Genomic DNA, 72089 nt, shown 5'->3' on the forward strand with positions numbered 1-72089 from the left:
CCAGATTGATACAGTTCCATTAGTGATTTCTTATCTTTTTATCATTTTTATCTATTTATGTTTAAACATATAATATTTTGATATTTTTATGTAATTTTTAACATTTTTATTATTGTGTTACTAATGTTTCATATTTATAATCTGAAAGTGGGATATTAAGTCCCATTTCAAATTACCATGCATGTTTATATTGGTATTGTATGTATATTGTCAATTGTACAAAACAGAGTAAAACAGCGAACTTTCAAAGAATGGCATTAAGTTCAGCAAAAGCAACTAATTTTGACGACAAGATGCAAAATAAATGTGAAATAACAACTGCAGGAATGAACAAATGAAGTGCACCATTTATCATTCAAACAAACAACAATATGTTTGAAAACTTTGATAAAATTTAATCATTTTTCTACGCTATTCACCCTCAATAATTTAAATTGTTACTGATTTCTTGCAAATGAGGGCATTGCATGATCTTAAGTGTGGGAAGGGATTAAATTCTTTCAGGTTTTAAACATTTGACTTATACACTTGGTTTAATAGTCACCGTTAAAATACTAGTAAAGCAGTAGTTGTATTAGAATCTAGTACTCTCTGATAATAAAGAACAATCCTAGTCTTATATACTGACTACCCACTTCTAGTAAAATTTTAAATTTTTTTTTAACTAAATGAACTCAAAATCATGTTTATACATATTTATGAACGATAAAACTAGATGTTAACACCGAAATTATTGTTACCTCGAAAATGACATAAATTGAGAAACAACCCAAAATGCTTGAATTCATTTAAAATGGAATAGAAGAGAATAAAAAGGAAAAGAAAGAAATATAAAATCCAAGTGTGGGAAAAATTTACCAAGTTGTTTAAAGCACATATCACATATTTTTGTACAAATAATGGAAGGTACTTTTGTTTTGGACGATACTAATCAGTTTTAGCCGATTTCTTATAATATATTTAAAATAAAAGAAGGAAGTAAAGTCTTCCGAAAAAGATACGCGCTTCTTGATTTAGTCCAGGAAGTTGTCGTCAAGACTAGTTGTAGAGTCTACAAAAAACCTTGAAAAGTTTTCTCGAAAATCAGCTGGAAATCCACGGACCTCAGCATCAAACAGGGTCGCCAAGTGGTCAGACTTATCTTAACCATGAGAGGATCTGTCTCGTACAATAGGGGACACCATGCAAATTAGCTTATAAGACTAATGAATCAGATCTCTAGAAAGGATAATCTCCTTAAAGATTAAAAATCAGCTTTTAAGCCTGATATTACTCAATCCTTGAGATTGACCTTAAAGATTGAGAATTACAAACTCATGGAATTCAATGATATCTAAACTCGAGCTTGAACGAGAAAATATTTTGATCAAATTACAAACCGATTTGTTTTCTGAAAACCTATTTTCGATGAGTACATTACCATTGAACGTAAAATCCTAGGAAGTCACCTGAATTCATTAGGTCACCTGAACCAAATCGGGTGTCAACCGTAAGAACGGTGGTTGCATAGCATGGTCGAAGACAGGACCTTGTGCCAGACCAAAAAATTATAGGGTGATCTTTACTATTGCTCCTACAAAGGATAATAATTGCATCCGACACGATGTGGACCATAATCAAAAGCATGTCATTAGACATTGCCTTAACAGTTTCTTGTTCATCGCTTTCCTTTACAACTGGACAGTAGTTTACCGAAAGGTAATATACGGAACAAGTAAACTGGATGTGTGCTTTCCGATACAGGGATAGCAGTGGATTACACGAACCTAAAAGTTTTAGCCAAAATATTGATCACCAAATATATTTTGTAACACCGATGGTGGGTCAAGTCAGAAAACTTATCTAGGGTAAAAGCTAGATTGAATTTTTCAAAGATCAAATGTTTTCATAAAGATCCAATTTCCTAAAGGATCTAAATTTTCATAGTCATGTGGGACTGTAAACCACATCGTTACTATCATTGTTTATACCGCCGTATCAAAATCACTGATGCATAAAGTGTGAGAATAAAAAAGTGATTTGAGTGAAGTGTGATTTAATTTCAAGTTCTGTATTGCTTGAGGACAAGCAACGTTCAAGTGTGGGGATATTTGATAGTGCTCTAAATGAACATATATTTAGTATCAATATCCTTCCAATATGTAAAGCTTTTAGTTACTATTGTTCTATTTTTATGTAATAATCGTTTAAATAAATAAGTGCGAAGACAAAAGAAGCAAATGAAGATTTGAAGATGCAAATGACCAAAAAGCTCAAATGTACAAGATACAATCCAAGTGGATCAATTTATTGATGAGAAACGTCTAAAAATTACTAGAGTAAAAGCCGCAAAATGCAAAGTACAAGATATCTAATCATACGAAAGGACGTTCGAAAATCTAGAACCGAGACATGAACCAACTATCAACGCGCGAGTCAACGGACCTAAAATTACAAGTCAACATTGCACAAGAATATAATATAATATATATATATATATATATATATATATATATATATATATATATATATATATATATACATATATATATATATATATATATATATATATATATATATATATATATATAAAATTATATATATTATATTATATATTAAATAAATCAAGCAACCGCCCACGTTTTGGAAGCAAATGGAGCTGGACAGCCTGTCCATGCGATCGTATGGCCAGGAAGCTTATAACCCATGCAATCGCATGGCTGTAACAGTGAGGTCAGGATCTATAAATTGCAGTGTTTTATGCCGAATTATGTACACCTTCATCAACTATGTCTCACTCTCTCAATATATTTATATTTATATTTTAATTATAATTTTAATATTAAGTTAATAATAATAATAAGGTTATAGTGTCGAATGTTTTAAGGTTTTGTAAGTCGAAACTCTGTCCGTGTAACGCTACGCTATTAATACTCATTGTAAGTTATGTTCAACCTTTTTAAATTAATGTCTCGTAGCTAAGTTATTATTATGCTTATTTAAGCCGAAGTAATCATGATGTTAGACTAAATATTAAGACGGGATTATTGGGCTTTGGACCATAATTGGGGTTTGGACAAAAGACCGACACTTGTGGAAATTGGACTATGGGCTATTAATGGGCTTTATATTTGTTTAACTGAATGATAGTTCGTTAATTTAATATAGAGATTTACAATTTGACGTATCTATAAATAACCACATACACTCGATCGGATACGATGGGCGGGATATTTATAAATACTAATAATCGTTCATTTGACCGGACACGGGGATGGATTAATAGTCAATGGACTCGTTAAAACAGGGGTGGATTACATTCAAGGATACTTGGTGTAATTGTTAACAACGTATTAAAACCTTGGATTACATACAGTCAATAACCTAGTGTAATCATTAACAAAGTATTAAGACCTTGTTACAGTTTAAGTCCCCAATTAGTTGGAATATTTGACTTCGGGTATAAGCGTAGTTCAACGAGGATACTCGCACTTTATATTTATGACCGATGGACTATTATGGACAAAAAATAGATGGACGTATCAAATAATCCAGGACAAAGGACAATTAACCCATGGTATTAAATTAAAATCAACACGTCAAACATCATGATTACGGAAGTTTAAATAAGCATAATTCTCTTAATTTATATCTCATCGTACTTTTATTTACCATCATTTTATTTATCGTACTTTAAATTATCGCACTTTTAAATTATCGCACTTTTATTTATCGTCATTTACTTTACGCTTTAAATTAAATCATGTTTATATTTAATATTTTACATTAGGTTTTAGCTGTGGTATAAGGTATAAAATCGACAAACCGGTCATTAAAAAATAAATCCCCCTTTTATATATTGTTACTATAAATAATTATATATATTTTGTACAAATATAGTTGTTTAAAATATAGTGTAAAATAAGTCGTCTGCCTGTGGAACGAACCAGACTTACTAAAAACTATACTACTCTACGATTAGGTACACTGCCTATAGTGTTGTAGCAAGGTTTAGGTATATCCCATCTGTAAATAAATAAATAAAACTTGTGTAAAATTGTATCGTATTCCATAATAAACTATAATATATTTGTATACCACCGCTGCACACATTAGATTCACTATGGTGTGTGCAGTGCGCGATGCTACACTATTAGTTGATCGAGGCCAAAAGAGCATGTGTGGAGTTGGGAGTAGTGTTATATCAGCATGGTATAACATTTCGGGAAATGAGACTACCGGTGGGAAATGAGAGTACCACTCATTGTGTTGTGATTTCGGGAAGTGAGTCACGTATAGTACGGATTCACAATGACACGTGTAGATGCTGTCATTCTATTGGGATAATGACTCTCGTGTGGTGCGGATTCACTAGGGCGCGTGTATGTTAGGCCAATCCCGATTGTTGTTGCGGTGGAGGTAGTGAGTCGCCTGTGGTGCGGATTTGCTTCGGCGTATGTTTCATCCAGCCTTCATGATGTTGGATTGGGGACCTATTGGTTGTTTCAAACGCCGATGGTTCAGTCGTGAGGACCATGTTGTGTGATTAGTGATGCAATAGCCGTGTTTTGCTCAAATATTTGCGGTAGTTGCGTATTAGTCGTGTTTGCGCACTACAAGGGATGTTAAGTGGTAAGTGTTATCCGTAAGGATTTGCTTTTATTCGGTCTTCATCGGTTTGGTTGTTGACCTTGTTTTTGGGGCGTGGTTACTTTAGCATTGTACTTGGTAAGGGTACGCTAAAGGGTTGATATCTCGGTATGAGATTGGTTGAGTTCTTCCCGATGTGAGGAATTGAGCAAGTTTTAATGCTCGGAATTGCGGATTTGATAAATTACGGGTGACATTCTAGTTGTTGAAGGTGACTCATTGAGAAGAATACATGGTGATACAGCGTGTTCTAAGTGATCGTTGTAGACTTCGCATGTTGTGTGCATTGCATGTCTCAGAATGCGTGCAAGTGCGTATTTGGTAATTGGAATAATCTTTGGATTAATTATAAATGTGGTGGAAGTCGAATTGGAACGTATGTTTGAGGACCATAGAGTGTGGGTCCGGACGATTAAGTGACGAGGATCACGGGGACGTGATAGAATATAAGTGGGGGAGAGGTGTAACACCCTAAATTTTGTGTAGCAGAAAATGTTCCTGAAAGTGTCAGTAAATGTGTGCACCAGAAAGTGCCACTAAAAGTCAACCTAACACTTATGCATTTTCAGAATTTACATCAGAATCTGTCAACCTCAGTCCCTGAACTTCTGAACTGGAGCTGGAAAACTGGAGATATCGCGTTTGAGTGAGGTATATCTCGTTTCAGCTTGTCGCAGAATGCGACATACATGAGTAAATAGCGACAGCTCAAAAACCTTCGTCCTGGTCACATCGTCGCGTTCCAAGTTGGTTTGTCGCGTTTGGGGTCTCGCGAAACGCGACCCGTAGTTGCGAAACGTGACCAATGTGCAGAATGTCCATTTTGAACTCGTTTTTGGTTTTAAAATGGGGGTATTTGTGTCTTTTCACTTGGGGAACGAGTTATATGATTGAGATCAGTTCCAAAGCTTATCTCTAACTCATATCTCACACACACAAACACTCCCAACCATTTTAGAGAGATAAACCCATTTCTAGTAGAAGAGAGCTTGAATTGGAGAAGAAGGAGTCGGATTCTCACCAAAGTCCAAGTGTTAAAGTTGTTCATCTCGTTCTTGGCTACATTTTGGTAGTGTTGGTAAGTCCTAACTCCGAATTCCATTATTTGATTTGATATTCAAGTTAGGGTTTGAACTTGATTTGTTGAGAAACTCATTTAAACTCATGAAGTGAGTTTAGTGATGCTAGTATTCGGTTTTTATAGTATCGTTGGTGGATTTTGAGTTGGTTGATGTTTTGGTCAAGTTTAAGGCTTGCAAAACGAGTTAAATCACTAGGTTTAGTGATTATGGAAGTATTGAAACCCATTTGGGTGTATTTGGGTTGACTAATTTTGAAATGGGTCAAATTTAGGGTTTAGGTGTCATTTTGGGTAAGATAAGTGTTTAACACTTATGTTTTGGGTTAATTGGCGTATTAGAACCATTCTCACCCGTGTTAAGTGATTATTGGTTAGTTTGGGTGCGGTTTGTACTTGAAAGTACACTTGGGTCGAAATTGCACTAAGTGTCAATTTGGGTTGGTTTGTAAATCCGCCCTAATTGTGTTGTTTGTTATGTGATAAATGGAATAGGTGCTTTCCATTGGCGATTGCGGATTTTGATTTTCCATCCATCAAGATTTCAAGGTGAGTGTTAATATACTATGTGCATATGTATGTATAGGATGGGTGCGGGTTGGGTGAAGTGATCCTCGGCTAGAGAGCTCACTTCACATATAGGTGGATTTGATGGATTTGTGTATAGGTCAAATTGGCACGGTTGTGCGTTTTGGTTGACCACCTTTGGCGAGGTGCACACTTTGTGTGTACGATATCACATGGTCTTGTGATATGGATAATCCCGATGGCGAGGGATTGGTATTTGAGATTACGGTTGAGTAACCCCAATGATGAGGATTTTTATAATCCCGATGGCGTGAGTTTTGATTTGGGAGGTGAGTCACGTGTGGTGCGAATTCACAATGACGCGTGTAGATTCGGTCATCTTATTGAGGTATTGGTCACATGTGGTGCGGATTCACTAAGTCTCGCATAGTTTCGGCCAACCTCAATGTTGTTGTGGTATTGAAGATAGTAGTCGCGTGTGGTGCGGATTTACTAAGGCTCGTGTAGTTTCGGTCAATCTTCATTTGGTATTGGGTTAAGGGGTTAACCTTGGGCGGTTTACGCTTTGTTATATATTGTTATATTGTTGTGATGTAGCTAACCCTCCGGGTGTAGCATGATGTCATTGTTGGTGTACTTACATTGTTGATATATAAGCTTGTTGTATAACGATCGTACGGTATGCTTAGATTAGCTTGCCTTTATGCATGGACTCCGGTATGTGCTATTTGATTATTATTGTGTGGCGTGTCCATTTTATGCATATATATATATGTATATAGTATATTCTCACTCACTAAGCGTTAGCTTACCCTCTCGTTGTTTACATTTTTATAGATTTGCTTGGAGGTGGTGGCTCGGGTAAGCGTGGGAACTAGCGGACTCGCGTAGGTTGCTTTAGAAGGCGTGCTTTTGGATTGATTAGGATTGGGTAGCGTATCCCCAATCACCATGCTCGGTTTTGTTGAAAATTTAAATAGTCGGGCCGAAACTATCTTTTGACGATGTAAACGGGTTTTAGTAAACTATGATGTGTATGTCCGTTTGGATATTTAAACTTATATATTAAATGTTTTAAAATCGATTAAACTTACTATTGTAATGAAGATGTTTTTGGAAACATGATTGGGACCTAAATGTTGTAAATATTATTACGTTAAAAAGAAAAAAAAATATAAGCCGGATTACGACGGGTTGGGTCGTTTCAAAACTCAAAAGTGATGGCTCTCTTCCGTCTAATCTCCTTCGAGTTAAAGTGGGAAATGGTAATTCTATAAGATTTTGGAAAGATAATTGGAGAGGAGACGGTTCTCTTGCTTCTAAATTTAATCGTCTTATGCACCTCAATATTAACCTGGATTGTTTGCTTAGTTCAAGGCTAGTTAACGGTGAATGGGATTGGGAGTGGGCTCGTGATATTGTGCCCAGAAACACTGCTCGTATCAGCTTGCTGCTAGAACATTTGGGTCCTTGTGAATTACGTGATTCTAATGACACTTGGGAGTGGATTATATCTAAAGATGGTTTGTTTAATGTAAGCGATACTAGGGAACATTTAGATGATGCTAGATTACCTACGAAGGAGATCGATTCGGTTTGGGTTAAGCAAATTCCAAGGAAGATAAACATTTTTTATGGCGGGTCACTTGGGATAGGCTTCCGACTCGATTGAATTTTTCTAAGAGAGGTATGGAGATTGATGACATTGGATGCCTTACTTGCAATTGTCTTATTGAATCGGTAGATCACATTTTCTTCGAATGTCCCTTAGCCTTAGAGTTATGGTCCAAGATCCGAGTTTGGGTTGACCTCAATATTCCTTTTTTGTCTTCGTGGACTTCATGGATCGAGTGGTATAATAATCTTCGTTTAACATCCGAGGCTAAGATAAAGCTTTTCGCAATTGTTGGAGCTTCTTTGTAGCACATTTGGAGATACCGAAATAGTGTGCTCTTTGACTCTCCTCATTTGAAAAAGGAAATTTTATTTGCTTCCATTAGAAATTTTTCATTTAATTGGATTGTTAGTAGAAGTAAGTGTAATTGTAATTGGAACTCATGGCTTGTGAAACCATTGTAATTGTTGGGTCCCCTTCCTAGTGCCTTGCTTGGAGGGTGTGCTTATTTTTTAATAATTTTTGTTTTGCATTTCATAAAAAAAAAAAAAAAAAAAAATTACTGTATACTCTAGAAGTTCAAGTGAGGTAATATTGTGTACCTAAAGTATTTTTTGAGTAATACACGAGAACAAATTGAGGAATATCTTATTCCGTGTTTCCCAAATAGTAGTAGCCTGTAGAACATATCACTGATCGACAAATCGGCATTTGATAAGTTGTAAAATGCACTTTATGCATTATGATTATATTACAACATTTCCAAAATGCTAAGACCACCCCTTATGGTTAGTTACCCGCCCATTACCCGCTCATTACCCGTAACTAACTATAGGCACCACTTAGTTACCCTCGTTAGTTACCCGCTTTCATCATAGATTTAACGGAAGAGTTATAGGAATTGCGGGTCTCAGTGCTTTTTATTGTTGAACTTAATGCTTTATTGCTTGTACGTTGTATATTAAGAGGAGTATTGTTTTAGCCATGATAGGGAGTGTTTATTTATGAGTTAGTTATAGGATATTGGTGTTGATGTGGCACTGATGTGGAAGGTTAAGAGGATGAATAGTTTAGTTACGATAGGGAGTGACCTAAGAAGTTCTCATGTGCCGCCACTTTGAAAAATTCATTTTCCAATATTTTGAGTCCATATACACAACAAAAGACAATGATTAACAATCCTTATTACATCACCACATCTTAAAATGGAAAAAAATGATCGAAAAGAAGTACGAAATAAAGGATTAAAGCTATAAATATACAATATATATACTTCGATTTTTGTTTCAATTTAGGCTATATACCTAATAAAATACCATTGTAGGTCACGTACTATCGAAAAGTGTTTTAATGTAGGTCATTGGTGACCGGTTATCTGCTTAACCGGCAAAATCAATTTTTTTTAATTTATTTTTATTTAATTTTATATGGTTACAAATATGCTATATACTTTCATTTGTGTTTCGATGTAGGCTATATACAAAAACAATTTGTTCTAGTATATCATTAACTACATTCTTCACACATGCAACCTCGGCCTATTTTTCTTTTATTCGGTTAATAAGTTTAGTGCGTTCGTATTGACACACTTTTTGAAAGTATATAGCGTACACTGATATTTTATTAAGTATATAGCTTAAATTGAAATAAAAGTAAAAATATATAGCGTCTGTGTGAAAATATTCCCATTTCAAATGCCAATGAAAATGTATTCTTCTAGAAATTTTTTTTTAACGATAAGGCCTCAAAGTGGGACTGATGAGGAATGATCATGGGTCCCTTTGAAGACTCCCAACCATCCCTTTGGGGTATTCTTCTAGAATTTTATTAAGTATAGTTCTTAGTACTATCGTTAACGTGTATTTAATAATTATACATGACGGTTGTCTGTTAGTTTTTAAATGGTAGTTATCAAGTTATACAATACTTTAAAACATGCTAACAATAGTGTTTAGGGCCCTGCTTGTTTTTATTTAGTATACGTTTATTCTTGGACCCTGTTCAATTTGAAGTGGTGACCGTTCGTAATTTATTTTTCAAAATAGATTCTCTTTGTGAAAGTAAATTTCAAAAAGTGTATGTATTAAATAAATTGCACATGTGTTTTGTTTTTTTATATATATACAAGACTGCTTGTTTTGTTTTGTTTTTTTATATATGCACATGTGTTTTGTTTTGCATTCAAATATTATAATTTAATACTACTTCCGTCTCATTCCAATAGTCCACAGACAAAAAACACGCAGTTTTAGGAAATCCCACTAACTTCATTTCTCCACCAATGAAATATCTTCTCTCTCCAGATCCACCAATGAAATATCTTCTTTCCTTTCTATTTATGGAAGTGGACTATTAATTTGGGACAGCCCAAAATAGAATACTGGACTATTGAAATGAGACGGAGGTAGTATTGAATAAGAACATTCTAATGTCGAAATTTGAAAACAGCTTATGAAATGATTTGAATAACACTTGTGACCGTGGGGACTGACTATATATATATATATATATATATATATATATATATATATATATATATATATATATATATATATATATATATATATATATATATATATATATATATATATATATATATATATATATATATATATATATGTACATTATTATAAAGCGCGTGCCAATAATCCTACGTGTCAATTTCTTAATTAATCTGAATAAAATTTACATACGTGTCAATTTCTCAATTACATTAAATTAAATAATTGTCATTTTCTCAATTAAACTGAATTAAATAATTATAACTTCCTAAAATATCTCCTTGAATTAAAGGTACTTTGTATAAAATAACTATATAGATAGACACAAAATTTATCTTAAACTACCTACAAATCTTAAGGTAATAATAGATACACACAGAAATTTTAAATATAACAAAATATATTTTATATTTAGTAACATAATATCATCATAAATAATATAAGCAGGAAACTAAAAAAATAATAAATAATATAATTAATCATAATATCTTAATTTTATTTTCGTATTAATATGATATACAAAGAATTATTTTTACTAATTACTAATAATAAATTTTATACATCAAGAGTGAAGGTAAGTCTCAAGTGGTAGTATTTGAATTTTGTGATACACAACTCACAATCCTCTACCATTGATTACCCAATAAAGAGATCAGATCAGATGTTCTTGCCACCTAGAGTTCACTTGCTTAATTCACAATTTTGAATATACGCACATTTATAGTAGTTGTATCGAAGTTGTATAATTTGATTAAAAGTATATAATATTTGGTACTAATTTGTAGTTGATGTACTTTTTCTACATTAAAAGTGAAACTTTGAGGTTGTGCTATTTGAATTTTAAACTACTTAAGCCTCTATTATTGATAGTTAAATAAAGATTTCGTTAGAAGTTTTGAAATTTATATTTATATATTTTATATACTCTGTACATTTTTATATTATATATAACTCTATTCGTCCTGAAATAATTATTTTTTTTAAAGGCAAACTCACACACAACATTAACACGAATATTTACAATCACGAGTATGTCCCAAGTGAGAATTGAACCCTCAACCTCTTGGTTGGAGGACCACCACGATACCGCTGGGCCAAATGCCCTTTGGTTCCTGAAATAATTGTCTTATTTTGACTTTTTAATATTTTTTATTTACAAGTATGACTTTAATTTTTTTATTATATAATACTTCATGAATATTAGATTAATGAAAACACATTTAAAACACAATCCGTAAATACAAAATTCATAGGATATTATATAGTATGAAAAAATATTATATAATATAATATTACGGAGTATTTAATTTAAAATACCATGCAAAGCACGGGCTCTTTCATAGAAGATTATCATGTAATGATTTTATTTTATTTACGTTTTCATGTTCTTAACTATAGTCTACATTTGATCGATAATATCTGTAATTGACGTCAATACTAACTATTTTAAATATTTACAATTACCGTGCAACGCACGGGCTCATAAAACTAGTATATATATAAAAGAGAGATTTGATTAGCTTACATGTCATTAGCTCTTTAAATATTGCATATTTAGTCAAGTGTAATTTTCACATGTCACAATTATTCATATATACCCTTATCAACCTTTAAAATCACATATCTACCCATGTAAATCACATAAGAATTCAAATATAATGAAAGAAATGTACCTTCAAACGGGTTTAATCAAAAAGGATATATGAATCATCTCACCAAGAGAAGTTGAAGATATTCATCAACAAATGATGAGCCGAGGCCCGTGTTTGACACGATTCCCTTAAAACAGTTCCGCCGTCTATACGTCGTCTGTTTTCCAGGGTACAACGGCCGAAGCAGTGGTACTGTCAGACTTGAACACTTGCCTGAAAAAATTGTCTATGATAGTCATTGTAAGCTAACCCATGTTTGTGTCTCTCTTGAACAAAGTCACGAATAGAACAAAAAAAGCTTATATATATTTGTTTGTGTATTTCTATGGAGCTAAGGAGTTTTCCCCATCTTTTTTATATATCATCATTCAACTCCAAGAGAACGATACTCATATTTATATCAATTCAGGAGGGATGATCAAAAGACTATTTTAATAATCATAAACCATAGTTTTAATGGCAATAAAATAGTACTTAAAACATATATGTTACATAATATTGAATGGTCATATTAAGTCACTTGCAATAAATGACAATCAATTTCCATTCAAACATATAATTTTCCAACAATCCCCCACATTAATGAAATTGATAATTGAATCCATAACAATGACTTAATATCAATTCTCCTTAGTTTCTTTGAGCATCGATATCTCATTCACCTAAAATCTACTTTGGACAAATATTATTTTGTTATGAAGCCTTGACCACCGACTACATAACTATATATTCCAAAGTATGTGTGAATCTCATTTCACCTAGATTTTCCAACGTGAATAGAAATGGATAAAAAAACACACGTGTTTAAACAAAATTTTCAGCAGTTGAATCTTGCATACAATAGGTAGGTGTTACCCTTTGAACCTTCGCTCATAAAACGCACTTAGTCTACTGAATCTGAGTAGATGGTGATGTCTTTGAACTCGTCTGCCGTTTGTGTAGGTGACAATACACTTCACACAAGACTCTTCGTGACAAAGTCAAGTCCTCATAGTCGTGTTCATTATGGTCCTGAAACACTAGCCTGGTTCTGCGAGAGCCATTAAGTATTGTGCCCCAACAATACCCTTCGAAGCGACCCGACTTCTCTCTCACATAGGTGTTTCACCACGAATGGCTACTGATTTAGCATGTATGGCTACTTCAGTCAAATCATTAACAACCATAGGTTTAGCCTCATACTTGTCACTTTTAGGAATGAACTAGGAAGTCTACTGATCGTTGAATAAACTCCCTTTAAAGGACGTAGGGGATTTTATCAAATCCCCCACAGTGACCTCATCATTTCATACAATTAGGTCATCCTATTGAACTCGGATCTTGGGATCTCCAGTCAACTGAGTTAGGTTTTCCTTCATATAAACTTATTTCAAGGGCTTCAGTCGCATTCCACAACATAATCTCTTCTCAACCCTATGGTTGTTGGATCCCAAATGTTATCATTTTACTTTAAGTAGTTAACTACGATAACCTACAAAGAGATTAGTTGTTCCAGAGTAATTATATTGATTATTTCATAAATATTTACCCTTTGTGGCTCAAATGATACATAGAAGTAGTATCAAAAAATTCATATCTTTTGGCCTTTTTATGAATCATGTTATCATTAACATTGGTTAAATTAGATACAATATTTAGTATCAACTATATTCTTATATGTTATCATCAACCAATTTCATGAATCGTGCACTTGATATCTAAATGCAAGACACACCCACATTTTCATGTTATTGTGTAAAATGTACACAACTAATTAAGTGTAACGACCCTCAAAATCGCTATTGACGCGGTACGTTATTCATTGATTTCATAGTGAGGTTTTGACCTCTATATGATACATGTTGTAAACATTGCATTCTTTTGAAAAGGTACACCATAAATGAATATATAAATCCAAGGTTTTCTACATCTGATGATTTCTACGTATAGATAATTACCGTAAACAATAGTTTACAATACTACATCCGTTGACAATACAGTCAAGATAAGTTACATGTTGATGATTTTGTGAATGCAAAGTTTTCCCGAATAAAGCATGTATGACTCGATGCACATAGCTTGTATAACGTATAAGCAAACAACGGAAGACTTCTAGGAACCTGAGAATAAACATGCTTTAAAGTGTCAACACAAAGGTTGGTGAGTTCATAGTTTTAATGTTGCGCATAATCTTTATATATAGGTGGATCACAAGATTTCAATTGTTTCATCCAGAAACGTTTATCAAAATATTCTACGAAATTGAGCACCCTGGTAATTAAACTTAACGTATATATAATAAGTACCCCTGTTTTAACATACATGCAACCAACATGTACAATACACGTAAACTAACGTGTACTAAACTCAAATAGCATACGTCCATTTTATAGTTCATGCTAGGGTCTCTATACCTGGAACGGATGGGGATGTCAAGCCTTATGGATCCATATACAACTACTCGCGCCCACCAGTTCTTATAACCGGCAGCTACTAGTTACCAAAGCTAAGGGATTTTCGGTTCAAACTCAGTGTAGAATTTAGTATGTACTTGTGTCCATTGCATTTAAAATAAAGTGCATGTATTCTCAGCCTAAAATTATAAATTGCAAAAGCATTTAGTAAAGAGGGATAAAATGAACTCACATATCAATATTGTGGTTCAATATTGTAGAAAAAGTATGCAGACGCAACGGAGATGACAAATGAAAGGTTAGCCTTTGATTCACGATCAAAACCCCCAAGTAATACCCATAACCTCCTTAGCTATAACCCATAATTTCCTTAGCTCTATCCCGCTCGAAAAGCAATTTTGAAAACAACTCGCTCATGACCTCGTCGTAATATTTTATGTATAATAATACTAATAATATTAATAATAATATCGGTAATCCTAATAATAATAATAATAATAATAATAATAATAATAATAATAATAATAATAATAATAATAATAATAATAATAATAATAATAATAATAATAATAATATAAATATAAATATAATTACATATGGAGTAATTGAGAGAGAATGAATGAATTCAATCAGGCCAGAATTCTATCGATTTATAGTGTAAATATAATAATATAATAATTAAAGAGAATCTAACGTGGGATTTAAAAGCGGCCCATGCTTTGTCATTTCTACCGACAGTTTTCACGGACCGGTATTTCGTACTCTGTTGCTAATAATTGACTGGTAAAAGTATAAATAAAAAGAATTCCACTTTTTATAATTGAATACATATATTTATTTTGGTCTTAAGCTTTATAAAACTAGTTGTAAAAAGGTTCATTTATTTATAAAATTACTATATACGTTCGATGTAGAGTGTACGTACTAGTCTGCTGATCATTCTGTATCACCGTAAATTACTGAATTCGTTTAATTCAATCGAATTAACGAATTTTAATATGTTAAAAAGTCGTATTTATTAAATACTTCAGGGGTATTTTATGTAACTTATAATTAATAATTCGATCATGTCGCTTTCATGTGAATAGTAAAGTAATTAGTTTCGTTTCATTTACTATTTATATGAATAGTAAATGAATTAATTTTGATTCAACTATTTAAGTTACATTATTGTACATTGTGCTTTACAGCTTGTACATCTTTGATTTAATTGCGTTTCTTTTTATAAATTAAAAAATATACAACATAAAAATAAAACGATCATATACGTAAAAATTTTAATTTGAAATTGCATCATTCAATAGTAAATTTTTATCATTTCTTATATAAATATTATTCGCATGTTTCCGTATATATAATTATCACAAGTTATGACGTTCGTGAATCGTTAGATAAACAGGGTGGTCAACCGTTATATAAAACTCATTTACAAAAGTTATAAAACTTGTCAAAATGCATTGCTTATCATGACGAAAATATTAAATCATATTAAGAATTGATTTAAATAAGTCGAAATTTTTCGGTCATCACAGTACCTCCCTGTAAAAGAATATTTCGTCCCGAAATTTGAGTGGGGTTTTCATGGTTAACAATAAGAAAGTTTTCATGACGAATATGAGTTAATATCTAGAGTTTTATCATTATTGAGTAATATAGATAAAACAATTCGATTATTCGAAGCATATGAGAGAAGCTATCGCAAAAGAGTGAAATGATGAGATCAAAGATTCGTTTAAACTCTTGACATAGTCACGGTTAATTTTCGAGATTTAAGGAAGTTAAACAAGATTTTCGTAATCTATATAAGATTTGATTAAGGAAATTAGGATCCTCTTTGATTAAATGCGGTAACCTGCCTCTATTGCTATGTCCGTTATTTCGCTATAAATCAACCTCTCCTGTCCTATTATTCTCATCACTCCTCCATCTTCTTCCTCATTTCATACTTTCCACAAGATTGTGAAAATGCTTCATCCAGTTCTGATTCTTGATCTCATTCTGACTATCACCACAATCATCCTTCTATTCCAACTCCTATCGGAGGAATCTGTTTACTTCTACTTCTCTCTTGGGGTAGTGGTTTTCATAATCATTCCTTACATTTGTCTTTCCGTAATTATTGACATCTACGGTTAATGATCCCTTCTGTTTGCTGTGATTTATACTCCTATATTTCGAAGCTTTGTGCTATTGTTTTCTCTTCTCGACTTTGTGTGAAGCAAATAATGGTCCAGAATTCGTAGGCATGAAGTTTCAGATGAACATAACTCATGTTCTAAGAAAGAAATGGTAATAGTGCGATCTGACTTGTTAAATTACCAGAAAATCACGGAAAAGACCGAATCATCAAGAAAAATATTTTCTTGATATGTTTAGAGGTTAAATAGAATGAAAGAGTTATAAAACATGGCACATGATAAGGGTATGATCTGTGAACCTTTATCACGTTCTATTAGAAACTCAGCATGACTTACTCTAATATAACCACGTTGGTCCAACGTCATTATATTATACTAACTCATGCTTCAATTCCCAACACTACTTCAAAAACATCCATTTTTCGATTTTTTAGAATTTAGAAACTAAAATAGTTTCTTTTATGATGTAACATAGATAGTGCGAAGAGATAAATAATTTTGGATAATAATAGTTATGAAGATATCTTCAGAAATATTTAAGATATTTATAATGAAAGATATGATGATATCTTACAATTTCTAATATCGAAGGATGATGAAGAAGATTTGTTTGTAAAGGTTTAGAGTCAGGAGCAAGGTATTCGTTAATGACTTCAGTAGATACAGAATCATTTGGATTCTTTAAAGGTAGGTTTAGTCTTTGTGATTTTTCCACAGCCTTCTTCATATTTTGCTCAATCCGTTTTTCAGTACCAAATTTTCTTTTGAACTTTTTCAAAACTTCATAGTACTTATTCGTAGGCTGGGGTGCTTTTCAGAATTTAAGAATTATAATTCCAGGAGATAACGTTATATGTATATATATAATTGTTGGCGTAGAAACGCTGCGAAATTCGTGAATAATGATTGATGATTCCCGATATTTGGTATGGCAATTGTCGTTACATGATGCAGATGAGTACATAATAGGGTTTCAATGAATGAATATCGTGATTTTTTTCGGAGAGACTTACGCCAAAGAGTAATGAAGTTGCTGATACATTTACTGTTAATATGGTGGAATATAAAAGGTTCCCCGGTAACAAAAACGTATATATCAAGATTATAATAAGGCTAATATGAAAAGTCGAAGTTGACTGGTTGGAAGGGTGATAACACTGGATACCTTTTCAAGATTATGTTCGATAATAACAATGCTAAAGGATCTAGATACGTGTTAAACTTTTACTTAGGTTTCGAGAATTTTCCAGGTGCATAACTATATGCATAAATCCTTCTTTTCATAGATAACGTATGGTTGTATCATCCTCTCGATTTTTTCTAAATTAAGGTGTTTTTTAAGAATCATGAAGGGTTTGAACGTAGAGTGCAATCGTCAATATACATATGATGTTTTATACTCTTGAATGATACGAATATTTTTCTGGGTTTTATGAATAGAAGTGATGTTCTAGCACAGTTTAGAAGTCAAAGTATAGTTTTGAAAGATGCAGGGATCTAAGAATGATGCTATCTGTTATATCTTGACTTGGATTCTGGATTCTAGTTTGTTTAAAATCAGAATATGTAATTGAATTTGATTGAGAAAGGTTGTTCTAATTTCTATGAAAGAATGTATATCGTTGTGAAAGTAGTGAGTATAGTTGATGATTGCTGAATCAAAATCAAAAAATGTAACATATTAATTGTGAATTTATATATCTCTCTGGTATTACCTACCCGTTGAAAGTTTCACAAGTAATATTTTGTACAAGAGAATTTTTATTAGTCTTTATGAATATATATATATATATATATATATATATATATATATATATATATATATATATATATATATATATATATATATATATATATATATATACATATGTATATTTTCTGCAGATGTAACATAGATTTAATGAGTTAATATTAAATTAAACTCATTTGATTTACGGTGAGAATTATAATTAAGAAATCTCTAAAAGTTTAGAAATTACGTAATCTTCGCGGATTATTTCTTCAACGTAAATGAAATTATGAATCAATACTTCATTATTCATTTTTATTGATTTTTCCTCGGTGAATGATGTTGGTGCCTGTGGAATTCTTGCGAACTTCGCAAGATATGAATGATGTTGTCTAGAAAGTTTCGAGTATATCGATGATGAAAGTGTAAAATCAAACATATAATTGAATAATACACTTAGTTTATTATGAAATGGAATTCATTGAATTGAAATAGAGATTGTAGTTAACGATGGTTAAGTTGTTAACGAAGGATGTACATCATAGCATATTAGTAACATGAATTAACCGAGTAGTATATACCCTTATTTAATTCATATATAATAGCTTAGTACGAAAAGATATATTATAGTTTCTAAAATTCTTTGAAAATAATAAGTTAATATTTCCATAACTTGTTATTTCAATATATCCATTGGTGATTGTGGTGTTGATATCGTTGGTGGTTATGTAACTGGTGGAGCTTGTAGTGTTACAGGTGTTGCTGGTGTTGGTGATACTGATGGTGATGCTGGTGATACTGATAATTGATAATGCTAAAAACGAACATATATTTCATAGCATTATCCCTCAAGAAAGACAAGCTTTTAGTTGCAATTGTTCTATTTACAAGTGATATTCGTTTAAATAATAAAAGGTGAAGACAAAAGACAGATTCGACGAATTGAAGACGCAAACGACCAAAAAGCTCAAAAGTACAAAATACAATCAAAGTGGTTCCAATTATTGATGAGAAACGTCTCAAAATTACAAGAGTACAAGACACGAAACGCAAAGTACAAGATATTAAATTATACGCAAGGACGTTCGAAAATTCGGAACCTGGACCAGAGTCAACTCTCAACGCTCGACGCAACGGACTAAAAATTACAAGTCAACTATGCACATGAATATAATATAATATATAATTAATTCTTAAAATTAATATATATATTATATTATATTATAAAACCGTCGGCAAGCTAAGAACCAAGCTTGTGTGAGCTGGAATCCACAGCTCCGCACTCGCGGAGTTTATAAAGGCAAAAACCTTCGCACTCGCGGAGGTCAAATAGTATTACGTGGGCCTATAAAAGGCCGAACATTTGGCCGAAATTTACACACCTTTTTCTCTTCACTCATACGTAAACTTATATATATATATATTTATATTTTAATTTTAATTTTAATTTTAATCCTAATAATAAGGGTATGTTAGCGAATGTTGTAAGGGTATAAGTCGAAATTCTGTCCGTGTAACGCTACGCTATTTTTAATCATTGTAAGTTATGTTCAACCTTTTTAATTTAATGTCTCGTAGCTAAGTTATTATTATGCTTATTTAAAACGAAGTAATCATGATGTTGGGCTAATTACTAAAATTGGGTAATTGGCCTTTGTACCATAATTGGGGTTTGGACAAAAGAACGACACTTGTGGAAATTAGACTATGGGCTATTAATGGGTTTTATATTTGTTTAACTAAATGATAGTTTGTTAATTTGAATATAAAGATTTACAATTGGATGTACCTATAAATAACCATATACACTCGATCGAACACGATGGGCCGATATTTATATGTACGAATAATCGTTCATTTAACCGGACACGGGAATGGATTAATAGTTACTAGAATTATTAAAACAGGGGTGAAATTATGTACAAGGACACTTGGCATAATTGATAACAAAGTATTAAAACCTTGGGTTACACGCAGTCGATAACCTGGTGTAATTATTAAATAAAGTATTAAAACCTTGTTACAGTTTAAGTCCCCAATTAGTTGGAATATTTGATTTCGGGTATAAGGATAATTTGACGAGGACACTCGCACTTTATATTTATGACTGATGGACTATTATGGACAAAAACCAGACGGACATATTAAATAATCCAGGACAAAGGACAATTAACCCATGAGCAATAAACTAAAATCAACACGTCAAACATCATGATTACGAAAGTTTAAATAACCATATTTCCTTTATTTTCATATTTAATTGCACTTCTAATTATCGCACTTTTATTTATTGTCTTTATATTTAATTGCACTTTTAATTATCGTACTTTTTAATTATCGCAATTTTATTTTATCGCACTTTTATTTATCGTAATTTTATTATTGTTATTTACTTTACGCTTTAAATTAAGTCTTTTATTTATTTAATATTTTACATTAGGTTTTAACTGCTAATAAAGTTTTAAAAATCGAAAAACCGGTCATTAAACGGTAAAAACCCCCCTTTTATAATTATAATATTACTTATATATATTTGTATTTTTATAAATTAAAACTAATATAGCGTTAAGCTTGTTTAAGTGTATCCCTGTGGAACGAACCGGACTTACTAAAAACTACACTACTGTACGATTAGGTACACTGCCTATAAGTGTTGTAGCAAGGTTTAGGTATATCCATTCTATAAATAAATAAATATCTTGTGTAAAATTGTATCGTATTTAATAGTTTTTCCTAGTAAAATATAAGCTATTTCATATATACACCTCGCATGACATCAAGTATTTTTGGCGGCGCTGCCGGGGATCAGCTAAAACGCCGGAAGCGCAATGCTTTAAAAAAAAGATTTTTATTAATTTTTAAGTCTACTTTTATAAAAATTACGCTTTTGTAAAAATACGTTTTAAAAATTTGAAAATATAAAAAGAAAAATATAAATATAAATATTTTTAAGAGTTTGTTAAACATATAAGTTTTATATAGTTTCTTTAATTTTATTTTAGTTTGTAAAAAAATATATAAGTTTTATTTACATATATATAAATATATAATACAGAAAAACATAAAAAAATAAAAAGAAAAAAAAAACTGAACCTGTAAAAATCGACCCCTTTTGAGCTGAAATTGAACCCTTTGCGACTCGCGGAGGTTTTCTACTGGGACTATCCGCACTCGCGGAGGTCTTCTGACAGGCCACACAAACAACCCTAATTCTGTAATCATTACGGGGTAATTATTATTATTATAATTTAATTTAAACCCTAATTAGGTTTAGATTATTTAATTAGTTAATTTAGTTATTTATTTAATTTGTATTATTAAGTTATAATTAGTTTAATTAATTTATAAAATTAATAGTTTTATTAAATAAATAATATAAAAATAATATTTTTATACAAATTGTACTTTTTACAACTTTTAGTTTATTTTTATATTTTGTCTCTTTTTATTCGTTTTTAGCGTAATGTTTGTATTTTTCGCTCGTATTTAGTTTTAAATCATAGTATTTGCTATAGTTATTTTTATTTCTAGATTTTTAGGCTTTTCCGTAAAATCTCTTAAGTGCTTTTTCTTTAGACTAAGATTTAGGTGCTTTAGAATTTTGCGACGCCATTTTTTATTTTATTTTAGTACCTTTTTAAGTTATTGCCATTTGGGATATAGTTTTACTTGTAAGCTTCAATATTTTTAGACGCAACTTTTAATTCTTAGTTTTTAGTTCCTTTTTAAGTTTCAACGCGCTACTTTTTTATTTTTATTTTTCGACGCCTTTTACCTATGTATCAATTATCACTCCAATTAGTAATCTCAATTTGCAATTTTAATTTTAAGTTAGTGATAATAATAAGGTTGGGTTAGTCGAGTATTTTAAAGTTTTATAAGTCACTCTTTTTCTTTCTTATTTCTCCAATTTTAATACCGACGCGCTCTTTTTCTTTCTTATTTCTCGCCATTCTAGTTTTTAGGATATAGAATTTTCTACTTCTTCTCTAAATTTCTTTAAATTACGAAAAATTATTTTAAGCGGTTAAATTGATAGACATCAAAATTTTCTGGTTCGTAGTAATAGTTGGATTTGTACGTGGACCGGGTTATTTGAGCCAAACAGTACTCAATTATATTGAGACAAAACGAATCCTGCGCCTCTGCTGCATCTTTTGGCTATTCGAAACGTGGGCAAAATCAGAAAAGTCTATTAATTGAATAACTTATATAATTTTTCTTTCTTTTTAAAAACTAATAGGATATTCAGTGAATGCACCGAGCAAAACATTCACCACCTTTTGTACGTTCACCACCGTTAACTCGATCAAGACATCTAGCTAATATTGTTGCCGTTGATTTTCCTTTAGAATCGTCATCCAGTCGACCAAGTACTCCAATTCAAATTTCTGATAATCTATTTTTTGAACCCGACCTCACAATTGAGAATTCGGAGAATATTCAGGGACGATTCATAGATCCTGAACCACTAATCATTCCTCCGGAACCACCAATCATTCAAACAGAGATTGTTGAGGAACCAACCATTAAATCAGAATCCTCTAGTGATTCAGATTCAACAAATTCAATTATGGAGAATCTGGAACCTCTAAGTATGGAAGACCGAATGAGAGCTAAATGCACTGGCCAAGGTCACTCAATTACTCATCCAGACATTAATGCGCCAGATTATGAAATCAAAGGACAAATTCTACACATGGTAACAAATCAATGCCTATTTAGTGGTGCGCCGAAGGAAGATCCAAATGAACATCTTCGTACCTTTAATAGGATCTGCACTCTATTTAAAATAAGAGAAGTTGAGGATGAACAAATATATCTCATGTTATTTCCCTGGACTTTAAAGGGAGAAGCTAAAGATTGGTTGGAATCGTTACCTGAAGGGGCGATTGATACATGGGACGTTTTAGGTGAAAAATTTCTTAAACAATTCTTTCCGGCATCTAAAGCCGTAAGACTTCAAGGAGAAATTGTTACGTTCACACAGAAGCCAAATGAAACTCTATATGAGGCATGGACAAGATTTGGTAAGTTATTGAGAGGATGTCCGCAACATGGTTTAGACACCTGTCAAATAGTACAAATATTCTACCAAGGATGCGACATCACTACAAGGAAAGACATAGACATAGCAGCTGGTGGTTCCATTATGAAGAAAACAGAAACTGACGCTTACAAAATTATTGATAACACTGCTTCCTACTCACATGAGTGGCACCAAGAAAAAGATATCGTCAGATCATCTAAAGCAGCTAGAGCCGATTCTAGCCATGACTTAGATTCTATTTCCGCAAAGATAGATGCTGTCGAGAGACGAATGGAAAAGATGACCAAAGATATTCACTCAATACGAATTAGTTGTGAGCAGTGTGGAGGACCACATTTGACAAAAGATTGTCTCAGTATTGAACTAATAATGGAACAAAGAGAGAATGTTTCATATCTAAACCAAAGGCCTGGAAATAATTATCAGAATAATTATCAACCGCCAAGACCGATTTACAATCAAAACCAGAATTATAATCGCAATGTTCCATACAACAACCAACAAGGTCCTAACAATCAACAAGTATCCAACAATACTTACAACCATCAAAGACCTAATTTTCAAAACAAACCACCACAAACCGATGATAAAAAGCCGAATTTAGAAGATATGATGACAAAGCTAGTTGAATCTCAAACGCAATTTTTCACATCTCAAAAACAAACAAATGAACAAAATGCTCAAGCATTTAGAAATCAACAAGCTTCTATTTAAAATCTGGAACAAGAAGTAAGTAACCTAGCAAGGTTAATAGGTGAAAGAAAACCGGGAAGTTTACCTAGTGATACAAATGCTAACCCCCGGAATGAAACAGCTAAAGCTATTACCACAAGAAGTGGTATTACACTTAAACCACATGAAATACCTGTAATTTCTGATGAAGCTATTCCTACTCCACAAGAACCACAACCTGAACAAGATAAGGAAAAAGAACCGGTAGTTGAAAAGGTTAATGAAGATAACACAGTTAAGGCAAAACCTTATGTTAAACCATACCAATCACCACTTCCTTACCCGAGTAAAATGAGAAAAGAGAGACTCGAAGCCGAGCAATCCAAATTCTTGGATATGTTTAAACAGATAAATGTAAATCTTCCTTTCATTGATGTGATTTCAGGAATGCCTAGATATGCTAAATTTCTGAAAGATCTAATCTCGAATAGAAAGAAAATGGAAGAACTCTCGGCTGTTACTATGAATGCTAATTGTTCAGCAGTGCTGTTGAATAAGATACCAGAAAAATTATCAGATCCAGGAAGTTTCACAATTCCATATTTTCTGGGTAGTCTTAGTTCAATAGAAGCATTGGCAGATTTAGGTGCTAGTATAAATTTAATGTCGTATTCACTATACGCTAAACTAGACCTTGGAGAATTGAAACCAACAAGAATAAGCATACAACTAGCCTATCGATCAATAAAATATCCTAGAGGGATAATGGAGAACATGCTAGTTAAAGTTAGTACTTTAGTATTTCCAGTAGATTTTGTTGTTCTGAACATGGAAGAAGATTCTCAAGTTCCTCTCATATTAGGAAGACCATTCTTAAACACGGCTAAAGCAATGATAGACGTGTTCGGTAAGAAACTTACCCTAAGTATAGAGGACGAGAGTGTTACCTTTTCTGTTGATAGAGCAATGCAACAACAACAATCTGCAGATGATACATGTTATTATATTCAAACTATAGAATCACATGCAGAATTGTTAGAAGAATTTCCAGAATTACAAGGAACAGGAGAATGTTCTTTAGGAGAAGGAACTGAACCAATTGATGAAACTGAAATGTTAGCTACACTTATGGCTAATGGATATGAACCAACAACAGAAGAAATTCAAATGCTAAAAGAAGAAGACAGATATTGATATAAATCATCGATAGAAGAACCACCGACATTAGAGTTAAAGCCACTTCCAAACCATTTGGAATACGCTTATTTACATGGTGAATCTGAATTACCTGTAATAATATCGTCTTCTCTTACTGAAAATGAAAAATCTCAACTCATTTCTGTGTTAAAAGCTCATAAACCAGCCATTGCATGGAAAATTCATGATATTAAAGGAATAAGTCCTTCGTATTGCACACATAAAATCCTTATGGAAGAAGGTCATAAAACGTATGTGCAACGCCAATGAAGACTAAATCCTAATATGCAAGATGTTGTTAAAAAAGAAATTATTAAACTGCTTGATGCAGGTTTAGTTTATCCAATCTCTGATAGTCCATGGGTAAGCCCAGTTCAATGCGTGCCAAAGAAGGGTGGCATGACTGTTATCACAAATGAGAAAAATGAGCTTATTCCTACTAGGACTGTAACAGGATGGCTTGTTTGTATTGATTATAGAAAATTAAATGACGCCACCAGAAAAGATCACTTTCCCTTACCTTTTATTGATCAAATGTTGGAAAGATTAGCCGGAAATAGTTACTATTGTTTTCTTGATGGTTTTTCCGGATATTTTCAAATTCCAATAGCACCCGAAGATCAAGAGAAAACCACATTCACGTGCCCTTATGGTACTTTTGCTTACAAACGCATGCCATTTAGACTTTGCAACGCCCCTGCAACCTTTCAAAGGTGCATGATGGCGATTTTTCACGACATGATAGAAGAATGCATGGAAGTTTTCATGGATGACTTTTCAGTCTTCGGTGATACATTTGAATCATGTCTAGTTAATCTTGAACGAATGCTTATTAGATGTGAACAATCAAATCTAGTTCTTAATTTGGAGAAATGTCATTTCATGGTTAAAGAAGGCATCGTTCTTGGTCATAAAATTTCAAAGGAAGGAATTGAAGTGGATAGAGCTAAAGTAGATGTAATTTCTAAACTTCCACATCTCACCAATGTTAGAGGAGTTAGGAGTTTTCTAGGGCATGCTGGTTTTTACCGACGTTTTATAAAAGATTTTTCTAAAATTGCCACTCCTATGAATAAACTCCTAGAAAAGGATGCTCCATTCATCTTTTCAGATGACTGTATCAAATCTTTTAATATTCTTAAAGAAAAACTCACTAATGCGCCGATCATGATAACTCCAAATTGGAATCTACCGTTTGAACTTATGTGCGATGCAAGTGATTTTGCAATGGGTGCCGTTTTAGGACAAAGGATTGAAAAACAATTTCAACCTATTTATTATGCTAGTAAGACGTTACAAGGAGCACAAACAAATTACACAACTACTGAAAAAGAACTCCTTGCTATTGTCTTTTCTTTTGACAAATTTCTATCATATCTCGTTCTAGCTAAAACGGTGGTCTATACTGACCATTCTGCTCTTAGATACCTATTTTCGAAACAAGATGCCAAACCACGATTAATCCGTTGGATCTTACTCTCACAAGAGTTTGATATTGAAATCCGAGATAAAAGAGGAGCAGAAAATCTCGCCGCTGATCATCTTTCTTGTCTTGAAAATCCTGAATTAGAAGTTCTAAATGAATCGGCCATACAAGACAACTTTCCTGATGAATATCTATTGAAGATAGATTATAATGAAATTCCATGGTTTGCAGACTATGCAAACTATTTAGTATGTGGATTCCTTGAAAAAGGATTGTCGTACCAAAAACGAAAGAAATTCTTTAGTGATATAAAACACTATTTCTGGAAAGATCCACATTTGTTTAAGAGTTGTCCTGATGGAATAATACGCCATGTGTATTCGGGGAGGAAGCTAGTAAAATCTTAAACCATTGTCACACAGGACCAACAGGAGGGCATTATGGGCCTCAACTTACAGCAAGAAAAGTTTATGATGTTGGATTCTATTGGCCTACAATTTACAAAGACGCACACCTTCTTTGCAAATCCTGTGATGCTTGTCAAAGGGCCGGAAAAATAAGTCAACGTGATGAAATGCCACAAAATGTCATTCAAGTATGTGAAGTATTTGAAATTTGGGGTATTGACTTTATGGGTCCATTTCCAAAATCTCATAATAATCTCTATATTCTCGTCGCCATTGATTATGTATCTAAATGGGCGGAAGCACAAGCTCTCCCAACTAACGATGCACGAGTTGTAGTTAACTTTTTAAAACGTCTTTTTGCAAGGTTTGGAACACCGAAAGCTTTAATAAGTGATCGGGGTACTCATTTTTGTAATAATCAACTTGAGAAAGTTCTTAAAAGATATGGAGTAACTCATAAAATCTCCACTGCTTATCATCCACAAACAAGTGGACAAGTTGAAAATACCAACCGAGCTTTAAAACATATTCTAGAGAAAACCGTAGGATCAAATCCGAAGGAATGGTCCATTAAATTGGAGGATGCACTCTGGGCTTTTAGAATAGCCTACAAAACTCCAATTGGAACCACACCTTTTAAACTCGTTTACGAAAAAGCATGTCATCTTCCAGTAGAAATTGAACACAAAGCATTTTGGGCTTTGAAGACATGTAATCTTGATTTACATGAAGCTGGACGTCTACGATTAATCAACTAAACGAATTAGAAGAATTAAGACAAGAAGCATACGAAAATTCGCTAATCTATAAGGAAAGAACGAAGAAATGGCATGATAAAAGAATCAGAAGTTCAAAAGAATTTAAAGAAGGAGATAGAGTTCTTCTTTTCAATTCACGATTCAAGCTATTTCCTGGAAAATTGAAATCAAGATGGTCTGGACCATTCATAGTCAAAAGAGTTTTCCCGTACGGAACAGTAGAATTAATAAATTCAAATGGGATTGAATTTAAGGTTAATGGTCACAGAGTTAAACATTACATAGATAGTCCGATGGAAGTTGACAACAAAGTTAATCACAATTTCAACACCACAGCTAACTAAGTGTGGGGAGAATCAAGTCTTTTAAGGATAATATGTATTTCTGTTAGAGTTAGATTTTCTGTTTTCGTGTAGTTCTCGAAAATAGAACCCGAATGGTCTTTCTCTAGCAGACCCTAAAGAACTAGTCTTCTCCTCCCATTCTGAATTTTTATTTTTTTTAGGTTTTTACGAAATGAAGACTTCCTGTGAACTAAACCATGGTCTAATGCTACACGCTTTGATAACTAAACGTAATAATGACATACTTCCGAGTGAACTGGTATCAGTAATCAGAGAAAAATTGGACGGAGTAAGAAAAGAATCCAGATGCGTAAATAATAAGTTACAATTTGGTAAAGGAAAATCAAAATCCGCAGCGAAAAGAAGAGCACGACACCTTGAAAGATGTCACAAATGTGGAAAATGGTTACACGAAGGTAAATGTTCAAATAATCAAACTTATTCAAACACCAAATTTATTACTTTATGCAGAGATGGACCATTCATATGTTTAGAAGAAAAAACTTTGAATGCTCGAGGTTACGCCTATGTAGCCATGGAAAATCAATTAGTCCGACTATCTTATGAGTGGGCTAGAGCATATCACTAAGAAATATATTTCATAGGTAAGTACGTACAGTTTTTAATTTTTATTTTTATTTTTATTTTTAACCTTTTGATAATAAACGCTAATTTGTTCGCTATAAAGTATTAAATTGGTATTCGATAAAATTAGGTCTTGCGACCGAAATTATTGTTATCATTCAAAAATTTATTACATCACTGCGAAATTTAACGTTTATTCTTAAGGTATAAATATCTTTAATCAATCAACCCAAAATATTTCAAAAATTCGTCATGAGTTAAATTAGTTTATTGAACTGAAATTACTTTACCGAAAAGAGGGGCGTATGTTTTTGATAATATTTGATTGATTAAAGTGGGATAAAAGACCAAAAAGATTTTTAATTTTATTTTTACTTTGTTTTTAAAATTAATATTAAAATAATATTGTAAACTTTTTAAATCAATATATTTAAAATTGTAAATATTTGAAAAATTAATATTTTTAATATAAGTTTGTATGTATAAAAACAAAAATATAATTTAAGTTTGGTGTGAATTTTTAATATGAATTTTTAATTTTATGCATTTTAAATTTAAGTTTGGTGTGAATTTAAAAACAAAAATTTACTTTATTTCGCTAAGTTAAAAAATGATTTTTAAAATTCGTCGTGAGTTTAAGACTAGGTCGTTGAACCGAAATTGCTTTACCCGAGGGAGGGACGAGAACTTTTATTATCATTATTTTTAATCTTATTGAATTAAAGTATGCCAAAAACATTAAAAAAAACAAAAATCTTTGCTTTTAAAACCGCGCTTAAAAATGACAAATTTTAAAATTTTTGTCGAGGGACAGACTAGGACATCGTTCCGAAACTCCCTCATCCTAAAAAGAAACAAATTTTTTAAAATTTAATTTAATTTATGTTTTATTAGTATAAGGTTTTAAATTAAAAAAAATATTAGCCGCGACTCGCGGTGATTTAAACGGGCCCACCACCACACTCGCGGAGGTCACAAAACCCAAATGGGTTATCTGATCGAACAGACCAGTTCCAAACACACACACACACACACACACATATTTTCACCCGAAAAACCCATGAAAAATCATCACAAATTCGCCATTTTTCATCATTTTTCATCAAATCTTTCATAAAATGGCAATGAGGAGACTATTATCATGGAATTACTCAAGGAAATCGGTAAATTTCTACACCTAAACACCATTTAATCCGAATTTTAGTGTTCTTGAACAATTTCATACATAATTCGATTTTGATGCTTTCTAGTGTAATAATGCTTCAATTGTTTGTGTATTATGCTTGTATAACCTAGATTGATGCTATTTAACATGATTAAAAGCTTTGAACTTCAATTTTTGAATAATCTAGGGTTTGTGTTCTTGAGCAAAATTAGGGCTTTTTGATATAAACAGGTTATGGCCGAATTTTGTTGTTAGTTTATGCTAAATTGAGTAGTGTAACATGTTTAGGTTGCTAAATGATCAAAACTTTGATCCTAAACATGATTTATGAAGATTAAAGTGGACTTTTTGAACCAATGTTGCAATAAACTTGATTTAATTGATATGAATGCCATGAGGAACTTATTTAATTATTATAATGATTGTTTTTGACATGTTTTAAAAGATAAATGCGAAGGAACTTTGTATAAATTTTCATATATGTATATTTGTAAAAGTGTAGAATTGTTAATATTTTGAAAATGTGTATAGAGTTTAATATGAATTAAACATGTCATTGTAATTGTTTAGATTTTTGATTTTGCTAAAACTAATGCATATTTGGATGCACAAAAATTGTGTTTATTTTTCAGACTGAAAGGGGTGAATCTTCATCCCAGGCTCGCAATGCTCCTCCGGAAGATGCAAATCAACAGGAAATTAATAACCAATACTGACAAGATATGCCTCAACCAATTATTTCATATTCAAACATTCATGAGGCAGATTTACATCCGAATTTGAGATTTGATAGATATTGGATAGACTATCCAAAATATCAAAAGAACCTGCACAACCTTATGTCTAATAATGTTGAGGTACCCAGAGTTATAGATTGGGCACCATTAGAGGTAGTGGAATTGGCCGATCCAATCAGGGAATTACTTACTCAAAGGTATGGTAATTCTACTTTTAGTGATTGGGTACATTTATTCAACATGCGTAGACCTGTATATAGAGAATGGTGTATAGAGTTATTGTGTACTATTGAAATAAATGATCGGGTAGATACTTTAACCGATCGTAGTTTTATTAGATTTTTATTAGGAGGGGAGATGCGCCATATGTCCTTACTAGACATGGCTCGGGCTTTAGGTATATATACGCCCGAGGAGCTAGCATCTTATGATTGCCAGAGGTTAATAGTTTATGGTAGGAGGGTGGATGAGAATTTTGATACAAATGACGTATGGAGTAGGATGACTAGCCATCGCTCATTCCAGGGGGGATTATACTCTTATCTTGATATTGATAGAGCCGAATTAAGAGTAATCCATAGGCTTTTAGCCAATTCGATTACACAACAAGGTAAGAATAAGGAAAAGGTAAATGAACATGATTTGTTTTACCACATGTGTATTCGAGACCCACATAGCGTTGTAAGTATACCTTTTTGTGTGGGTTATTATTTATTGACTATGGTTAGGGGTATGAGGCGTGGTAGCATAATAGGAGGTGGTATATTTATTACTTTAATTACTGAATATCTCGGTGTGGATAGAAGTCGGGGGGGGGGGGGATTATTAATGACAGAACCAGAACCCCGCGATAGAATAGATTTGCGTGTTTATCATGGTGCTAAGGTCTTAAAGAAACGAAACAACGCGGCAGCACGTTATGATGGCAGGCATCCACAGGTTGAGAGAGATCAACAGCAAGGTCAACCGGGAGGGGGTAAACCAATGACGGAAATGCAAATTTTTATGGCTCGACACGAGTATGAAAGGGCTAGACAAAAAGCATTTCAAGATTGGCAGTATCATCAAAGCCAAATCATAAGTCATTGTACACACGTAGGTAGAGACTACATTCCTACCATTATGCCCAAATTTGCTCCTTGGACTATAGAGAGCCGACCACCATATCCTACATATGACCCGGCCCAAGCATTTTACAGCATCTATGGATACGCTTGGGACCCATACTAGAACCATCCTCCTCATCCGTAATTTTCTAATTTTCTATTTTTGTTTATTTTATTGTAATGTTACTAATTCTTAATTTTCTTATTTCTTATTTTATTATTATAATAGCTTTTATAATTTTCTAACTTTATTAGATTTTAATAATTTTTGAATGTGGTGTGAAAACCCAACTTCAAAAATATGTATATATGTGTTTGTAGTTTATCTCATGTACAAAACAGGGTAAAACAAAGCATTTTCAAAGACTGGCATTAAGTTCAGCAAAAGCTATTAATTTTGACGACAAAACGGAAAACAAATGTGATGTACCAACAGACGGAATGAACAAATGATGTGCACCATTAATCATTCAGAAAACAAACGCCAATATGTTTGGAAACTTTGGTAAAATTTAATCATTTTTCTACGCTAATCACCCTCAATAATTTAAATTTCTACTGATTTCTTGAAAGTGAGGGCATTGCAAGATCTTAAGTGTGGGAAGGGGTTAAATTCTTTCGGATTTTTAAAAATTTTAACTTAAACACTTGGTTACCATTAAAAATACTAGTAACGTAGTAGGTGTATTAGAATTTAGTGCTCTCTGATAACGAAGAACAGCCCTAGTCTTATATACTGACTACCCACTTCTAGTAAAATTTTTCAAAATTTTCAATTAAATGAATTCAAAATCATGTTTATACATATTTATGAACGATAAAACTAGGTGTTAACACCGAAATTATTGTTACCTCAGAAAGGACATAAATTGATAAACAAACCAAAATGTTAGAATTTATTTAAAATGGAACAGAGGACAATAAAAATGAAAATAAAAGCCAAGTGTGGGAAAATTACCAAAGTTATTTAAAACATATATCATATATTTTTGTACAAATAACTGAAGATACTTTTGCTTTGGACTAAACTAAAAAGTTTTACCCGATTTACTGTAAGAAAGATGGATCTACACGATGAATCAATTCCATCATTAAAAGAAAGTAAAGTCTTCCGAAAAAGAAACGCGCTTCTTGATTTAGGTCATGAAGTTGTCGTCCAGACCAGCTGTAGGTTGACGAAAAATCTAGAAAAGTCATCTCTAAAATCAGCAGGAAATCCACGGACCTCAGCATCAAACAGGGTCGCCAAGTGGTCAGACTTATCCTAACCATGAGAGGATCTGTCTTGTAAAATGGGGAGGACGCCGTGCAAATTAGTTGGATAAGACTAATGAATCAGACCCCCAGAAAGGATAATCTCCTTAAAGATCAAAAATCAGCTTTTAAGACTGATATTACTCAATCCTAGAGATTAACCTTAAAGATTGAGAATTACAAACTCATGGAATTTAATGATATCTAAACTCGAGCTTGAACGAGAAAATATTTTGATCAAAATTACAAACCGATTTGTTTTCTGAAAACCCATTTTCAATACGTTCATTACCATTGAACGTAAAATCCTAGGAATTCACCTGGAATTCATTAGGTCACCTGAACCAAATCGGGTGTCAACCGTAAGAACGGTGGTTGCATAGCATGGTCAAAGACAGGACCTTGTGCCAGACCGAAAAATTATAAGGGTGAGCTTTACTATTACTCCTACCAAGGATAGTAATTGCGTCCGACACGTTATAGACCATAATTAAAAGCATGTCAGGGGACATTACCTTAACAATTGCTTGTTCAATGCTTTCCTTTACAACCGGACGGTAGTTTACCAAAAGGTAATATACGGAGCAAGTATACTGGACGTGTTGCTTTCCCAATACAAGGTTAGCAAGTGGGTGACATAAAACCACAAGTTTTGAGCTAAAATTTTCAAATCTAAAACCCACCAAACCCACAAAAAGAATTTGCAAACACCGGTGAAGGGTTATTCCAGAAAACTTATCTAGGGTAAAAGCTAGATTTAATTTTCAAAAGATCAAATGTTTTTATAAAGATCCAATTTCCTTAAAGGATTTAAATTTTCATAGTCATGTGGGACTGTAAACCACATCGTTACTACCATTGTTCATACCGCCGTATAGAAATCACTCATTTACAAAGTGTGAAGAATAAAGAAGTGATTCTAGTATATTTCAAGACTATATTGCTTAAGGACAAGCAACGATCAAGTGTGGGAATATTTGATAATGCTAAAAACGAACATATATTTCATAGCATTATCCCTCAAGAAAGACAAGATTTTAGTTGCAATTGTTCTATTTACAAGTGATATTCGTTTAAATAATAAAAGGTGAAGACAAAAGACAGATTCGACGAATTGAAGACGCAAACGACCAAAAAGCTCAAAAGTACAAAATACAATCAAAGTGATTCCAATTATTGATGAGAAACGTCTCAAAATTACAAGAGTACAAGACGCGAAACGCAAAGTACAAGATATTAAATTATACGCAAGGATGTTCGAAAATCCAGAACCGGGACCAGAGTCAACTCTCAACGCTCGACGCAACGGACTAAAAATTACAAGTCAACTTTGCACATGAATATAATATAATATATAATTAATTCTTAAAATTAATATATATATATATATATATATATATATATATATATATATATATTATATTATATTATAAAACCGTCGGCAAGCTAGGAGCCAAGCTTGTGTGAGCTGGAATCCACAGATCCGCACTCGCGGAGCTTATAAAGGCAAAAACCTCCGCACTCGCGAAGGTCAAATAGTATTACGTGGGCCTATAAAAGGCCGAGCATTCGGCCGAAATTTACACACCTTTTTCTCTTCACTCATACGTAAACTTATATATATATATATATATATATATATATATATATATATATATATATATATATATATATATATATATATATATATATATATATATATATTAATTTTAATCCTAATAATAAGGGTATGTTAGCGAATGTTGTAAGGGTATAAGTCGAAATTCTGTCCGTGTAACGCTACGCTATTTTTAATCATTGTAAGTTATGTTCAACCTTTTTAATTTAATGTCTCATAGCTAAGTTATTATTATGCTTATTTAAAATGAAGTAATCATGATGTTGGGCTAATTACTAAAATTGAGTAATTGGGCTTTGTACCATAATTGGGGTTTGGACAAAAGAACGACACTTGTGGAAATTAGACTATGGGCTATTAATGGGTTTTATATTTGTTTAACTAAATGATAGTTTATTAATTTTAATATAAAGATTTACAATTGGACGTACCTATAAATAACCATATACACTCGATCGGATACGATTGCGGGATATTTATATGTACGAATAATCGTTCATTTAACCGGACACGGGAATGGATTAATAGTTACTAGAATTATTAAAACAGGGGTGAAATTATGTACAAGGACACTTGGCATAATTGATAACAAAGTATTAAAACCTTGGGTTACACGCAGTCGATAACCTGGTGTAATTATTAAACAAAGTATTAAAACCTTGTTAAAGTTTAAGTCCCCAATTAGTTGGAATATTTGACTTCAGGTATAAGGATAATTTGATGAGGACACTCGCACTTTATATTTATGACTGATGGACTGTTATGGACAAAAACCAGACGGACATATTAAATAATCCAGGACAAAGGACAATTAACCCATGGGCAATAAACTAAAATCAACACGTCAAACATCATGATTACGGAAGTTTAAATAAGCATAATTCCTTTATTTTCATATTTAATTGCACTTCTAATTATCGCACTTTTATTTATTGTCATTATATTTAATTGCACTTTTAATTATCCTACTTTTTAATTATCTCAATTTTATTTTATCGCACTTTTATTTATCGTAATTTTATTATTGTTATTTACTTTACGCTTTAAATTAAGTCTTTTATTTATTTAATATTTTACATTAGGTTTTAACTGCGACTAAAGTTTTAAAAATTGACAAACCGGTCATTAAACGGTAAAAAACCCCCTTTTATAATAATAATAATACTTATATATATTTGTATTTTTATAAATTAAAACTAATATAGCGTTAAGCTTGTTTAAGTGTATCCCTGTGGAATGAACCGGACTTACTAAAAACTACACTACTGTACGATTAGGTACACTGCCTATAAGTGTTGTAGCAAGGTTTAGGTATATCCATTCTATAAATAAATATCTTGTGTAAAATTGTATCGTATTTAATAGTTTTTCCTAGTAAAATATAAGCTATTTCATATACTCCTCGCATAACATCAATAATACTGCTAGTGCTGCTTGTATAAGAAGTCTATTTTGTAACACACGCATCATTCCTGTCAGGGTTTCTATTCTCCCCTCTATCATCTCTATCCATCCACTCATCTTGATTTACGGTTTGATTCGAATAAATAATCTCTAAAACTTTAGAGATTACATAATCACCGTAGAATATTTCTCTGATGAAGTTATGAATCAATACTTCATCGTTTGTTGTTGTTGTTATTCCTTGGTATTTACAGGGCGTATGACGTTGATGCTCGTGGGACAGATTGTGATGTTGAGGCTTACGATACGGAGGTTGTTGGTGGTGGTAATGGTACTGTTTGTGTTGATGCGGGTGGTGCAGTTGGTGTTTGTGGGGCTTGTGATGCTTGTAAATTTTGCATCATATTCTCCAAAGCCACCATTCTAGTGCGAAGCTCGTTGACTTCTTCTTGTACACCAGAATGATCGATGGTTCGGACGAGCGGGTGAATAAGATCTAGAATTTGAGATAGTATATAATCGTGGTGAGATACTCTAGAAATGAGAGAGAAAATGGTGTTTCGGACTGGTTCGCCGGTAAGCGCTTCAGGTTCTTCGCCAATAGGGAAATTTGGTGGATGAAAGAGATCACCTTCTTATTGTCTCCAATGATTAAGTAGACTACGAACACATCCCCAATTCATTCAGAATAGGTGATGGCTGATTGGTTGATCCATTCCTGTCACACTGCTTTCGGAGCTCAGGTAAAATTCCATATCGGAAGAGCTATCGGAATCTAGGGAATTTGAACTAGATACGGGATCCATCTTGTATAATTAGGGAAATGATTTTTGATATGAAATAGATTATAGGATTTAGATTGGTATTCTTCAATACATAATTTACATATGTATATATAATACCAAAATTCCATAAATCACGGAGGAATCTTTGGAAGATGTCAGGTAAAGTTTACAGTAACAGATATGCTAAGATATGAATTCGTCTATATACTAATTATTTATGCATTAAATTCAGGAAAATGTGTCTATACTTAAGAATGATAAGCAAGTAATTTTCGACAAGAAATGATAAGTAAAAATCGGTAAAAACAAATACGGTCATAGTCCAGACTCACTAATGCATCCTAACAATTACCAATTAAACACACTAATGCAAATTCTGGTTCCCAATGACCTCAAGCTCGGATACCAACTGTAACGACCCTTCAAAATTTCTATTGACGCGGTACGTTATTCATTGATTTCATAGTGAGGTTTTGACCTATATATGATACGTTTTGTAAACATTGCATTCTTTTGAAAAGGTACACCATAAATGAATATATAAATCCAAGGTTTTCTACATCTGATGATTTCTATGTATAGATAATTACCGTAAACAATAGTTTACAATACTACATCCGTTGACAATAAAGTCAAGATAAGTTACATGGTGATGATTTTGTGAATGCAAAGTTTTCTCGAATAAAGCATGTATGACTCCATGCACATAGCTTGTATAACGTATAAGCAAACAGCGGTAGACTTCTAGGAACCTGAGAATAAACATGCTTTAAAGTGTCAACACAAAGGTTGGTGAGTTCATAGTTTTAATGTTGCGCATAATCTGTATATAAAGGTGGATCACAAGATTTCAGTTGTTTCATCCAGAAACGTTTATCAAAATATTCTACGAAATTGAGCACCCTGGTAACTAAACTTAACGTATATATAATAAGTACCCCTGTTTTAACATACATGCAACCAACATGTATAATACACGCAAACCAACGTGTACTAAACACAAATAGCATACGTCCGTTTTATAGTTCAGGCTAGGGTCTCTATACCTGGAACGGACGGGGATGTCAAGCCCTATGTATCCATATACAACTACTCGCACCCACCAGTTCTTATAACCGGCAGCTACTAGTTACCAAAGCTAAGGGATATTTGGTTCAAACTCAGTGTAGAATTTAGTATGTACTTGTGTCCATTGCATTTAAAATAAAGTGCATGTATTCTCAGCCCAAAAATATAAATTGCAAAAGCATTTAGTAAAGAGGGATAAAATGAACTCACATATCAATATTATGGTTCAATATTGTAGGAAAAGTATGCAGATGCTGAAATGTCCCGTTCATAATAATTATAAACGTTTCATATTAATTGATTTCATTGCGAGGTTTTGACCTCTATATGAGACGTTTTTCAAAGACTGCGTTCGTTTTTAAAATAACGATAACCTTTATTTTATCGACAAAGGTTTAAAGGACATAACCTAGGTTATCAAGTAATGATAATCTAAAATATCACGCTTACACACGACCATTACATAATGATTTACATTAAATATTATGTTACAACAAAGAAAACTTTCGAATGCAGTTTTTAGACAATATAATACAAGCATGGACTCCAAATCTTGTCCTTAATTTAGTATGCAACAGTGGAAGCTCTTAACAATCACCTGAGAATAAACATGCTTAAAACGTCAACAAAAATGTTGGTGAGTTATAGGTTTAACCTATATAATTATCAATCATAATAATAGACCACAAGATTTTTATTTTTATAAACACATCTCATATCAGGAATTTCGCAAACTGCATAGAGATAAAAATCATTCATATGTTGAACACCTGGTAACCGACATTAACTTAATGCATAGAATATCCCCAAACAGAACCTCTCGTCTGTATAATAATCTCGAAGTACTAAAGCTATCCATAACCTGAATGGGGGTTGTTAGGCCCAATAGATCTATCTTTATGATTCGCATCAATTAGGGGCCATTTCCGTAATTCTTAGGTTACCAGACTTGAAGGGCGATATTCGGTTTAATAATCCAACCATAGAATGTAGTTTCGCATACTTGTTTCTATTTTGTAAAACATTTATAAAACTGCATGTATTCTCATCCCAAAAATATTAGATTTTAAAAATGGGACTATAACTCACTTTCACTAATTTTTACTTCGTCGAAAATTTAAGACTTGGCCACGGATCGATTCACGAACCTATAACAAATATATACATATATATCAAAGTATGATCGAAATATATTCAAAACATTATTTATTACATTTTAATGATTTAAGTTTATTAAGTTAGCGGTCCAACGTTAGTAATCTACAACTAGTTGTCCACAGTTAGATGTACAGAAATAAATCAATATATATTATCTCGAATCAATCCACGACCCAGTGTATACAAGTCTCAGACTAGATCACAACTCAAAGTATATATATTATTTTGGAATCAACCTCAACCCTGTATAGCTAACTTAAGCATTACTGCATATAGAGTGTTTATGGTTGTTCCAAATAATATATATAGATGGGTCGATATGATATGTCAAAATATTGTATACGTCAAAACATTGTATACGTGTCTATGGTAACCCAAGATTACATAATATATGTTAGAATACATGTATAATACAATATAAGTTAGTTAAGTTATGGTTAGTCTAGATTTGTTACAAAATTTTCGTAGCTAAAACTAGCAAATTTATCCAATTTTGTTTTACCCGTCATTTCTTCGTTTCAAATCCGTTTTGAGTGATTCAAGTTGCTATGGTTTCATAATGAACTGAAATTTATGAAACTATACAGAAAAAGTATAAGTTTATAGTCGAAAATACAGGTTACAAGTCATTTTTTAAAGAGGTAGTCATTTCCGTCAAAAAAATGACATCTTGATGACCATTTTGAAAAACATACTTCAACTTTGTGTTCAACCATGATTTTTGGATATAGTATCATATTCATATGAAATATCATTTTTCCAGAAAATAAACTTCCAATTCAAAGATTAAGATAGTTTTTATTTTTCTAACCCAAAACAGCCCCCGGTTTCACTACGACGGCTTATGTCCGGTTTTACGGCGTTCTTCGTGTTTCCAGGTTTTAAATCATTAAGTTAGCATATCATATAGATATAGAACATGTGTTTAATTTATTTTAAAAGTTATGTTAGAAGGATTAACTTTGTTTGAGAACAAGTTTCGAATTAACTAAACTATGTTCTAGTGATTACAAGTTTAAATTTCGAATAAGATAGTTATATATATATATATATATATATATATATATATATATATATATATATATATATATATATATATATATATATATATATATGAATCGAATGATGTTATGAACATCATTACTACCTTAAGTTTAGTAGTTAAACCTACTGGAAGTAAAAAAAATTGATCTAGCTTCAAAGGATCTTGGATGGCTTGAAAGTTCTTGAAGTAGAATCATGACACAAAAACAAGTTCAAGTAAGATTTTTACTCGAATTAAGATATTTTATAGTTATAGAAATCGAATCAAAGTTTGAATATGAATATTACCTTGAATTAGAATGATAATATACTGTAAATAACAGAGGTTTCTTGATCTTATATGATTACTTGGAATAGATTAGAAAGCTTGGAAGTAGACTTGTAAACTTGAAAGTATTCTTGATTTTATGAAACTAGAACTTATAGAATTTATGAAGAACACTTAGAACTTGAAGATAGAACTTGAGAGAGATTAATTAGATGTAGAAAATTGAAGAATGAAAGTGTTTGTAGGTATTTTTGGTCGTTGGTATATGGATTAGATATAAAGGATGTGTAAGTTTGTTTTTTTGTAAATAATTCATGAATGATTTATAATATTTTTTGTAATTTTTGTGAGATATTTCATGCTAGTTGCTAAATGATGGTTCCCACATGTTTAGGTGACTCATAAGGGCTGCTAAGAGCTGATCATTGAAGTGTATGTACCAATAGTAAATACATCTAGAAGCTGTGTATTGTACGAGTACGAATACGGGTGCATACGAGTAGAATTGTTGATGAAAATGAATGAGGATGTAATTGTAAGCATTTTTGTTAAGTAGAAGTACTTTGATATGTGTCTTGAAGTCTTTCAAAAGTGTACTAATACATCTAAATACACTATATGTATATACATTTTAACTGAGTCGTTAAGTCATCGTTAGTCGTTACATGTGAGTGTTGTTTTGAAACCTTTAAATTAACGATCTTGTTAAATGTAATTAATTCATTGTTATTATACTTAAATGAGATGTTAAATTGTTATGTTAACATGATAACATGGTGTATGAATATCTCTTAACATCATATATATATATACATATATATATATATATATATATATATATATATATATATATATATATATATATATATATATATATATATATATATATATATATGTTAAAATACTATTACAACGATAATCGTTACATATATATATATTGTTTCGAATGCCTTAAGTTAGTAGTCTCATCTTACTTGTATAGTTCATTGTTAATACACTCAATGATATACTTAATTATCATTTTATCATGTTAAATATAGTATGTCAATATCTTAATACAATACATATGTATTTAGTAAGACGTTATAACGATAATCCTTATGTATATCGTTTCGAGCTTCATAATTCAATATTCTCATTTTTATGTATATCACACATTGTTAATATACTTAGTGAGATACTTACTTATCATAATCTCATGTTAACCATATATATATCATCATGTCATTTTTACAAGTTTTAACGTTTGTGAATCGCCGGTCAACTTGGGTGGTCAATTGTCTACATGAAACTCATTTCAAATAGTCAAGTCTTAACAAGTTTGATTGCTTAACATGTTGGAAATATTTAATCATGCAAATATAGTTTTCATTTAATATATAATCATAGAAAATCATGGAAAAGTTCGGGTCGCTACAGTACCTACCAGTTAAATAAATTTCGTCCCGAAATTTCAAACTGTTGGAAGTGTTGACGCATCTTCTGGAAATAGGTGCGGGTATTTATTCTTCATCTGATCTTTACATTCCCAGGTGAACTCGGGTCCTCTACGAGCATTCCATCGAACCTTAACAATTGGTATTTTATTTTGCTTAAGTCTTTTAACCTCACGATCCATTATTTCGAAGGGTTCTTCGATGAATTAAAGTTTTTCATTGATTTGGATTTCGTCAAACGGAATATTGAGATCTTATTTAGCAAAACATTTCTTCAGATTCGAGACATGAAAGGTATTATGTACCCCGGCGAGTTGTGGTGGTAAGTCAAGTCGGTAAACTACTGGTCCAACACGATCTATAATCTTGAATGGCCCAATGTACCTTGAATTTAGTTTCCCCCGTTTACCAAATCGAACAACGCCTTTCCAAGGTGGAACCTTAAGCATGACCATCTCCCCAATTTCAAATTCTATATCCTTTCTTTTAATGTCCGCGTAACTCTTTTGTCGACTTTGGGCATTTTTCAACCGTTGTTGAATCTAGATGATCTTCTCGGTAGTTTCTTGAATTATCCCCGGACCCGTAATTTGTCTATCCCCAACTTCACTCCAACAAATCGGAGACCTGCACTTTCTACCATAAAGTGCCTCAAACGGTGCCATCTTGATACTTGAGTGATAACTGTTGTTGTAGGAAAGTTCTGCTAACGGTAGGTGTCGATCCCAGCTGTTTCCAAAGTAAATAACACATGCTCGTAGTATGTCTTCAAGAGTTTGTATAGTCCTCTCACTTTGCCCATCAGTTTATGGATGATAGGCAGTTCTCAGGTCTAGATGAGTTCCCAATGCTTGTTGCAACGTCTGCCAGAATCTTGAAACAAATCTGCCATCCCTATCAGAGATAATAGAGATTGGTATTCCATGTCTAGAGACAACTTCTTTCAAGTATAATCTCGCCAACTTCTCCATTTTTTCATCTTCTCTCATTGGCAGAAAATGTGCTGATTTGGTGAGATGATCGACTATTACCTAAATAGTATAATAACCACTTGCAGTACTTGGCAATTTAGTAATGAAATCTATGGTAATATTTTCCCAATTTCATTCCGGGATTTCGGGTTGTTAAATATCTAGTTTTATGTGCTTCCTTAAGTACCATTTTCATTCCCATTTTCCCATTTTCATTCCCCGCTCCGGGATGTATTGAATATCTAGTTTTATGTGCTTCCTTAAGTACCATTTCTCTCATGTCTCCAAACTTTGGTACCTAAATTCTTTCAGCCCTATACTGGGTTCCGTGTTCCCGAATATTTAGATATTTTTATGATCCTTTGGGTATTTCATTCTTTAACTTTCCTTCTTTTAAAACTCCCTGTTGCGCCTCCTTTATTTGAGTAGTAAGGTTAGTACGAATAATTATATTCATAACTTTTACCCGCATAGGTTCTCTGTCTTTTCTACTCAAAGCGTCGGCTACCACATTCGCCTTCCCCGGGTGGTAACGAATCTCAAAATCGTAATCATTTAACAATTCAATCCACCTACGCTGCCTAATGTTCAGTTGTTTCTGATTAAATATATGTTGAAGACTTTTGTGGTCGGTGTATATAATAATTTTGACCCCATATAAGTAGTGCCTCCAAGTCTTTAATGCAAAAACAACAGCGCCCAATTCCAAATCGCGAGTCGTATAATTTTGTTCGTGAATCTTCAATTGTCTGGACGCATAAGCAATTACCTTCGTTCGTTGCATTAATACACAACCGAGGCCTTGCTTTGAGGCATCACAATATATCACAAAATTGAGACGACCCATCCTAATCTATAAGGACGAATACAAAAACAAATGATTACATCGCGAGGTATTTGACCTCTATATGATTCATTTTACAAACATTGCATTCGTTTTTAAAAGACAAACTTTATTTACATCGAAAGTTGACGGGCATGCATACCATTTCATAATATCCATCTATAAATGATCTAATCTGTCATTTACTTAATCATAATCTTTACTGAACTCAATGACTTAAATGCAACGTCTTTTGAAATATGCCATGAATGATTCCAAGTAATATCTTTAAAATGAGCAAATGCACAACAGAAGATTTCTTTAATACCTGAGAATAAACATGCTTTCAAGTGTCAACCAAAAGGTTGGTGAGTTCATTAGTTTATCATAAACATTCATTTTCATCATTTTAAATAGACCACAAGATTTCATTTTTCCATAAATATACATCTCATATCAGGCATTTCGCAAACTGCATAGAGATAAAAATCATTCATATGGATTGAACACCTGGTAACCGACCTTAACAAGATGTATATAGAATATCTCCATCATTCTGGGACACTCATCAGACATGATAAACTCGAAGTACTAAAGCATTTCAAATTCCAGAATGGGGCTTGTTGGGCCCGATAGATCTATCTTTAGGATTCGCGTCAATTAGGGGGTCTGTTCCCTAATTCTTAGGCTACCAAGCTAAAAGGGGCATATTCGGCTTCGATCCATTCAACCATATAATGTAGTTTCGATTACTTGTGTCTATTTCGTAAAACATTTATAAAAGTAGCGATGTATTATCAGTCCCAAAAATATATATATTGCAAAAGCATTTAAAAAGGGAGCAAATGAAATCACGATATATTTTGTAGTAAAAATATGCATACGACGATACTGAACAATTCAGGGTTGGCCTCGGATTCACGAACCTATAACAAATATATATTAACGCATGTAATCACATAATTCTCTCTATATAATATTTATATATATTAAGTATTGTAGTTATATAAATATATATACTTTATTTATATTTTTTTTATCTTCAGTTATATTTTATATATAGTTATTTTGTAAAATAAACAATATTCATACATATATTTATTTTAAAATATATATGTATATGTAGTTGGTATTATATTAAAAATCAATAATTTGCTATATGTAATTTTTATATAAATAATGTTAATATGTTTAGCATAATTTTTATGTAATATTAATATAAGTATATTATATTTATTTGTTATAAAAATACTACTATTAATAACAATAATCATGATTCTAGTAATAATAATAATAAAGATGATAATAATAACCATAATGTTAAAAATAATAATTTTAATGTTTAAAAATAATAATGTTAATTTTAATAAAACTGATACATTCAATAATAATAATAATAATAATAATAATAATAATAATAATAATAATAATAATAATAATATAAATGGTATTAATGATAGTAGTAGTAGTAGTAATAATAATAATAATAATAATAATAATAATAATAATAATAATAATAATAATAATAATAATAATAATAATAATAATAATAATAATAATAATAATAATAATAATAATAATAATACCTAATATAGAGTACGCATTTTATTAGGGTTCCCCAAAAAATAGATCGAGATGCAGAGCAATCCATAGTGAAACGAATTTCACCATCACGATCCTAAACTTCATCTTGTATCAATTGTGATTTACAACAACAATTTCATCTCTGATTATAAATTCTTCATGAGGTCAACTCCAAAGTCAATCGAAAGCTTCTCTGGTTCAATTCATCAATTTACAGGTTAATTCACTTGTAATTTCATATTCTTAAATGTTTGTTTCAGCTTTTTAAAGCTTCGAGCAGATTTACAGTATCAAATATTTCATGAATTTTTGGGTTTAAACTTTATGACTGAAAAGTGAAATTTTCAATTTGGATTGATGTAAATGTTTTCTAATTCAATCAATGATCAACGAAGGTTATTCCACTGTTTTGTAACATATAATATAAGAATTTGAGGTCTGAAATAATTAGAAATCGAGTTTTAATTTTTATTATTATTATTTTTAAGCTTCCAAGATGAAGGCCGACACTGTTTATTTTAATTTTGATAAATCTGTTGCTGTTTAATTGATGATTCATCACAAACAGGTTAATCGTTTCATTTAAATGATAGGTTTCAAAATAAAGAAAATCGTTGTTTTGGATTATACTGAAATCGAAACAGAAACAGAAACAAGAACATGAGTTTTTGTGCAGCAGTAGCATACCTTTGGGTGAAGGGTTTTCAATGATCATTGATGGTGTGTGGCGGTTTACAGTGATTGCAGCAACAAGTTAGTGTTCAGGAAATAAGAAGCAGTTTTTGTGGTTTCGTTGTCATACTCAAATAAACAGAAAATATAAACATTGCAGTACTTTAATAGGAGATTTAATGGTGCCTGTTAATTGATTATGCAGAATAACAGTAGCAGTACAGCAGCTAAAGAAGGGCTGCAGTGGTGGTGATTACAGAGTTGAAGAAAGAGATTGAAGGTAATTGAGGGTGGTTTCTGGTGACAAATCTCAACAGCAGCGGCAGGAAAAATAACAGAAAAAAATAACATAGGAACAAGTGATGTTTCAAGGTGGTTACGGTTGGTTGGGTGTTGATTGATTCAAGTGGTTTTGGGTGATGGCACAAAAACAACAGCAACAGAAACATTGCAGGCTCATTGGTTGTTTGGTGAGGGTGGTTTGAATGTGGGTCTTATTGCAATAATAACGACAACACACAGTAAATGAATGTGTGAAGCTGGGTGGTGGCCGGTTTACGAACAGGAAGGTAGAATCAGGCATGAGCAGGTGGTGTTATTTTGTACACATGAAAGTATAATATATGCATGTAAAGTGTATGTATATGCTTGAGTGTGTTTATTGAGCTGGAATGGAAGTAGAAGTAGAAATAGAACGAGATCGACAACTAAGCTGTGGTTTCTTGTCTCCAAAACAAGAAAAGGTAATTGGTGGTAGGTTGAGTCGATGGTTACGGTAGTGTTTTGGGCTGCACCATCGTGAAAGGGAAGAGAGGAAGGAGAAACAAGTCTTTAGATGTTAAATGTCTTAGTGTGGTTGTTAAACAAGTGGGACTACAATATATATATATATATATATATATATATATATATATATATATATATATATATATATATATATATATATATATATATATATATAACATGCATATAACAATTGTAGCAGTAAGCAATATGGTTTCTAGTTCTAGTGGTGTTTCACATCATAGAATAATATATATATATATATATATATATATATATATATATATATATATATATATATATATATATATATATAAATATATCTAGATGCATGTATGTGTAGGATTGATTTATTAAAAGAAATAGAAAATCAAGTAGTAAGATGTTTTAGTTTGAGATTGATACTCAACCAAAAAGCAAAAATGAATAGTAGTCATGTTGTCTTAATTGGTGTTTTATATATGCCACTTGAATCTCTATAAATATATATACATATTAAACTAGTAGTAAGTAGTAAAGTAACTCAAACAATTATACAAGGACAAAGAAAAAGGAAATAAGATGCATGCACGTAGTGTTAATATAAAGTTAAATTTTCACCTACTAACAAAAAATACTAGTACCCACATAGTACTCACTTTTATTGTTTGAGTATATCCGTGAAAGTTTGTTGTTCATTTCCTACCGAAACATTATATAATATTATTAATCCTACTTATTAAAGGCACAATTAATTAGGGGTGTTATAGAGTAACAATTTATTGATGACAAGTTTAAACCATACTTAGACAAAAGTTATACCTCGATCAATTTAACAAGTGGAGCTATAAACATTTATATTTAAATTAGTTGGTTTGAAAGCTCCTTAATTCATTACTGTATATTTATTTTACATAATTATTTATAACAACAATTTCACACAATAGATTATTAATATTTCACGTTATTATATAAATATATTTATATATATATATATATATATATATATATATATATATATATATATATATATATATATATACATATCTATTTACAAAAAGTTGTTCGTGAATCGTCGAAAATGGTCGAAGGTCAAATGAATCCATGTAAACAGTTCAAAACTTTCTGAGACTCAACATTACAGACTTTGCTTATCGTGTCGAAACCATATAAAGATTAAGGTTTAAATTTGGTCGAAAATTTCCGGGTCGTCACAGTACCTACCCGTTAAAGAAATTTTGTCCCTAAATTTGATTGTGGTTGTCATGGCAAACAATAAAAATGTTTTCATGACGATTATGAGTTGATAGATAGAGTTTTATTACCATAGAGTAATATGAATAAAATGATTCGATTACCCGAAGCGTATGAATGAAGTTATCACAAAAGACTGAAATGAGATAATGAAGATTTGTTTTAACTTTTGACGCTGTCAGGTTTGAATTCCGGAATTCAAGGAATTTTAAAGGAAATCTTCGAAATCTAAAAGATTTGATTCTTCAGCGAGTAAGGAAATTAAGATCTCTATAATTAAATACGGTGATCTGCCTCGATTTACTGTGTCTGATATTTCCTTTATAAATTAAACTCTCCCGTTCCATTATTCTCACCATTCCTATACTTTCTTTCTTAGTTCATACATCCAAAAGATTGTGAAAATGCTTAATCCCGTTCTAATCCTTGATATTTTCCTAATTATCATTTCTGTCATTCTTCTTTTCAATCTTCCACTAGCAAAATCTGTTTACTTCTACTAATACCTTGGGGTGATAATATTCTTAATTCTACCGTGTCTTTATATTGTTATTCGTATTAATACCCAGGGTTTGTAACCTTCGTGTTATTATTGGGCTTTATATTTTCTCTTATATTTTGAAGCTCTTTGCCTTTTTATTCTCTTCTCGACCTCTAGTAAAGAGAGTAACGGTCCAGAATTCGTAAGTATGGAGTTTCAAATGAACATGACTAATGTTCTAGGAGAAATTGTAATAGCACGATCTTGATTGATTAAATTACCAGAATTCAAGAGAAAGATAGAACTATCAGGAAGATATGTTCTCGATATGTTTGAGATTAGGTAGAATATAAGAGTCGTGTAACATGGCACATGATTACGTTATAATCTGTGAATCATCACGTTCCATTAGAAACTCAGCATGACTTACTGTAATATAATCACGTTGATCAAGTGTCATTATATTATACTAACTCATGCATCAATTTCCAACACTACTTCAAAAGCATTCTTATTTTAAAATCGAAGGTTTACAGAATATAGAAACTAAGACAGTTTCCTTTTATGATATATCACAGATAGCGCGGAGAGATAATTTATATCGGACGAGAATATTTATGAAGATATCTTCAGAAATATTGAGGATATTAATAATGAAAGATACGATAATATCTTAGAATTTTTGAATCAAATTGTGATGAAGAAATTCATTCACGATGATTTAGAGTGATTAAGGAGCAAGGTATTCGTTTAAGATTTCATCAGAAACAGAATCATCAGGATTCTTTTATGTACAAATTTAGTCCTTGTTCAGAGTCTCTTTCATGATTTGCTCGATTCAATTTTTTTTTCTAGTATCAAAATCTTTGAGCTTTTCCAACACTCCATTCTTTATTATCAAACTTTTGACTGTTAAGGAAGTCTTTAGTTTTCACTGCTTCATCAGCTTTTTCAAAACTCAGGAAACTGATTCATAAGCTAAAGCGCTTTTCAGAAATTCAGAATTGAAATTCGTAAATCCAGGAGATAGAAGTTATATATATATATATATATATATATATATATATATATATATATATATATATATATATATATATATATATATATATATATATAATTGTTTTCGTAGAATCGCTGAGAATTTCGAGATTATCGATTGATGCCTTCCGGTACTTGGTATGGTAATTATCGTTACGAGATACCGATGAGTTCATGATAAGACTTCAATAGATAAATATATTGATTTGTCGTAGAGATTTAAGCCAAGGAGCAACGAGGTTGCTGGTACGTCTGCTGATAATTTAGTGGAATATAAAAGATTCCCCGGTAACAATAAAAGAGCACGCATATATATCAAGGTTATAATAAGGTTGTTTCGAACGAAAAGCCGAAGTTGACTTGCTGGAGCTGTGACAAAACTGGCTATCTCAATCAGGAGTTACAAAGTTATTTTCGGTAATAATAACACTAAAGGAATTAGCACAGCTATGTGTTAAATGTTTACTCAGGTTTCGAGTGTTTTTCAGATGCAACACTATATGCATCAATCTTTTCTTCCGTAAATGAAGTGCGGTTGGTTCATCCTCTCGATTTAGGTGTTTTCAAGAATCATGAAAAGTTTGAACGCAGATTGTAATCGTCAAGATACAAATGAGGTTTAAGATGAACTCAAGTGGCAAACTTGCACAAATATTTAGTTTCATATGTTATAATCAATATTTTAATTTATTTTAATTGTCAGATGTTATTAGTCCACAGTCGATAGTCCACAGTTAACAGTCCAATAATTCATATATAGTTTAATATATAATATTCGAATTAATTAATACGTATCGTGACCCGTGTACATGTCTCGGACTCGATCACAACTCAAATTATATATATTATTATAGAATCAACCTCAACCCTGTATAGCTAACTCGATCATTACTGCATATAGAGTGTCTATGGTTATTCCAAATAATATATATAGATACGTCAATATGATATGTCAAAACATTGTATACGTGTCCCGATAGTTAAAATGCGTAAATAACAGTATTTAAATGACGATAAATAAAGTGCGTAAAATAAATAATAGAAATTTAATGACGATAAATAAAATTACGAGAATATAAACTGCGATAAATAAACTGCGATAATAAAATGTAATAAGGAATTAACAGCTAGCTAGGAACAGTTAGCTAGGATTTTGTTAGCGTGGATTCTTAACAAAATTTCTCATAGTTAATTTGTTTGTTTCTAACAAATTTTATTTTGTCCAATGTTTTCTTCATTATGCCACTTGTCGGATTCTGATAGGTCAAAATCCAAATATGAAATTGAATGAAAAAGGTTATTCTGCGGTGAACGGACACGTATATCTGTGGATGTAAGTAGGATAGTAAATGGCTTGTTGAATCAGATTCGAAGAATGTACAGTGTAATTTATTAATGTGAAATCTAAATATTCCTTGGGTATTACCTACCCATTAAAATATTTTCATCATTAACAGTTTGTACAAAAGAATTTTTAATTACAATCTTTATGAAAATATATATACATATATATTTTCTTCAGATGTAATCATGGATTTAATAAGTTAATATGATATTAATCTCATTTGCTTTACCATTAGAACAAGAATACATAATCTCTAAAACATTAGAGATTACATAATCATCATGTCGAACGAAGATCAAGGATGTAGAACAATACGTAGAACGAAGATAATCGATGTAGGACAAGATGTAGAATGAAAATTATGCTCGAGGTATAGATTGCGATGTTGAGGCATGTGATGTTGAAACTTGGGTTGTTGGTGGTACTGGTGTTGATGTAGTTGCTGAAGCTGGTAAGTTTTGCACCATATTCTCCAAATTGATTACTCGAGTGCGAAGCTTGTTGACTTCTTCCATTATTCCAGAATGATTGTAGGTCGGAACGAGCGACTGAATAAGGTTTAGAATTGTGGATAGAATATAATCGTGATGAGCTACCCTGGAAATGAGGCTGAAAATAGTGTTTCGGATAGGTTCGCCAGTAAGTGCTTCAGGTTCTTCACCAAGAGGGAAATTCGGTGGGTGGAAAGGATCGCCTTCTTCGTGTCTCCATTGATTAAGTCGACTACGAACCCATCAGATGAATTGGGGATGGCTGATTGATTGATTCATTCTGGTGACACCACTTTTGGAGCTTAGGTGAATATCCATGTCGGAGTCGCTGTCGGAATAACTATCGGAATAGCTATCGAAATCTGAGGAACTCGAACTGGTTGAGGGATTCATCTCGTACGATCAGATGAAGGATTTTTGATAAGAAATAGATAATAGGATATAGATTAGTACCCTGCAATACATAATTTACATATGCATATATAATACTAAAATCCCATAAGTTACGGAGGAATCTACGGAAGCTGTCAGGCAAAGGTAACAATAACAGATACGCTAAGATATGAATTTATCTATACACTGTCTATGCAATAGAGGCAGTAAGATATGTCTAGACTAAGAATGATAAGCATGTAATTACCTAAGGCTGATAAGCAGATGATTTCCGACTAGAAATGATAAGCAAAACTTTTGACATGCAAACACGGTCGAAGTCCAGACTCACTAATGCATCTAAACAACTATCAGTTAGACACACTAATGCAAGACTTTGCTAAGACCACCGCTCTGATACCACATGAGACATCATGTGGGGATACCACCGTCCCACCCAGTGCCTTCCCAGCTAACCGCCTGGTAACCACTGAGTGTACCTTAGATACTGATTTTAGGTCCTGCCTCTCGGCTACTGCCAACCCTCGTAAGGGATCGCAAGGAGTAAGAGCCAATGCTTCGTCACAGGTAACACTGTGAGAACCTCCTTTATGACTAACCCGCCACACATGGACGGCATTATACCAGCTCTGATACCACATGAGACGACCCGTCCTAATCCATAAGGACGAATACAATAACATATGATTACATCGCGAGGTATTTGACCTCTATATGATACATTTTACAAACATTGCATTCATTTTTAAAAGACAAACTTTATTTACATCGAAAGTTGACGGGCATGCATACCATTTCATAATTTCCATCTATAAATGATCTAATCTGTTATTTACTTAATCATAATCTTTACTGAACTCAACGACTTGAATGCAACGTCTTTTGAAATATGCCATGAATGATTCCAAGTAATATCTTTAAAATGAACAAATGCACAACGGAAGATTTCTTTAATACCTGAGAATAAACATGCTTTCAAGTGTCAACCAAAAGGTTGGTGAGTTCATTAGTTTATCATAAACATTCATTTTCATCATTTTAAATAGACCACAAGATTTCATTTTTCCTTAAATATACATCTCATATCAGGCATTTCGCAAACTGCATAGAGATAAAAATCATTCATATGAATTGAATACCTGGTAACCGACCTTAACAAGATGCATATAGAATATCCCCATCATTCCGGGACACCCATCGGACATGATAAACTCGAAGTACTAAAGCATTCCAAATTCCAGAATGGGGCTTGTTGGGCCCGATAGATATATCTTTAGAATTCGCGTCAATTAGGGGGTCGACCCCTAATTCTTAGGCAAACAAGCTAAAAGGGGCATATTCGGCTTCGATCCATTCAACCATATAATGTAGTTTCGAGTACTTGTGTCTATTTCGTAAAACATTTATAAAAGTAGCGCATGTATTCTCAGTCCCAAAAATATATATATTGCAAAAACATTTAAAAAGGGAGCAAATGAAACTCACGATACGATATTTTGTAGTAAAAATATGCATACGACGATACTGAACAATTCAGGGTTGGCCTCGGATTCACGAACCTATAACAAATATATATTAACATATGTAACCACATAATTCTTTCTATATAATATTTATATATATTAAGTATTGTAGTTATATAAATATATACTTTATTTATATCTTATATCTTCAGTTATATTTTATATATAGTTATTTTGTAAAATAAACAATATTCATACATATATTTATTTTAAAATATATATGTATATGTAGTTGGTATTATATTAAAAATCAATAATTTGCTATATGTAAATTTTATATAAATAATGTTAATATGTTTAGTATAATTTTTATGTAATATTATTATAAGTATATAATATTTATTTATTATAAAAATACTACTATTAATAATAATAATCTTGATTCTAGTAATAATAATAATAAAGATGATAATAATAACCATAATGTCAAAAATAATAATTTTAATGTTTAAAAATAATAATGATAATTTTAATAAAACTGATAAATTCAATAATAATAATAATAATAATAATAATAATAATAATAATAATAATAATAATAATAATAATAATAATAATAATAATAATAATAATAATAATAATATAAATGGTATTAATGATAGTAGTAGTAGTAGTAGTAGTAGTAGTAGTAGTAGTAGTAGTAATAATAATAATAATAATAATAATAATAATAATAATAATAATAATAATAATAATAATAATAATAATAATAATAATAATAATAATAATAATAATAATAATAATAATAATAATAATAATACCTAATATAGAGTACGCGTTTTATTAGGGTTCCCCAAAAAATAGATCGAGATGCAGAGCAATCCATAGTGAAACAAATTTCACCATCACGATCCTAAACTTCATCTTGTATCAATTGTGATTTACAACGGCAATTTCATCTATGATTATACGTTCTTCATGAGGTCAACTCCAAAGTCAATCGAAAGCTTCTCTGGTTCGATTCATCAATTTGCAGGTTAATTCACTTGTAATTTCATATTCTTAAATGTTTGTTTCAGCTTTTTAAAGCTTCGAGCAGATTTACAGTATCAAATATTTCATGAATTTTTGGGTTTAAACTTTATGACTGAAAAGTGAAATTTTTGATTTGGATTGATGTAAATGTTTTCTGATTCAATCAATAATCAACGAAGGTTATTCCAGTGTTTTGTAACATATAATATAAGAATTTGAGGTCTGAAATAATTAGAAATCGAGTTTTAATTTTTATTAATTTTTTTTAAGCTTCCAAGATGAAGGCCGTCACTCTTTATTTTAATTTTGATAAATCTTTTGCTGTTTACTTGATGATTCATCACAAACAAGTTAATCGTTTCATTTAAATGATAGGTTTCAAAATAAAGAAAATCGTTGTTTTGGATTATACTGAAATCGAAACAGAAACAGAAACAGGAACATGAGTTTTTGTGCAGCAGTAGCATACCTTTGGGTGAAGGGTTTTCAATGATCATTGATGGTGTGTGGCAGTTTACAGTGATTACAGCAACAAGTTAGTGTTCATGAAATAAGAAGCAGTTTTTGTGGTTTCGTTGTGATACTCAAATAAATAGAAAATATAAACATTGCAGTACTTTAATAGGAGATTTAATGATGCCTGTTAATTGATTATGCAGAATAACAGTAGCAGCACAGCAGCTAAAGAAGGGTTGCAGTGGTGGTGATTGCAGAGTTGAAGAAAGAGATTGAAGGTAATTGAGGATGGTTTCTGGTGACAAATCTCAACAGCAGCGGCAGGAACAATAACAGAAAAAAATAACATAGGAACAAGTGATGTTTCAAGGTGGTTACGGTTGGTTGGATGTTGATTGATTCAAGTGGTTTTGGGCGATGGCACAAAAATAACAGCAACGGAAACATTGCAGGCTCAATGGTTGTTTGGTGAGGGTGGTTTTGAATGTGGGTCTGATTGCAATAATAACTACAACACACAGTAAACGGTGGTGTGGACCTGGGTAGTGGCTAGTTTACGAACAGGAAGGTAGCATCAGGCACGAGCAGGTGGTGTTGTTTTGTACACATGAAAGTATAATATATGTATGTAAAGTGTATGTATATGCTTGAGTGTGTTTATTGAGTTGGAATGGAAGTAGAAATAGAAATAGAACGAGATCGACAGCTAGGTTGTGGTTTCTTGTCTCCAAAACAAGAAAAGTTAATTCGTGGTACGTTGATTCGATGGTTACGGTAGTGTTTTGGGCTGCACCATCGTGAAAGGGAAGAGAGGAAGGAGAAACAAGTCTTTAGATGTTAAATGTCTTAGTGTGGTTGTTAAACAAGTGGGACTACAATATATATATATATATATATATATATATATATATATATATATATATATATATATATATATATATATATATATATATATAGATAGAAACATGCATATAGCAATTGTAGCAGTAAGCAATATGGTTTCTAGTTCTAGTGGTGTTTCACATCATAGAATAATATATATATATATATATATATATATATAAATATATAAATATATGTAGATGAATGTATGTGTAGGATTGATTTATTAAAAGAAATAGAAAATCAAGTAGTAAGATGGTTTAGTTTGAGATTGATACTCGACCAAAAAGCAAAAACGAATAGTAGTCATGTTGTCTTAATTGGTGTTTTATATATGCCACTTGAATCTCTATAAATGTATATACATATTAAACTAGTAGTAAGTAGTAACGTAACTCAAACAATTATACAAGGAAAAAGAAAAAGGAAATAAGATGCGTGCACGTAGTGTTAATATAAAGTTAAATTTTCACCTACTAACAAAAAATACTAGTACACACATAGTACTCACTTTTATTGTTTGAGTATATCCGTGAAAGTTTGTTGTTCATTTCCTACCGAAACATTATATAATATTATTAATCCTACTTATTAAAGGCACAATTAATTAGGGGTGTTATAGAGTAACAATTAATTGATGACAAGTTTAAACCATATTTAGACAAAAGTTATACCTCGATCAATTTAACAAGTGGAGCTATAAACATTTATATTTAAATTAGTTGGTTTGAAAGCAACTTAATTCATTACTGTATATTTATTTTACATAATTATTTATAACAACAATTTCACACAATAGATTATTAATATTTCAAGTTATTATATAAATATATTTATTTATATATATATACATATCTATTTACAAAAAATTGTCCGTGAATCGTCGGAAATGGTCGAAGGTCAAATGAATCCATGTAAACAGTTCAAAACTTTTTGAGATTCAACATTACAGACTTTGCTTATCGTGTCGAAACCATATAAAGATTAAGGTTTAAATTTGGTCAAAAATTTCCGGGTCATCACAAAAATCATCATTCCCTTCAGGCAATGACAATATAGGTGACGAGGTTAACTTTTTCTTCAACAATTGTAACGCTTTCTCCTGCTCATCCTTCCATTCAAATTTCTACCCTTTATGCGTTAATGCAGTCAAGGGTTTTGCTATTTTGGAAAAATCTTGGATGAACCTTCTATAGTAACCAGCCAATCCTAAAAATTGGCGTATATGCTTCGGAGTTTTTGGGGTTTTTCACTTTTCAACGGTTTCAATCTTTATTGGATCCACCTGAATACCTTCTTTGTTCACTATGTGGCTGAGGAATTGAACTTCTTTCAACCAAAATGCACACTTTGAAAACTTAGTGTACAATTTTTCCTTCCTCAATAATTCTAACACTTTTCTCAAATGCTCACCGTGCTCTTGATCATTCTTTGAGTAAATAAGTATGTCATCGATGAAGACAATGACAAATTTGTCAAGATATGGCCCGCACACTCGGTTCATGATGTCCATGAACACAGCTGGTGCGTTAGTCAATCCAAACGGCGTAACCATAAACTCATAATGGCCGTAACGCGTCCTAAAAACAGTCTTTGGAATATCATCCCCCTTCACCCGCATTTGATGATACCCAGAATGTAAATCAATCTTTGAATAAACTGACGAGCCTTGTAGTTGATTAAATAAGTCGTCGATTCTTGGTTGTGGGTAGCGGTTCTTGATGGTAAGTTTGTTCAACTCTCAGTAGTCGATACACAACCTGAATATACCATCCTTCTTTTTGACAAACAAAACAGGAGTTCCCTATGGTGATGTGCTTGGTCGTATGAAACCACGCTCTAAAAGTTCTTGTAATTGGCTTTGGAGTTCCTTCATTTCGCTGGGTGCGAGTCTGTATGGAGCACGAGCTATTGGTGTAGCTCCTGGTACAAGGTCTATCTGAAATTCAACGGATCGATGTGGAGGTAGTCCCGGTAATTCTTTCGAAAATACATCGGGAAATTCTTTTGCGACGAGAACTTCATTGATGTTCTTTTCTTCAGGTTTGCCTTTCTCGACATGTGCTAGCACAACATAGCAACCTTTTCTTATTAGCTTTTGCGCCTTCAAATTACTAATAAGATTTAGCTTCGCATTGCTCTTTTCTCCGTACACCATTAAGGGTTTTCCTTCTTCTCGTACAATGCGAATTGCATTTTTGTAACATACGATCTCTGCTCTCTCCTTTTTCAACCAGTCCATGCCAATTATCACATCAAAACTCCCTAACTCTACTGGTATCAAATCAATCTTAAACGTTTCGCTAACCAGTTTAATTTCTCGATTCTGACATATTTTATCTGCTGAAATTAATTTACCGTTTTCTAATTCGAGTATAAAATTGTTATCCAAAGTCGTCAATGGACAACTTAATTTAGCACAAAAATCTCTACTCATATAGCTTCTATCCGCACCCGAATCAAATAAAACATAAGCAGATTTATTGTCAATAAGAAACGTACCCGTAACAAGCTTCGGGTCTTCCTGCACTTCAATCGCATTAATGTTGAAGACTCTTCCTCGGCCTTGCCCCTTATTATCCCCCTGATTTGGACACATATTTTTATAATGGCCCTTCTTCCCGCATCCGAAACAAGTAATGTCGGCATAACTTGTTCCGGCATTATTTGTTCCCTTAGTCATTGATCCGTATATTTCGTACTTTGTCGCACCATGGCCCTTTCTTTTACACTTAGTACACACTGTCGTACAGAGCCCAGTCGGATGGTATCCTTCACACCTCTGGCATGGTTTCTGCCTCTTGTTGTTATTGAAATGGTTATTGTTGCGATTGTTATTATTGTTGGGACTGTGGTTGTAATGGTTATTGTTGTTGGGATGGTTGTTGTTGCGGTTGTTGTTGCGAAATTTGGTGCAATTGAAGTTATGATTGTTGTGTTGATTGTTAAAATTGTGACCCTTGTCACTGGTTTCTTCCCACTTTCTCTTGACTTGTTTTGTGTTGGCTTCTTCGGCCACCTGCTCTTTAATTCTTTCCTCAATCTGATTTATGAGTTTATGAGCCATTCGACTCGCCTTTTGTATGGAGGTGGGCTCGTGTGAGCTCACATCTTCTTCAATCCTTTCCAGTAACCCTTTCACAAACGCGTCGATTTTCTCTTCTTCATCTTCGAACGCTCTTGGACACAATAAACACAACTCTGTGAATCTTCGTTCGTACGTGGTAATGTCAAAACCTTGCGTTCGTAATCCTCTAAGCTCTACCTTGAGCTTATTGACCTCGTTTCTGGGACGGTACTGCTCGTTCATCAAGTGCTTGAATGCTGACCACGGTAGTGCGTAAGCAGCATCTTGTCCCACCTGCTCGAGATAGGTGTTCCACCATGTTAACGCAGCACCTTTGAAAGTATGCGTAGAGTACTTTACTTTGTCTTCTTTAGTACACTTACTTATGGAAAACACCGATTCGACCTCCTCGGTCCATCGTTTTAATCCGATTGGTCCCTCGGTTCCATCGAATTCCAGAGGTTTGTAAGCAGTGAATTCTTTGTAGGAGCATCCTACACGATTTCTTGTGGCGTTATTTGCATTGCTAGATTCAGAGTTATTGTTATTGTTTTGCATTGCAGCCTGTACTGCGGCTATGTTTGCTGCAAGGAAAACACGGAAGTCTTCCTCGCTCATATTCATGGTGTGTCGAGTCGTCGTGCCATTTCCTTCAAAAATAGCCAAAAGAATTGAGTTAATCATATAGAATATTAAAAGTAGTCAATAGTATTTCGTAGCATAATATGAACTTATTTATAAAAGCTTTTTCTTCATACTAGCGTTTTATAAGTTTTAATTCGGGTAGTACCTACCCGTTAAGTTCATACTTAGTAGCTAATTCAACTACTACAATTCTATATGAAAAACTGATTACAATAAATTTCACGTTTAAACTTTTATACAATATTTTACAAATTCACAATACCGCTATTTTACATATATCATAAAATATAGCACACAATAACTTTGATACAAAGTAGTTTCCAAGACAATCCTAGTTAATACGCAAGTCGTTCAACAAAGGGAATAAAGACACGTAATTCATAAGTCCAGAAACAAGTCATGCGTTCTGGTTGTACTAATATTATTTCCCATCCTTGGTTATGTGGCAGATAACCATTGTAACCGTTAGCTAGGCAGCATGTTGTAACGTCGTCAAAAGGACGAGTGTTTCCTAATGCCCAACAGCCCCGTAACAATCTAAAAACCTTGTTTCTCACCCCAACTACCGAATATGTCACTTGTGGGAAGGTTTTATTTAAAATTTGTAATCCGATGTTCTTTTTCTCACTTTGGTGAGAAGCAAACATCACTAACCCGTAAGCATAACATGCTTCTTTATGTTGCATGTTAGAAGCTCTTTCTAAAGCACGAAGTCCTATGTTGGGATATGTTGAGTCAAAATAGGTTCTTAACCCATAGCGTAAAATTGCACTTGGGTTCCCCGCATTTAACGCTTTAAAGAAAACACGGCGTAACTTAAGGTCTCCCCAATTTGATATACCCCATCTTTCAAAAGAAAACCTTTTATAAACTAAGGCATGCCTGGAACGTTCTTCAAATGTTCTACAAACTAATTTTGTCGTAAATAATTGTGCCAACGAATTCTGACCGACTCTAGACAAGATTTCATCAATCATGTCCCCGGGTAGGTCTTCTAAAATTTTTGGTTGTCTAGCCTTAACATCAATTTTGTGTTTTTATACTATAAAAATAGACGAGAGTTAGATTCATAAAAGATACTTAACAAACAATACAAGCAATTTTTACATATATCATAAAAGCACAAGCACACTATATTACATATATTACATCGCATGATTACAACTCTTTATTCCGACTCACTTGTTTCTTCTTCTTCGGACTTGGTTTGTTTCGCTAATTTCCTAGGGATATATGGTGCTCCCCTAATACGAGCCGTTCTTTTCACAAATTGTCTAGAAAAACCTGGTGGCTTAGATGTTCCCGGGTTATAGCTAAAACTTAAGAAATACGGGTGTTGACGGTATTTCCCATTGGGATATTTCATGTTAACATAGAGGTCATCGGGGTTGGAATTAGGTTTCTCTATTTTGATGCCTTTTCCCTTATTATTTTCTTTTGCCTTTTCAAATTGGGTCAGGGTAATTTCTATAACATCATCGATATCCTCATCGGGATCCAATTCATCAGAAAATTGGTAATCTTTCCAATATTTTGCTTCCTCGACGGAAACACCATTGACCATTATTAATTTTGGTCCATTGGTTGAGGGTTTTCTTTTATTTATCTGTTTTTAGTGGTTTCTAATATTTCCTCCTCCGGAACCTCTTCTTCTTCCGGTTCCTCTTCTTCCAGTTCCTCTTCTTCCGGTTCCTCTTCGGGAATTTGTGAGTCTTCCCAATATATATTCGACTCTTCATTATTATTAGGTGAGTCAATGGGATTTGTACTAGAGGTAGACATCTATCACACAATATCAAACACATTAAGAGATTAATATATCACATAATATTTACATGTTAATAATATATAGTTTTCAACAAAAAGTGTTAAGCAATCGTTTTAAAAGAAAAATATATGGTCAAATTCCAGACTCACTAATACATCCTACAAACTTGATAAGACACACTAATGTAAATTTCTGGTTCTCTAAGACCAACGCTCGGATACCAACTGAAATGTCCCGTTCATAATAATTATAAACGTTTCATATTAATTGATTTCGTTGCGAGGTTTTGACCTCTATATGAGACGTTTTTCAAAGACTGCATTCGTTTTTAAAATAACTATAACCTTTATTTTATCGAAAAAGGTTTAAAGGACATAACCTAGATTATCAAGTAATGATAATCTAAAATATCACGCTTACACACGACCATTACATAATGGTTTACATTAAATATTATGTTACAACAAAGAATACTTTCGAATGCAGTTTTTAGACAATATCATACAAGCATGGACTCCAAATCTTGTCCTTAATTTAGTATGCAACAGCGGAAGCTCTTAACAATCACCTGAGAATAAACATGCTTAAAACGTCAACAAAAATATTGGTGAGTTATAGGTTTAACCTATATAATTATCAATCATAATAATAGACCACAAGATTTCTATTTTTATAAACACATCTCATATCAGGCATTTTGCAAACTGCATAGAGATAAAAATCATTCATATGTTGAACACCTGGTAACCGACATTAACTTAACGCATAGAATATCCCCAAACAGAACCTCTCGGCTGTATAATAATCTCGAAGTACTAAAGCCATCCATAACCTGAATGGGGGTTGTTAGGCCCAATAGATCTATCTTTAGGATTCGCGTCAATTAGGGGCCATTTCCCTAATTCTTAGGTTACCATACTTGAAGGGCGATATTTGGTTTAATAATCCAACAATAGAATGTAGGTTCGTATACTTGTGTCTATTTTGTAAAACATTTATAAAACTGCATGTATTCTCATCCCAAAAATATTAGATTTTAAAAATGGGACTATAACTCACTTTCACAGATTTTTACTAAGTCGGAAATTTAAGACTTGGCCACGGATCGATTCTCGAAAACCTATAACAAATATATACATATATATCAAAGTATGATCAAAATATATTCACAACATTATTTATTACGTTTTAATGATTTAAGTTTATTAAGTGAGCGGTCCAATGTTAGTAATCTACAACTAGTTATCCACAGTTAGATGTACAGAAATAAATCAATATATATATATTATCTCGATTCAATCCACAACCTAGTGTATACAAGTCTCAGGCTAGATCACAACTCAAAGTATATATATTATTTTGGAATCAACCTCAACCCTGTATAGCTAACTCAAGCATTACTGCATATAGAGTGTCTATGGTTGTTCCAAATAATATATATAGATGGGTCGATATGATATGTCAAAACATTGTATATGTGTCTATGGTATCCCAAGATTACATAATATATGTTAGAATACATGTATAATACAATATAAGTTAGTTAAGTTATGGTTAGTCTAGATTTGTTACAAAATTTTCGTAGCTAAAACTAGCAAATTTATCCAATTTTGTTTTACCCGTCATTTCTTCGTTTCAAATCCGTTTTGAGTGATTCAATTTGCTATGGTTTCATAATGAATTGAAATTTATGAAACTAAACAGAAAAAGTATAAGTTTATAGTCAGAAATACAGGTTACAAGTCATTTTTTAAAGAGGTAGTCATTTTCGTCGAAAAAACGACATCTTGATGACCATTTTGAAAAACATACTTCAACTTTGTGTTTAACCATGATTTTTGGATATAGTATCATATTCATATTAAATATCATTTTTCCAGAAAACAAACTTCCAATTCAAAGATTAAGATAGTTTTTATTTTTCTAACCCAAAACAGCCCCCGGTTTCACTACGACGGCGTATGTCCGGTTTTACGGTGTTCTTCGTGTTTCCAGGTTTTAAATCATTAAGTTAGCATATTATATAGATATAGAACATGTGTTTAATTGATTTTAAAAGTTAGTTTAGATGGATTAACTTTGTTAGCAAACAAGTTTTGAATTAACTAAACTATGTTCTAGTGATTACAAGTTTAAATCTTCGAATAAGATAGTTATATTTATATGAATCGAATGATGTTATGAACATCGTTACTACCTTAAGTTTAGTAGGTAAACCTACTGGAAGTGACAAAAATTGATCTAGCTTCAAAGGATCTTGGATGGATTGAAAGTTCTTGAAGTAGAATCATGACACAAAAACAAGTTCAAGTAAGATTTTTACTCGAATTAAGATAGTTTATAGTTATAGAAATCGAATCAAAGTTTGAATATGAATATTACCTTGAATTAGAATGATAACCTACTGTAAATAACAGAGGTTTCTTGATCTTAGATGATTACTTAGAATGGATTAGAAAGCTTGGAAGTAGACTTGTAAACTTGAAAGTATTCTTGATTTTATGAAACTAGAACTTATAGAATTTATGAAGAACACTTAGAACTTGAAGATAAAACTTGGAAGAGATCAATTAGATGAAGAAAATTGAATAATGAAAGTATTTGTAGGTATTTTTGGTCGTTGGTATATGGTTTAGATATAAAGGATGTGTAAGTTTTTTTTTTTTTTTTTTTTTTTTTTTTGTAAATAATTCATGAATGATTTATAATATTTTTTGTAATTTTGTGAGATATTTCATGCTAGTTGCCAAATGATGGTTCCCACATGTTTTGGTGACTCACAAGGGCTGCTAAGAGCTGATCATTGAAGTGTATATACCAATAGTAAATACATCTAGAAGGTGTGTATTGTACGAGTATGAATGCGGGTGCATACGAGTAGAATTATTGATGAAAATGAATGTGTAATGATTATCGTTGTAACGACATTTAAATGTATATATATCATATTAAGATATATTAATACATCATAATATCATGATAATGTAATAATTTAACATCTCATTAGATATTATAAACATTGGGTTAACAACATTTAACAACATCGTTAACTTAAAGGTTTCAAAACAACACTTACATGTAATGACTAACGATGAGTTAACGACTCAGTTAAATGTATATACATGTAGTGTATTATGTTGTAATAATACACTTTTGGAAGACTTCAAGACACATATCAAAGTGTACAACTCAATGATGTGTTAGCATCACTTTGACCAAGGTTTTACCATCAACACATAAGAGTCAAGACTAAGAATCACAACACAACTCATGTGAGAGTTTGAGCAAGGTGATGAACCAAAGGTACATCAATTTTCTTAGTTTCAACACAAATACAAGTCTTATTAAGCTATAAACTTTGAATCAAACTAAATAATCAAGACCTTAAGCTAGAGAGCTCAGATCTTAACTAGATATTAAATATCTTAGACTAAAAAGTCTAGATCTCATGTTCTTGGTGAAACCCTAAGTCAAAACACTTAGACTTTCAACTTTACACAAGCATAAGTTATGAAACTTAGATTTTGTAAAGTAAAATTGTAAGTATTTTTGTTAAGTAGAAGTACTTTGATATGTGTCTTGAAGTCTTTCAAAAGTGTACTAATACATCTAAATACACTACATGTATATACATTTTATCTGAGTCGTTAAGTCATCGTTAGTCGTTACATGTAAGTGTTGTTTTGAAACTTTTAAGTTAAAGATCTTGTTAAATGTAATTAATTCATTGTTATTATACTTAAATGAGATGTTAAATTGTTATGTTAACATGATAACATGGTGTATGAATATATCTTAACATCATATATATATATATATATATATATATATATATATATATATATATATATATATATATATATATATATATATATATATATATATATATATATATATATATATATATATGTTAAAATACTATTACAACGATAATCATTACATATATATATATATATATATATATATATATATATATATATATATATATATATATATATATATATATATATATATACGTACACACATATATATATTGTTTCGATATTCTTAAGTTAGTAGTCACATCTTACTTGTATAGTTCATTGTTAATACACTCAATGATATACTTAATTATCATTTTATCATGTTAAATATAGTATATCAATATCTTAATACAATACATATGTATTTAGTAAGACGTTGTTATAACGATAATCGTTATGTATATCGTTTCGAGCTTCATAATTCAATATTCTCATTTTTTATGTATATCACACATTGTTAATATACTTAGTGAGATACTTACTTATCATAATCTCATGTTAACCATATATATGTCCATATATATATCATCATGTCGTTTTTACAAGTTTTAACATTCGTGAATCGCCGGTCAACTTGGGTGGTCAATTGTCTACATGAAACTCATTTCAAATAATCAAATCTTAACAAGTTTGATTGCTTAATATGTTGGAAACATTTAATCATGCAAATATAGTTTTCATTTAGTATATAATCATAGAATAATCATGGAAAAGTTCGGGTCACTACAGACGCAACGGATATGACAAAGGAAAGGTTAGCCTTTGATTCACGATCAAAACCCCCAAGCAATACCCATATACTCCTTAGCTATAACCCATAATTTCCTTAGCTCTATCCCGCTCAAAAAGCAATTTTGAAAATAACTCGCTCATGATCTCGTCGTAATGTTTTATGTGTAATAATACTAATAATATTAATAATAATATCGGTAATCCTAATAATATAATAAAAAATAATAAATAATAATAATAATAATAATAATAATAATAATAATAATAATAATATAAATATAAATATAAATATAAATATAATTACATATGGAGTAATTGAGAGAGAACGAATGAATTCAATCAAGCCAGAATTCGATCGATTTATAGAGTAAATATAATAATATAATAATTAAAGAGAATCACACGTGGGATTTAAAAGCCGCCCATGTTTTGTAATTTCTACCGACAGTTTTCACGGACCGGTATTTCATACTCTGTTGCTAATAATTGACGGGTAAAAGTATAAATAAAAAGAATTCCACTTTTTATAATTGAATACATATATTTATTTTGGTCTTAAGCTTTATAAAACTAGTTGTAAAAAGGTCCATTTATTTATAAAATTACTATATACGTTTGATGTAGAGTGTACGTACTAGTCTGCTGATCATTGTGTGCCACCGTAAATTACTGAATTCGTTTAATTCAATCGAATTAATGAATTTTAATATTTTAAAAAGTCATATTTATTAAATACTTCAGGGGTATTTGATGTAACTTATAATTAATAATTTCTATCATGTCGTTTTCATGTAAATAGTAAATTAATTAATTTCGTTTCATTTACTATTCATATAAATAGTAAATGAATTAATTTCGATTCAACTATTTAAGTTATATTTTTGTACATTGTGCTTTACGGCTTGTACATATTTGATTTAATTGCGTTTCTTTTTATAAATTAAAAAATATACATCATAAAAATAGAACGATCATATACGTAAAAAATTTAATTTGAAATTGCATCATTCAATAGTAAATTTTTATAATTTCGTATATAAATATTATTCGCATGTTTCCGTATATATAATTATCGCAAGTTATGACGTTCGTGAATCGTTAGACAAACAGGGTGGTCAACCGTTATATAAAACTCATTTATAAAAGTTATAAAACTTGTCAAAATACATTGCTTATCATGACGAAAATATTAAATCATATTGAGAATTGATTTAAATAAGTCGAAATTTTCCGGTCATCACACTAAGGTTACTGCTTATCCTTTCAAAGCTTCACCCACATGTCTTGCAATTTGATATAAGTTTCAAACATAATCATATATATCTAATATGATTATAATCAATGAAGTGGTCAAATGCCCCCACACAAGACTTACATCTTTCGTGTTTTAGATTTTCCACACATTTTGAGCAATTCTCAGTCATATTCTAAGTTTGACCTAGAGACGTCAAATTTAGAAAACTAAATAAAGTTTTCGCACTCAAATTTGTTTGTATATCTGAATTCTTATTAGGTAATTCAAAAATCGAACTATCAAGATAATATAATAAAGATAGACATATGTATCTTTAAAATATCTTTCACTTCATATCTTAATCTCATTCCATATACAATGGAAATAATTCACATCGTTCTCGACATCAAATTCACCTGTAACTGAATGAAACTATGATTTTGTCTTTACATGATTTCCACATACTGGGATATTCGTAGTTAATAGATCTCTGCATATGATCATCATTAACATGTCTAAGTCTAGCATGCCATAGACTTTAAGATCAAAGTTTGAGAATAGAATATGAATCATTCTAATTCTCAATACTTTTCCTTATAAGGAATCTCATACAATGTCTCGTGTATCATGACAAAATCTTTTTGAGACTAAGGCATCATCTTGAGTGTCTTATTAACAATATCTTTTATCAATCATTCAGTCTTAATTCCTTCATAAGCATAATGCTTATTCCATTTCTCTAGGAAGTTCCTTTAATTCTCCATAAAGAGAATTTGGACTTTTTCAGGGACCATATCACATAATTCAATTTATCATCGCAAGATAATTTGAATTAATTCCAACATCATAATATTATGACATTTACGCTCAAAGAATACATATCATTTATTTATTATTAGCTTGACCCCTTAATGTCAAGTCAATCAGAATGAATTCCCAACACTTAATGGAACCTCAAGGGTAGAAATATCTACCAACTGATATATGCAAATCTCACAAGAATTCACATTATAATGTCATATCTTAAATTCACACACGGAATTTTCTGATATAATGACATATCCTCAAGCCATGTTATCTACCATAACATGTATTTCAATATACAAATTTGCATCACATTCTCATTAATGTATTCAAATATAAATTAAGTCTTATAATGACATAGCTAGTTTCTCTTTCAGTTATTGTCATATCAAAATTCAAAAGGGAATACATCTCAAATTCTTTTCCGACACTCGTTAAAATATAATTTTAAAGAGAAACGGTATACATCAGCGATGTTCTTTCACTTTTATATAAATAAAATATATCAATTTCTTTCATGATTGTCATTATCCATTTAAATGAAAAAAAAATTAATGCGAAATGACTAAACATGTCATTTCTAGCTCGTGAAATATATCTTATATCTTTATATTTCTCATCATGGCCCTCGTGGGATGTATGTTGGTTCTCCCAAGTTGGAGATCCCCACATCCACAATCTCATATTCATGGTTCATTGAGAAACTAATAACTTACAACAATCAAGAATTAGTTCAACATACCATTTAATAGTTAACTAACTACATCATCGAGTAATAGGCCGTTTACATTTTACGTTAACTATTATTATATAAGGTATCCAACAACCGTACGTATCACTTGTATTCCACAATAAATAAGATATCAAACCTTATGTACTCAATAAATATTATTCCAAAATTAAAGTAACTCGTACTTGGATTTTGAATAATGTTTATATTTAAAATCAGTATGTTTAAATTTGTTTTTTCCATACTACATCATGTTGATAACTCCATGATCTAAAGTCATTATAACAACAATTTGGATAATGTTAATTTGTAAACACATGTAACTATTTTTACCACATGTAAAGAAATATTTGTGTAGAAACACACTTCACAACCTTAGATCCTTAACATTATCACAAAGAATAAAAACTCGGTTGAAATAAACAAGCTTCAAACCAAATAGATTAAACCAAGAGGTTTCAATCCAAAACCGCTATCAACCAAATCGGATAACAATAAGGTTTTCAACTAAGCCAGTTAAACAAACATGTTTCAACCAAACCGGATAAGCCAAAGAGTTTTCAACTAAACCGGTTAAACCAATGGTTTTAACCAAACTGGATAAAGCAAAAGGTGTCAAACAAAAAAGTTAAACCAAACGGTTTTTAACCATTCAGTTCTTAACAAATCGGGTAAACCAAACAGGTTTCAACCCAAACGGTTAAATCAACTAAGGTTTCAACCCAAACAGTTAAACCAACCAAGGATTCAACTCAAATGTGTTAAACTATACAAGTTTCATCCAAGTATGTTAAACTATATAAGTTTCTACCCAACAAGTAAACCAAACATTAGGTTTCTATTTAAATTATTTCAATTAATACAAATATTATCCAAATGAATGTTAAAAGTATTTTAACCATTGTTTCTCGGCATAGTTCATAATGGCTCATGAAAATGTTGTTCAAATTTCCTCATGCAACATTTTATATATAGATATAAAACTCTACACCAATAGTCGTTTGGTTCGAAAACTAATCTAGTCTTCAATCTCATAAGTAGAAACGAACTCTACGTAACTCTACCTTTTGCAAACACTTCAAAATAAGTATTTTTAAGACCAATTACAAAAAGGCCTTTCCAAAACAATATATGCTAGCAGAGTCAATCATTATACATTTTAGTATTTTTTCCAAAACTTAAAATATAAAATATTTTCTCACAAGTCTTCATACAAATGGGAGTTATCAAATTCCCACAAGTCTTCATTTAGTAACCTTTCGGCCAATCACAAAAAATATACGGAGTATATGATTTGATTATTCGAAAGTGTGAGGTTCAAAGCATTTAGTCCCTATTATTGTGTCAATACATACAACTATCCGTATGACCTTCAAAACTAAATCATACTCCTTCATTAATAAAACTTCTTTTAGTTTTATAGGAAAAGAGTAATTAGATTTCTCTAACGGTTACACTTTTTGTATACCATTATATGCACAACCCTTCTAGTTCCTAATCATTCATCAGAAGATATAGAAAATAATAATAGCTAGCCATGAACAAAACTACAAAACACTTGCATTTTAGTAGCATATTGTTGAAGCCTTTAATTATCGAGATGATATAGCAGTAATTTTGCTCTCCTCATTTATCAAAAGAAAACAACATATAATTTCCTTGTATCACAACTTATATGTAGAAAAGCTTGTGAATAATTATAAGTTTTTCCGGTTTAAATAAAACTTTCAATAATTCATTCTCGTGCAAAGCATTTGTCTGAATATACTCATCACTTGTGTAAGTCCAAAAAACTCAGTAACTCCCACGTAGTGTGACAATACATCCAGCCCAACCAAAATTTAAAATTGATTTAACGTAACCGAACATTTAGGAATTTTACACAAAAGTTTATCTCACTAATATTCTTTTGTAAACTTGCAATTTATCATAAAATACTTACATAAACTTACGTATCCTAAGATCAAGATCAATATTATTGAAAAGGAACCACATATATAAACTAATGGAAAACTTTATATTTTGAAAAATACCATCAAAATTCAGTTTCTTCAAATCTAAACAGTGGACAACAGTTTTGTCCTATTCATTTCAAAACACATATGTTCTTTATCGCCTGTTTATTCATTGAAAATCTTCATAGTTTTCTATGAAACTTATTTGATACTATTTTTTAAAAACTGTTTTAAGATTGTAGGAAATAGTCCCCACAAAATATATAATATATTCATTATAAGAATTCAAATATAATGAAAGAAATGTACCTTCAAACGAGTTTAATCAAAAAGGATATATGAATCATCTCACCAAGAGAAGTTGAAGATATTCATCAACAAATGATGAGCCGAGGCCCGTGTTTGACACGGTTCCCTTAAAACAGTTCCGCCGTCTATACGTTGTCTGTTTCCCAGGGTACAACGGCCGAAGCAGTGGTACTGCCGGACTTGAACATTTGCCTGAAAAAATTGTCTACGATAGTCTTTGTAAGCTAACCCATGTTTGTGTCTCGCTTGAACAAAGTCATGAATAGAACAAAACAAGCTTATATATATTTGTGTGTGTATTTCTATGGAGCTAAGGAGTTTTTCCCATCTTTTTGATATATCTTCATTCAACTCCAAGAGAACGATACTCTTATTTATATCAATTCAGGAGGGATGATCAAAAGACTATTTTAATAATCATAAACCATAGTTTTAATGGCAATAAAATAGTACTTAAAACATATATGTTACATAATATTGAATGGTCATATTAAGTCACTTGCAATAAATGACAATCAATTTTCATTCAAACATATAATTTTACAACAGGAAGTGCCACCAGAACTCCCAGTTCAGGATTTCTGGTTACAGACCCTAATTATTGAAAACCCCAATAATGATAATAGTTGTTCTATCGTGTCCATATCTGACCTTTTTTGCTTTTTCTGAATTTTTTCCGAATTTGAATGTACTAAATCAGACACTTATAATTTCGCCATTTTATTTATAGTGTTATGTTTAGATCATGTTTTAGTATAAATAAGAACATTACAGAAATTGTGTGTTTCGAAATTCAACTGTCAATTGCATAATCTCATTTTAAAATGTTAGCTGTATAGAGTGCCATTTCCATTCCTCTATATTGGGGCAATGATGTTATATTTCAAAACGGATGTCTTCATTTTGATGATCAATCAGCCAAAAATGCTTTTCCGATCTTTAACAAGGATGATTTTCCTTGGTTTGTTGACATGATTTATTGACACGTTTGGGTTTCAAAAGAATTATATGCACTGAAACTCATACTTTGGTATGATTTTAATGGCTATGTATACAACAACAAAATATTTGATAATAATGGTTTGGAGACTATATATTTTTTAAGTTATAAGAATCCACAATACCAAACTCAAATTGAATTGAAGTTGGTGAACATCATTTCTACACGAGAATATGGCTTTGTTACTTAGTTGCATAATGTTATGAAATCCTCACAAATCATTTAATCTGAGCGTGGAGGTACATCCACATCTATAACGACCCGTCAAGTACCCTTAACGGCTTCGTTACTTGGTCCCACAGCTTGATCATAACTCTAAATGAATTTAATAAACAACATTGCATTCTTTATTTAAAAATGATTTTCTATAAAGGAAATCCACCAAAATATGTAGTTTAGAAAAACCCAACATATATAAATAGCCAATGTTGACCAAAAATAAGTCAAACAAACACCCACAATGTAACATAACCAAAATAGAATGCAAAGTTTAATGTTTAATAAAAATATGCCAACATGCATGCAGACTCTCTAGCATAGCGGAAGCTACATAATTAAGTACCTGAGAAAACATGCGAGTAAACTGTCAACAAAAATGTTGAGTGAATTGTAGGTTTTAAAATAACGAATAAACTTTAGACCACAAA

The sequence above is a fragment of the Rutidosis leptorrhynchoides genome, chromosome 2, assembly GCF_046630445.1.
Source record: "Rutidosis leptorrhynchoides isolate AG116_Rl617_1_P2 chromosome 2, CSIRO_AGI_Rlap_v1, whole genome shotgun sequence".
NCBI lineage: Eukaryota > Viridiplantae > Streptophyta > Magnoliopsida > Asterales > Asteraceae > Rutidosis > Rutidosis leptorrhynchoides.